Source organism: Pseudorasbora parva, chromosome 24, assembly GCF_024679245.1.
Source record: "Pseudorasbora parva isolate DD20220531a chromosome 24, ASM2467924v1, whole genome shotgun sequence".
Classification (NCBI taxonomy): Eukaryota; Metazoa; Chordata; class Actinopteri; order Cypriniformes; family Gobionidae; genus Pseudorasbora; species Pseudorasbora parva.
The window spans coordinates 37,302,445-37,363,392 of NC_090195.1; the positions used below are offsets into that span (position 1 = coordinate 37,302,445).

The window sequence follows — 60,948 nt, forward strand, 5'->3', positions numbered from 1 at the left end:
GTGTCTCATTAACCTCGTTAGCTCACCCTATATTAGCCTGCTTATCTCACCCTGCGTCCCAATTCACACACTATCCATCCTAAATAGTATTCGAAAATAGAATTAGTACGTCCCAAATCGTAGTATGTTGAAAAGAGTATTCCAAAGATTCGATTAGAACTACAAACGCGGATAAAAAGCATTACAAACTACAAACATGGCGGACGTGCGAGTTTAGCCCCGTTTCCACCAAAATTACCCGGAACAATTTGTACCAGGAACTTTTCTACAGGAACTTTTCTCCCCCCAGACCTGCAGCTGTCTGCGTTTCCACCGCGATAAAGTTCCGAGAAGATTAGGCAGATTAGTGCGGTGAAGTAGGACTGCACGCGACTGCTCCTCCAAGCCAGTGACGGACCAGGCTGTCACTTTTTATTCAATATTCGATATGCATTCGAAGATGACGTGAAATATCCGTAATCGAACTATAAATAAACTATCCGGTTTTTAAAGTGCCATGTAGCGCAATTTCTTTTACTGTCGGTGCGTTTACATGGAGCACTGTAGTTTAAAAGTCCAATCTGAAGGAAAATGCTCCATATAAACACCTCAATCGTAATAAAAATGCCCAAACTGAATGAAATTGTAATCGTTTTGAGATGGGTGGATAAACCTTTTCATGAATCGATCAAACTAAACATTTCACCATGACCTGACCGGATTACTTTTGAGTGTGCGTCCTTATGTGATGTCCACAGCGCGCGCCTTCACCAAGCATGACAAGAGAGGAAAACACATTTTTCTGAGGGATAAACTTTTTATTTCATAAGAAGTTATGAAGATAATGTTGGCATAATGACACTGTCCCTACGCCTATGTAAGCAAACAATCATTAACTACTTCAACTGCGCCTGACATTAGAATGTATTTATTCTGAGATGATTATTACACTTTACAACAAATGAATAGCTTTATCAAACCGTAAGTCCTGGTGGCCGTTGAGAGCTGCTATGGCATCCATAAACACACTCAGCTGCTGGAGAGGACGGCGCTGTAGATCATTGAATATATTCGAATGCATTGCTTGATATTTTAATTCCGTTTTGAATTAGATTTTTTTCAAAAATGACAGCCCGGACAGTAATCATTTTTGTGTGTACCGATTGAAAGATTTAGAGGATTGTTTACATGAGCCGTTATCTAAACCGATCTGGTGTTTACATGAGACGTTATCTAAACCGATCTGGTGTTTACATGAGACGTTATCTAAACCGATCTGGTGTTTACATGTGATGACTTTCAATCGCAATCATTTTGTCACATGCAGTTTGTCTGCCGCATCAGAAATGTCGCCGCTGTTTTCTCCAGCAGCTGGAGTGTGTTAACTGAAGCCATAGCAACTCTTAACGGCCACCAGGACTAATACAGTATTATATTATAAGCTATTTATTTGTTTAAATAATCATCTGAGAAAAAAAAAAATTCTTCTGTCAGGCGCAGTTAAAGTAAAAACTGCCTGGGGCAATATACGCTGTCTCATTACTCCAACATTATCTTCATAACTTACGAAATAAAAAGTTTAGCCCTCAGAAAAATGAGCTTTCCTCTCTTGTCAACATGAGCGCGGCGTGTAAGACTGATTATTACTGAACGTAGACTGAACCTCGCAAAAGACTTTTAAAAATGCCGAGTTGAAATAAAATGCTGCGTCAGCTCAACCAATCAGCATGTTCAGCGCCCAAGTCCCGCCCTCGAAAGTTCCTGAACTTTGAAAAAGTACTACCCCGCGAGCAGGGCCGTTTGGAGGGGGAAATATTTACCCGGAACTTCATTTAGACCCTGCGGTCGAAACACACCGAGTACCACCCAAAGCTCCTGGTTCCTGGGTAAAGTTCCTGTGGTGGAAACGGGGCTTTAGACGGTTAAGTAGAGAAGTTTAGATAAAGGGGTTTGAGTGATCAACTATCAATATTTAACCTGACAAAAATATATATTTATTCAGTGGTGTCCACATTATATCTCACCGGCAGCAGCACTGAGAACTTTTGTAATGACACGTTTGGCCATTAACTTATAAATGCTCATTATATTTAAACTGCAAACACACGAGGAGTCTCTGACCCACAAAGACCCACACATATCAGATCAACGAGCGGCCACACTTCTCTCCGATACGGCAGGAGATTAATCTGAATGTGGAGGATTTGAGCTGTGACGAATCTGACGATGATGGACAGGGCAGATAAACGGTGACGGGATGCTCGTTACTAAGCGACAGAGTCCGTTGAAGATGGCGCAGTAGTCCCGAAGCTTGCTTACTTTTCTGCTACACACTCAATAGTATGCCTTTTCTTCACAAAAAGAGAGCATACTTTTAGGACGTAGTATAAGTGGGCGAATTGGGACGCAGCATCAGTCAGTCATTGTGAAGTAGTGATGCAAAGTCTGATTCATTTCCGTGAACCGGGTCTCTTCGGACCATTCGGCTCAAGGAACCGGTTCAAAAGCCGATTCGTAGGTTCCTGACGTCATCATGCAATGGTGCCAAAGAACACATTCAAATAAAATAATCTGTCAATATTGAAACAATCCAATAAAGTTATTTGCGCGAGTGCATTTGCTGATGACTGCCTTTCTTTGACTTCAGTTAATGGTGTTTGTGTTCATTATCCTTCACGTCGACAGAGACCTGCACAACACGTCACAGGCACTGGTCAACAGAAGCGGATCATGTGCTCTAATGTCTAAAGAAGCAGAACGAGTAAACCAACTCCTCGTTTATTGTCCAAACTCCCTGACCCTAACCCTGACCCTAACCCTGACCCTGACCCTAACCCTGACCCTAACCCTGACCCTAACCCTGACCCTGACCCTAACCCTGACCCTAACCCTAACCCTGACCCTAACCCTGACCCTGACCCTGACCCTAACCCTGACCCTAACCCACATGCGCAAAACCATAGTATTTTTATCTTTATGTTTTAATAAAATGAAGGCCTATTTAATAAAACCAGTTCCCTTAAGTTAATGGTGTTTGTGGTAAGCGTTTCATTCGCGGAGCCTTTACGTCGGATAGGACTGACCAATATTGAGTAGGCCTAGCACATCTTGGATACGATTCCTAAAAAGTTTCACACTAACAGCACACACATGCGTAAACGTGGATATGTTACATATGTCTAAAGTAGAATAAACCTTATATCTTATAAATTGCACTTAACAACTTAAAATAGGCTAATTTGCATGCACAATAAACTACAGTAGCCTAAAATGTATTTAAATCTGGTCACAGAAAGGTTTTTGCAGGTTTTAATATAATGTTATTTAATAACAGTAGTCATAATAAGCACATTTCCAGTAGCCTACGTGTCTCAGACTTGCGTTGCCAACTCAATCCGTCTCAGTAATCCTCGGCAGACTTCCACAGCTGGTTGAACCGGCTCTTTCGGTTCTTTTTCAGTCGGACGTGCTACTTTGTGTCTTTTGCGTCTTACGTCATCAACCTGGAGCTACAGTTCGATTGATGAACCGGCTCAAGCGTTTACTTGCTGAGAACCGGCTCAAAAGAACGATTGGTTCAAGAACTGAACATCACTATTGTGTAGGGCTGTACTAGAATAATCGAATATTCGAATATTCGTTCGGTGAGGTGGCATTCGATTTTCAGTTTTGAGATTCGAATATTCGGTTTTTTTTTTTCAACACGTGACTTCCGTAGCGGACTCACTCTCACTCATGCTTGAAATAATAATAATAAATTTAAAAAAACACCGCAACATGCTTTCAATAAAAGCATCGCGCATTTTAAAGATTTAAATTAACAAAAAGTCAGAATAAGACAAAATAAATCCCTTATATAGAATAAAACTAATTGTAATAGATATTACATTTTGTGTCATTTTAAAAACAATTAATTTATTCTTATTCAACTGTTTATAAGCATGCTACCGTGTTCTTTATTTATTACAGTTCGTTGAAATCACTGTGTGTTACTAATTTAATTTCTGTTTTGGGATTCATTTGTTTTAAAGAAAGGTTCGTTATTAATACCTTATTAAAGTTCTTGCTCTCAACAGACTTTGTGTTTTGTATCACTTGTGCACTGTCCGTTTTCGGAGCATAAACCTGCCCGTGTAATGCGTACCGGAAACTGTTCTATTTAAAAGATTATTAAATGTTTATTAATATTTAAAGAATGTGTGCCACCTGATCATATTGCACCAAATGCAACACTGCACTCCACTGGGTCTGCCGCAACACGTTTACGATGCCGAAGAGTGAAACGTGAAGTCGTGAAAGATGATACAAATGCAAACCGACACTATTATTATATATTTAGCCCCACCCACCGAAGCTTCGAATATTCGATATTGATTGCCACCTAAGCTTCGAAGCTCAAAAAATGGCATTCGAAACAGCCCTACTATTGTGAAGTCTTGCTTTTATCTCTGCGTTTCTGAGTGTTGCCACTGGGTCCACGTCTCTCGGTTTGGTTGGAATCATTGCCTCTGTGCCTTGTTCTGTTTGCCTGATTGGACCTTTTGCCATTTCTCTGACTACCATTGTGGATTACCTTTTAAATAAAGATCCTCTCGCTGTGCCTCTCAGAGCAGCTTCTTCACAGAAGACTTTACAATGACTGCCTGAGATAATCATGCTAAAGCCGGGTGCACACTGTGCGATTTTGGCCACGATTTGGCTGTCTGAGACAAATTTAGGAAATCCTAAAAGATTCCTCAGATCCTAGGCTAAAATCTGACGTCTTTGGTCGTTAGTTTGACATGTTCACCGGCAGCCGATTAATGAGCGCTGCGATCAAATTTTACCTCAGACGAAATTCTGGCAGTGTCAGAAGATTTGGCACACAATCCTGCAGTGTGACTTCTCCTACGATGACAGACAAATATCTCCGTTTTTCAAGACAAACTATGACCAAAACGAGTGCTAGAGATTTCTTTGTAGCCAGCATTTCAGTCCCGTGTGTAATGCAGCTCACTGTCACTGAACGCGTCATTCATTGATGATATGAACTCCGGGTGAGTTTTCTTGCGCGCGTCCGTTTTTAGCGCGCCTTCACTATCGTGCAGTCTGACATTAATGTCAACTGAGATCTTACAGTGTGACATGGCGATCATGTTCGTACAGTCTGACAAGGGACATTCGCAAAGGATTTTGAAAAATCGCACAGTGTGCAGGACCCTTAATATAGGGTGAGCTAACGAGGTTAATGAGACACAGGTGATCAGGAGTGCTGTGTCCGGGCAGTGAGCATTGTGGGTAATGTAGTCTGAGATGGAGTGCCCTCTGCTGGACTACACGGGCACTTTCCCTGGGGATCATGACACACTGCTTTCAGAATCTTTACTGAACTATATATCATATTTTAATGACAGAGTTGGGAACCGGTGAGAAAATGTGTGGTACCCGGTAACTTTACCAGTAATAATAATAATATAACTTTAGTTGTTTTTAACGGTTCCTGAACGATGTAACTAGCAGCAGTCTGACTAAATCAGCCAACCAGGCGCGTGTGATTTACATATGAGCTGCGGTACGTCTGTAATTTACGGTCTGTGGTCTAACGTTATCGGTGGACGCTCGCGCAGGGAGAAATCGACAACAAATGAGCGCCTCTCACACAAAGAAACTCAGTTTACATAAGCGGTTAAAATGACAAAAACGTGGAGTTTTTATATTTATAACATGCTACAGTTAGGCAACATCACACGAGTGTTTTCCTGAACACCACCACAATTAAAAAAGGCACGAATTTCATTTGACCGTTCCATAAAAAATGAATCAACATCAAGTCACTTACATTTCAGATGCAATATTGACTGTTTTTGTTCTATTTCAGCAGCGGAAATAGATCACATCCAAACCATAACGCGTCTTACAGCAACTGTGTCTGTTACTGAATGATTCAGCGTTTTAAATGAATCGTTTAAATCAAAGATTCAATTACCTGCTCATAAACAACTGCCTTATTCTGGAATTAATCAGCCGTTTGAACGAATCATTTGGATGAATCGACTCATTGACTCACTCATTTAAGCCCCTTTCCCACTGCGATTCCGGCAAACACACGGATAATGGGACCCGGCATTTGTTCCCGGGCCGCTAGATTTGGTCCATTCACACTGCCAGCGAAATACCGTAATATGTGCGCTTTCACACACACCCGTAACGGTCCCGGGTCGAGTCGACACGTGACATCCGGATGTGACGTATAACGGCGAGCGATCTCCGCTTCAGCGCGGATAGTAAGGAGCTCCGTGGTCTCGACGTGTGTCCAGTTTGAGCACATTTCTGCTTGTTTAATTTTAGTTTCTTTTGTATACGAACACTAGGGGTGTGCATTGGCACTGCCTTCACGATTCGATTCGATTACGATTCACCAGGTAACGATTCGATTCTACGATGCATTGTGATGCATCAAAATTCTACTGCACACAAAGCTAATTTTTCATCAGTCATGAGGCAATACAAGCATTAACATGGATAGACCTCTACCTGTCGTGATAATATATAAAACTCCTGATTTTAGAGTAACAGCTACAGAAGAATAAAATAAAACCTATTTGGTTACCTTTTGGAGCTTGGAAGGATTCAGTTTGAGCAGATGTTTAATACCATCATCATCTGACCTCGTCAGAGCTCGTTTACCCGTACATTCAGCATCTGCTCATATTCGCGATCTCCAGCATATTCTCCAAACTCATTTTCAACGTCTTCAAAATCAATATTTTGATCTCTGACAGCTTCTTGACCACATCCATCATCAAGAGACAGTGACACTAACATATGATTGTGTTTAGTACTCGCTCTCTGAAGTAAATCACTAACCCATTTCAAGTTTTGCAGATTATAATTATTGTTTCGTTTTCTGTCAGAGGTAACTATGAGTGAAACGTCACTTCATCATTGGGTATCAGACATTGCCACCTTGCGGAATAAAGGTGAATTGCGCCGTATTTCGTCATTATAGATTAATGTATTATTGTGCAAAAAATATATACGTACAATCCTACACAACGGCTCGTTAGCGCGTTTTTAATAACCCGTCTATCGCGGTCATCTCCCTCCGCCTCAGCCATCTTCCTTGTTGTTGTTGTTATTTTCCCGGAACCGGAAGTATTTGAAACTTCACAACTTTATCGTCCGCCAGAAAATAAACAGTGACATAATCGATTATGAGACTTTGCCGCATCGATGCTAAATCGCTCATGCCCCGCATCGCGATGCATCGCTGAATCGATTATTGTTGACACCCCTAACGAACACTCTCTGCGTTTAAAACACCGACGAGCTCTTCTGGCACTGCAGGGTTGTGTTATTGAAGAAACAAGCTCTAGGAGTCGCACGATAACTACGCACACGTTGCGGCATTAGTTTCGGCATTAGTTTCGGCGCTCGTCCCGGGTCGAATCCCGCAATATTATTAGGTCCCCGACCCGGGTTCAGTTCGGTAATCAATCCCGGGACGTGGTGCTTTCACACAGAAGGCGACCCGGCAATGCTCCGGGAATACTGCGGGTCCGGCGTGCAGTGTGAAAGGGGCTATGGAGTCACCTGCTGGAAAAAGACGTAGTGGACTTCTGGTTTGACGAACCAGCTTAGGGAACGTGCTCCCGACACTTTCAGACAGAGTTACCCACTACAACCCGAAAATTTAAAAACAAACTTAGTTTACAGTGTGACTTAAGACAGTGGGTCTCGAGTGTGCCCAGAGGGACAATAAAAAGTCAAAGCAGTCGGAGTTACTCGACGTCGAAAGAGCTAGCTAAACCTCGTTGACTAGCACTGTCCTTATCCTTGTGGGAACATTTTTGGTCCCCATTAGGAAAACATCTTATAAATCATACTAAGGGATGTTTTCAAAAAATGTATAAAAGCTGAATATTTCCTGTGATGGGTAGGTTTAGGGGCAGTGTGTGTGTGTGTGTGTGTGTGTGTGTGTGTGTGTGTGTGTGTGTGTGTGTGAGCCTGTTTATGTGGTTTATGAGGACATATCAAATGTCCTCATAATTCAAATGGCCTTAAAAACATACTAAATGATGTTTTTTTGAAAAAGTAAAAATGCAGAATGTTTCCTGTGATGGGTAGGTTTAGGGGCAGTGTGTGTGTGTGTGTGTGTGTGTGTGTGATGGGTAGGTTTAGGGGCAGTGTGTGTGTGTGTGTGTGTGTGTGATGGGTAGGTTTAGGGGTAGGGGCAGTGTAAGGGGATAGAAAGTACGGTTTGTACAGTATAAAAACCATTACGCCTATGGAGAGTCCCTGTAAACCACATAGACCAACATGTGTGTGTGTGAGTGTGTGTGTGTGTGTGTGTGTGTGTGTGTGTGTGTGTGTGTGTGTGTGTGTGTGTGTGTGTGTGTGTGTGTGTGTGTGTGTGTGAGTTTAACATCTAAACCAATAGACCTTGCTCCCAATCTTTGTGACTGCTAATTTCTTTTAACATCCGGGGATCTGAAGTGCACTTTCTCTTTTGGCAATTTACAATAATTGCACTTCTTTCATTTTTTTCTTTTTTCCTACAAAGCAGCAGAGAATAGGCTACACATGCAAATACATTTTTAATTGTTTATTGCTGAGTACTGGTATAGCAGAGATTAGTGAAGGACACAATAACACACAGATGCTAACCGGTATTAATTTCTTCTGGATTTCATCACTGCCAACATGAAGACCTGAACACGTCACGATCCTTCCTTTCTAGTGCAAGCCTTCAGCCAATCAGAGCACGAGCTGTTCACACTCCAGTCTCGTCTCTCTCTCTCTCTCTCTCTCTCTCTCTCTCTCTCTCTCTCTCTCTCTCTCTCTCTCTCTCTCTCTCTCTCTCTCTCTCTCTCTCTCTCTCTCACACACACACACACACACACACACACAAAGCATGCTCATGTATCGCTGAATACACTTTATCATCAGTGTGTGGACTTACATGCAGCGCTCAGGACCCGTCCGACCTGAGATTAGTCGCTGATGTGTGTGTGTGTGTGTGTGTGTGTGTGTGAGAGTGAGAGAGAGAGAGAGAGAGAGAGAGAGAGAGAGAGAGAGAGAGAGAGAGAGAGAGAGAACGAGGAGGTGAGGAGCGGGTCTGTAATCCGTTCATCAGTGTGTGTGTGTGTGTGTGTGTATGTCTGTGAGTGTAATCCATTACGCGGAGCTGTGCGTGTGTGCGCGAGCATCTGCCCATCATCGATCCTCCATCAATCACTGACCTGCCATCACACACACATGCCCATGACGCATCAGTCTCCGTCTCCGCGCCCGGTCGCTCCCGAGGACCGACAACATGTCGGCCGTGTGTTATCCAGCGGCGGGCGCGCGCATCCACCGTGCACTGCAGACAGATGTAGAGACGGAGCGCAAGTTAATGGAAAGTTCCAGTAGAAATGGAGAGAATAAACAATCCACGGCATGTCGAATAGCGCCTGCTCCGGTGTCGGTGTAATCCTCCTCAGAGACGACACGCCTGCCGTGTGTGTGTGTGTGTGTGTGTGTCTGTGTTCACCCGTTCATCGCGCCTGATGTTCAGCGCCTTCTGCCATTAGTCTGCGGCTCCGTCTGACGTTACCATAGCGACCGCTGACGGTAGAGGGCGCTCACACACACACACACACACACACACACACACACACACATCTCACTAAACTTTCTGTATTTTATGTTGTCAAAAAACATAATTTAGTCTGATTTATCAGCTGTTTTCCTCATGTGTACCAAAAATGTCCTTATAATTTAGGGTTTACCAGGACATTATGACAGGTTAACACTGATGATCTCCTCATCACAGCTCCTGTTAGTGGGTGGGATATATTAGGCAGCAAGTGAACATTTAGTCCTCAGAGTTGATGTGTGTGAAACAGGAGAAATGGGCAAGCGTAAGGATTTGAGCGAGTTTGGCCAGATTGTGACGGCTAGACGACTGGGTCAGAGCATCTCCAAAACTGCAGCTCTTGTGGGCTGTTCCCGGTCTGCAGTGGTCAGTATCTATCAAAAGTGCTCCAAGGAAGGACCAGTGGAGAACCGGCCACAGGGTCATGGGCGGCCAAGGCTCATTGATGACCGTGGGGAGCGAAGGCTGGCCCGTGGGGTCCGATCAAACAGACGAGCTACTGGAGCTCAAACTGCTCCAGAAGTTAATGCTGGTTCTGATAGAAAGCTGTCAGAATACACAGAGCAGCTCAGTTTGAGGCGTATGGGGCGGCATAGCCGGCTCTGGCTGAGGAATCGGCCTCCAGATTCCCCAGATCTCAATCCAACAAGCTTCCCTTTCGTTCAGAATTTAAAGAGATTTTCCATTGTCTATGTGTAATGGTCTGTCAGGCGTATGGTTGATATTAAGCCAGCATCATGTCAAACACCATCTGACTGCCATCTTGTGTCGTTCTGTGTGTGATGATCAGTTGAGTGTGTTGTGGTGTAATAACGGGGAAACATATTGAACATTAACACAATAGACAGCATGCTTATTATATCCTCAGGGCTACAGACGACGGCTCCTCTGATCTTCTTCTCACCTCAGTGTTTCCGATGAGCGCGAACAGCTGATTACTTCTCCTGAGCCTCCCGTGTCCACTATCCAGAGCGTGAACTTCACAGAGCACGCTTAATCGCTCAGGAAACTTAACCCTGAACTGAAAATGGTGTCATCATATACTGGCCCTCATGTGGATCCAGATCTGTGTGACGTTCTTCTGTAAAACTGGCCCTTTAATTGTGCTTTATTGAATGATATTTATTGAAAATAGAGCTATAAATGCTCTTTGGTTGTGGATGGAGTATCTGAGGCTTGAAACACAGCGCTGTCAGCGAGAGGACCAGGCTCTGTGTCAGTGAGGAAACATCTGTGTAATGCCATTCTTAATATAACCCTGTCTAGGAAAAAACATTCCAAGATTTTTTTTTATAAAAAGGAAACACGTTTTTGCTGAACATGGCTTCATTGAGATCCGAGCACCAGTGTCCAGCCAAACCGCAGTCATGTGACCTGTGGTCAAAACCAGTCTGGGTTAAGAATAGACTAAAACTACCTCCAGGAGCCAGAACAGGCTAAAGTCACCGTCAGGAAAATGCAATATTAATTAAAACTGAAGCCCTTTTCAATTTAGGTATTGGATTTTTTATGAAAATATTTTTTGGGGGGGCAGAAGTCTGTCATTCATGTTATTTTTTTGTTGTCTTTATTACATTTAGTTACTAGTAATAATGATAAACTATGCATAATTCCATGCAACTAAAGCTAAACCAAAAACGATTCCTAACTCTAGAGTAAACACATGTTGCTCATTAATATTACTCAGTAAATCACTATAACAGGACAAAATCAAAAAAGTATCAAAAGTAAGCCAAAAACTTTGGAAGAATAAAGATTGACACATCTTACCCGACTCTTCAAATCAAATCTATCAACAAACATCTGACCACATATTTCATCAAAAACAGTGTGTTATATTTCATTACATTATAGTCAGGTTAATTTCTACAACAGCGCTTTTCACACCACAGACGCTTTCATAGCAGCGTTACAGCTGGACGATTGTCTGCAGGTCCACTGTTAAGAGCTCGCTTAAGCACTGGAGCTAAACTATTCAGTGCTTTGAGTAATTAGCAAGATTTTAAAATGTCTGCGATGTTTAATAGGGAGCTAGTGCAGTGTTGACAGAACTGGACTAATATGATCATACTTCCTGGTTCTAGTAAGAACTCGAGCTGCTGCGGTTTGGACCAGCTGGAGTTTGTTTATTAAGCGAGCAGGGCAACCACCCAGTAGAGCATTACAATAATCTAGCCTTGAGCTCATGAACGCATCGACTAACTGTTCAGCATTTGGCATTGAGAGCATGTGCCGTAATTTAGATATATTTTTAAGATGATAAAATGCGGTTTTACAGATGCTAGAAACGTGGCTTTCAAATGAAAGATTGGTATCAAAGAGCACACCCAGGTTCCTCACTGACGGCGAGGGCTTGACAGAGCAGTCATCAAGTGTTAGACAGTATTCTCGGTTACTACTTGTGGAGCTTTAAATTAAAAATTCAGTTTTATCTGTTGCAGGAAATTACTATTCATCCAGTGTTTTATATCAGCTCTGCATTCCGTTAATCTTGTGAATTGGTAGGTTTCGTCAGGGCGTGAGGAAATATAGAGCTGAGTATCGTCAGCATAACAATGAAAACTAACGCCATGTTTCCTAATGATATCTCCCAGTGGAGCAGATACAGGGTGAAGAGCAGCGGTCCTAACACTGAGCCTTGCGGTACTCCAGACTGAACTTGTGATCGGTGTGACATCTCTTCATTTACTGCTACAAACTGATAACGGTCAGATAAGTGCGATTTAAACCATGCCAAAGCAGTTCCACTAACGCCAACATAACTCGAGTCTATTCAGAAGAATATTGTGATCGATAGTATCGAATGCAGCGCTAAGATCGAGTAACACTAATAGAGAGACTCAACCACGATCAGATGATAAGAGTAAATCATTTGTAACTCTAATTAGAGCAGTCTCAGTGCTATGATACGGTCTAAATCCTGACTGGAAATCCTCACAGATAACATTTCTGTCTGAAAGGAGCATAATTGTGAAGACACTGCCTTTTCTAGTATTTTTGATAGAAACGGTAGATTCGAGATTGGCCTGTAATTGACTAATTCTTTAGGATCAAGTTGCGTTTTTTTAATAAGTGGTTTAATTATAGCCAACTTAAAAGTTTTTGGTCCATATCCTAATGTCAAAGATGAATTAATGATATTAAGCAGAGGATCTATGACCTCTGGAAGTATCTCTTTTAATAGCCTAGTCGGTATAGGGTCAAGCATACATGTTGTTGATTTTGATGATTTAACAAGTTTAGCCAGTTCTTCTCCTCCTATAGCAGTGAATGAGTGTGTGTGTGTGTTCTCCTATAGCAGTGAATGAGTGTGTGTGTGTGTGTGTGTGTTCTCCTATAGCAGTGAATGAGTGTAATTTTTCCTCAGTGAAACTACAATGCTCTGTCTGAAGTGATACTGTAATAGACGGCTGCATGGTTATAATTGTATTCCTAGTATTATCAATCTTACTAGTAAAGAAGTTCATAAAGTCATTACTGCTGTGCTGTTTACAAACGTCAGAAGTTCAAGCTTTATTTCTTGTTAATTTAGCCACTGTATCGAATAAATACTTAGGGTTGTGTTTGTTTTCTTCTAAAAGAGATGAGAAATAAGCAGATCTAGCAGTTTGTGTATGCAATAATGCTGTCTTACCATGAAATGCGAAACATCTCTATTTTTTTCTTCCAGCTACGCTCCATTTTTTATTTAATTAGACACACTTCTCACATTCTGCTAATAATAATCATCTATTCAAAGTGTACTTTATCATGATATCGATGAACACACGAGATAGAGACAAAATAAACATTTAATGAACAGCACAAACAGTGAGACGATTGATCTGTCAAAGTATGAGGATCAGTAACAGGCATTGAAGGGAATGTGAAGGCAAAGTTAGCGGAGCTGACGACACTTCATCACCAGAGGCTGTGGCTCGTCACGTTCAGCGTCCAGACACGAGAGCGTTCCAGCGCACCACAGCTCGGGCTCAGACTGCAAACACCACTGTATAAAAGTGTGTGAAACACACACACACGACAGCGGTGACAAGTGTGCAGCAGACACACACAAACAGCATAGCAGTGAGAAGTGAATAAGAATGCAGTAAAGTTGAGGAAATGTTGGTACACAGAAAGCCTTCTCTATCTATGAAACACAAACGGACACGGCTCTATAAAACGAATAGCACCCTACAGAAGGAAAGCTCACGTCTGATTGGCTCAGGATCCAGACAAATGTTGGTTATGTTAATGTGTTCAGTGCATATAATCGCATCAAGCCTTTGTCCGTCACTTGACTGAGAAATAAACGCGCTCTTACCCGCCATCCATCGCGGCTCGATCAGTTCCCGGGAACTGTAACCCTCCCAGCCGAGCTCAGGGAAAGCTGTGCTGCGCGTCATTATTTTCTGCAAATGGCGATTAATCTCATGTAAGACAATCCTCTGTAGATAAAGTCTTTATACAACAATAACTGCACTTTCTCTTTCAAAAGCAAAGCAAAGCGTGTCCGTTCGGATATCAATGGTTTTCGCATGTTCAACCGTTTTACAGTGACTGTAGATCACGCTTCATAAGGGCACATTACAGTAATGATTATTAATAAGCATAAAGGTCAGCGTTTGTCTTCTGTCCATGTGCCGTGTGTGAACAAACGCCTCGAAACGCTCGCAATCAAAACTTAGCATTTATGGACATTTAGGGAAATTCTGAACATAAAGAAACCGGATAATGAAAACCATCCCATGAAGAGGCCATCGCTCCTCTTCCGAGGCGTTTCTCTCTCTCCGTCAGTTTCTACACCTTCGTTAATCAGCCTTTTTTTCACTGGGGTCCTTGTGTTGGAGCTTTCCTGCGAGGTGGTCCGTGTTTCCTGCTGTGAGTCGCTGCTGCTCTTCCTCCTCTCCCTCCTCTTCCTCTTCATCCGTCTTCATCAACTCCATGTCCTCCGTCCCGTCGTCAGACTCGGCCGTGCAGATGCCGTAACACATGAGGCTGATCACACCCAGAGGAAGACCAAAGAGGAAACAACCGAGCAGCGGAGAACTGCGGAACACCGACTGCAGACGAGAGAGAGAGGGGTGGAGAGGGGGGTGGAGAGGGGGGTGGAGAGAGGGATGGAGAGAGGGATGGAGAGAGGGGGTGGAGAGAGGGATGGAGAGGGGGGTGGAGAGAGGGATGGAGGGGGGGTGGAGAGAGGGATGGAGAGATGGATGGAGAGATGGATGGAGAGAGGGATGGAGAGGGGGGTGGAGAGGGGGATGGAGAGGGGGATGGATGGAGAGGTGGATGGAGAGGGGGATGGAGGGAGGGATGGAGAGAGGGATGGAGAGGGGGATGGAGAGGGGGATGGAGAGGGGGATGGATGGAGGGAGGGATGGAGAGAGGGAGAGGGGGGTGGAGAGAGGGATGGAGAGGGAGAGGGGGGTGGAGAGAGGGATGGAGAGGGGGATGGAGGGAGGGATGGAGGGAGGGAGAGGGGGATGGAGAGGGAGAGGGGGTTGGAGAGGGGGGTGGAGAGAGGGATGGAGAGGGGGATGGATGGAGAGGGGGATGGAGAGAGGGATGGAGAGAGGGAGAGGGGGGTGGAGAGGGGGATGGAGAGGGAGAGATGACAGCACTCAAACACACTGGAACATCTGCAAGCCCTTACAATCTCATTTACTCCTTTAACCCTTAAATGCGTGACTGTTTCGCCAGACACTCGAACACATGCGGGTCTTTAGCGACCCGGATCTATATTTAACACGGATAGACCTCTACCTGTCACGATAATATATACAACTCCTGATGTTAGAGTAACAGTTAATAATACAATTATATTGTAATGAACAGTTGATTTAAACTTCCTGGAGTTAGTTAACTTCTTGAGCTCACCATTACGGTGGATCGGGCGTCGAACGCCACACGCTTGATCCTCTGGAGTATTCCGTCTCCTCCGTGAGCCTGATGGGATAAGACGTCAATCATCAGAAGGAAAGGTCTCGTGGATATTAGCGTTCACTAAAGCTACTCAACTCGTCTCATTCACTTGGGGAAGGAAATGATTTTAGTGGTGCTTTACAATAAGGATTCATCCGCTAAGATTATTTAACATATACAGATCAGGCATAACATGAAGACCACTGACCGGTGAGGTGAATAACACTGATGATCTCTTCATCACGGCTCCTGTTAGTGGGTGGGGTATATTAGGCAGCAAGTGAACATTTAGTCCTCAGAGTTGATGTGTGTGAAGCAGAAGAAATGGGCAAGCGTAAGGATTTGAGCGAGTTTGGCCAGATTGTGACGGCTAGACGACTGGGTCAGAGCATCTCCAAAACTGCAGCTCTTGTGGGCTGTTCCCGGTCTGCAGTGGTCAGTATCTATCAAAAGTGCTCCAAGGAAGGACCAGTGGAGAACCGGCCACAGGGTCATGGGCGGCCAAGGCTCATTGATGACCGTGGGGAGCGAAGGCTGGCCCGTGGGGTCCGATCAAACAGACGAGCTGCTGGAGCTCAATCTGCTCCAGAAGTTAATGCTGGTTCTGATAGAAAGCTGTCAGAATACACAGAGCAGCTCAGTTTGAGGCGTATGGGGCGGCATAGCCGGCTCTGGCTGAGACCATGTTCAGCCTTTGATGGAAACGGTATTCTGGTGGCTGTGGCTCTTCCAGCAGGATAATGCTCCTGACACAAAGCACAAATGCTTCAGGAATGGTTTGAGGAGCACAACAACCAGTTTGAGGCGTCGACTCGGCCTCCAGATTCCCCAGATCTCAATCCAATCGAGCTTCTGTGGGATGAGCCGAACAAACAAGTCTGATTCGTCGAGGCCCCACCTTACAACTTATTTATTTATTTTTTTATTTATTTAATAATTTATTTGATAGGGACAGATACCACCAACATAGATCATTTAAACTAAACAATCTGATGTCTGTATCACAGTGTATATAGCCAAAGGCTAATTTGCAACACTTGTCCCTAGAAGGGCCTTTATACAATCAAATACAATAAATACAAAAAAGTATCTAAAAACTGATTCATACAATAATAAAATTCAAACAATTATACTCTATAACTTCCAAACATACAAAATATAATCATGATATTATAAGTGAGTACAAGTCTGATTTATCTTTAACCATGTCTTAAGTCTGGAAGAAAACAATTTAAAATCAGGAATAGTTTTTATATCAGGTGGCAATAAATTCCAGAGTTTAGAGCTTCTAACAGAAAAAGCTGTCTGACCAAAACTAGTCCTGCAGTTTTACAATCATGGTGTGTATTACTTCTCGTAACTCTACTGCTGTTCAGTTTCTCCACATATTTACTTAACGGTTCAGGCGTTAAATGATTAAAACATTTATACAATAATTTAAGAAAACTAAAATTAATAAAACTATCAAAACTCATTAAATTATATTTTTTAAGAATAGCACAGTGATGATATCGAATCGGTTTTTTGTCCATGATTTTAATTGCACGATTATATAATGAACCTAAACTTTTAATTACAGTAGGAGCAGCCTGTGCCCATGCTGTTACGCAATATGATATATGAGAAAATACCATAGCGTGCATGTACAACAGTGCTGCCTGGTTTGGGATGTAATTTCTAATTAATTTAAAACACTTAAGGTTACTTTGTATTGTTCTTGAAATTTTCTTTATATGTTTTTTAAATGTAAGCTGAGAATCTAAAACCAATCCAAGATATTTAAAATCTGTAACAGAATCAATTTTTCCATTTTGTAAATTAATAATAAAATTTCCTTTTAAATCATGTTTCCTAATAGAAAAACACATAGAAACTGTTTTAGAAACATTTAAGACTAACTGATTTTGACTAAGCCACTGTTGAATAGGAGACATACATACAGACAATGCCTCTGCAGCCTGTTTAGGCGACTTAGCAGCGATGTAAAAAACTGCATCATCTGCATAAAGTTGACAGCTGGCCCCTGCACAGTGCACAGGTAAGTCATTTATGAAGAGACTGAAAAGCAGCGGTCCAAGTATAGAGCCTTGTGGAATACCGATTTTAATGTTTGAAAATGCTGATATATCTTGATCTATTCTAACACCCTGTGCTCTAGACTGAAGATAAGAAGTAAACCACATAACTGCCTCAGTAGAAAAATTAAAACCTAACATTTTAGATAAAAGTAAGCCATGATTGACCGTATCAAAGGCCTTTTTGAGGTCAATGAAGACAGCACCCACCACCATACCCTTATCTAGTGATTTTTTAATATTTTCAATTAGACAGCAGTTTGCCATTTCAGTTGAGTACCCTGGTCTGAAGCCAAACTGCTGTGGGTGGAGGAGCTGTCTGGATTCTAGATAGTCAATCAATTGAGCTGCTACAACTTTTTCGATAATTTTAGATATAACTGGTAAAATTGATATAGGACGATAATTGCACATAGAATCTTGACTTCCTGTTTTGAATACTGGGATGATTACTGCTTTTTTCCAAGCACTCGGGAATGTACAGGTTCTTATAGACAAATTAACAAGATGTGTCAATGGTTTGACAAGAACATCTCTATATTTTTTAAGAAAACTACTATTCATATTATAAATGTCATTAGATTTTGAATTAGAAAGTTTATTTATTATATCAATAACTTTTATTTCTTGAGTCTCTTTAATACAAAAACAATCTGTTGCAACAACTTTCACAGTAGAGATCTGGCTTTCTACATGTTGAAAACCTTGTGTCAATTCTTCAACTGATTGTAAAAAGTATGTATTAAACTCATTTGCCGTAGCAGCACTATTAGTTATGATATTACCATTAATGCTAAGTTCTGTAATTCTTTTATTTTTATTAGATTTGTTAGTCATATTATTTAAATGCTTCCATAATAAATTACTGTTACCTTTAGCATTATCAATTAGTTGTGTATAGTATGTAGCTTTTGCTTTACGCAGCTCAAGTACAACTTTATTTCTTAGACATTTGTAAATCAAAAAATCAATATTAAGTTTTGTGCGTAATGATAATTTTAAAGCCAAATCTCTCTTTTTCATAAGTTTATGTATTTCATTATTAATCCACGGTATAGTTATTTTTTTTTGTCTAGTTTTTATTCGCTTTGTAAATTTTTGTGTTATTCCTGTAATCGCTGTCGTCACGGCATTACAGCACTCCTCTACATCCTCCAGAGCCGTAATCTGTTCCCAGTTTATATTATAAAATTCACTTTCAAATTGTACAATTTTAGATTTTGGGATAATGTTTTTTAGTTTTTCACAGTCAGGTTTACCAAAATACTGCAAACGGTTTCTGGTCAGTTTCCTAACAGTTAGGATCATGTTATGGTCCGAAAGTCCTGTAATAAGATTATAAGTCCGTGTTATACGTTCAGACTTATTAGTAAATGTAAGATCAATAAGGGTCCTAGTCTGTCGAGTTATCCTTGTAGGTCCTACAATCATTTGTTGATAATTGAATTTTGTAAAGGATGCTTTTAATTTTTGTTTACAGCTTTTATCAGACCAATTAATATTAAAATCACCATACCATATTGTCTCTCTATACGAGTCTAATTGTTTCAATACATGGCTCAATTCATCATAAAAAATACTATTATGAGAGGGTGGATTGTAAAGAACAACAATATTAAAATACATAGTAGGTGATAAAACTACATTCAGGGCTAGACATTCTAAAGTAGTACTCAATACAATTTCATTACACTTAAATTTCTCTTTAATATATATTAATACTCCTCCTCCCTTACCAATGTTCCTATCCTTTCTAAAACACTGGTATCCGGCAATATCCAACATGGTGGTCGGTATAGTACAGTGAAGCCAAGATTCTGTCAGACAAAGATAATCTAAATTCGAGTCCAAAAGAAGTGCGGAAACCTGATCCCTTTTGGGGATGAGGCTGCGTATATTTAGATGTCCCCCAAGTATTCCCTTTGGCTTACTCTTAGCGTCCCAGAGAACACGGGCATGATTCACAGTCTGAAAAAATAAATGTTGCTTCTGTTTTTGTGCTGCACAACTGTCCGAGCCATCCCTGCGCATATGTGACGCCTTGTTAACGTTAATCACCGCTTCATCTCCCGATCGAGAGTGAGAGCCCTGGCCGCTACCCACAACTGTCGAGGAATCACGGTCACTAACCAGCACAGTCCTTGAATGGGGATCTGACACGCAAGATGACTCACCAGCGTGGCCGCGTCCCGTATTCCTCACACGTGGCGCCAATGCGCTCCGCTTCCCGGCGTAGCACAGTTCTGATAGATCCAGCGTTCCCTCCAGGTCGGCCACGTGATGCACCGGTATAGCAAGGGGCGAAGTCATCTGCGGCGTCATCTGCGCCGTATCTCCAGAGCCAGATATCACCTCCACAGAACTCGTATGGTGCTCAAACATGGCTGGACCAGGGTTCAGATGAATATCCCCAGCCAATAATATAAGCACCAACATAACTTTAGAGGCAGATGCTCTGCCTTGCCGTGTTGGTAATCTGTTTGCGTTCTTTCTATCGCTCTGACACAGGCCTTTTGATGCCCAGATGGAATGCAAAGTGAGGTGTCCTTGTCCAAACATATAAAGCTTTGTTTGTTCACGATCAAATATACTAACCAAATTATCCTTGTTGTATGGGAAGAAGTTATAGGTCCATGCACTCAATAACAATAATAAAAATTGTAAAATACAAAGGCCATGAGTGGAGCCCAACAAACCACTCCTGCCCTCGGCAGCCATCTTAGTTCAAAGCTTACAATATGACTCTAAGTTACAGGACTTAGAGGATCTGCTGCTAACATCTTGGTGCCAGATCCCACAGCACAACTTCAGGGGTCTAGAGGAGTCCATCAGAGACGGGTCAGGGCTGTTTGGGTGGCTATAATGTTATGCCTGATCAGTGTTGGTTAAACTAATATTTTAAAATATTAAAGCATGTTTTAATCTCAGTTCATGTTCATTTCCATATTTACTGTAATGAATGTGCTATAGCCAGTGTTGAGTAACGGAAGCCTATAGTAAGAGCTATAGCCAGTGTTGAGTAACGGAAGCCTATAGTAAGAGCTATAACCAGTGTTGAGTAACGGAAGCCTATGGTAAGAGCTATAACCAGTGTTGAGTAACGGAAGCCTATAGTAAGAGCTATAACCAGTGTTGAGCAACGGAAGCCTATAGTAAGTGCTATAACCAGTGTTGAGCAACGGAAGCCTATAGTAAGTGCTATAACCAGTGTTGAGCAACGGAAGCCTATAGTAAGTGCTATAACCAGTGTTGAGCAACGGAAGCCTATAGTAAGTGCTATAACCAGTGTTGAGTAACGGAAGCCCTTTAGTAAGTGCTATAACCAGTGTTGAGTAACGGAACCCTATAGTAAGTGCTATAACCAGTGTTGAGCAACGGAAGCCTATAGTAAGTGCTATAACCAGTGTTGTGCAACGGAAGCCTATAGTAAGTGCTATAACCAGTGTTGAGTAACGGAACCCTATAGTAAGTGCTATAACCAGTGTTGAGCAACGGAAGCCTATAGTAAGAGCTATAACCAGTGTTGAGTAACGGAAGCCTATAGTAAGAGCTATAACCAGTGTTGAGTAACGGAAGCCTATAGTAAGAGCTATAACCAGTGTTGAGTAACGGAAGCCTATAGTAAGAGCTATAACCAGTGTTGAGTAAGCCTATAGTAAGTGCTATAACCAGTGTTGAGTAACGGAAGCCTATAGTAAGAGCTATAACCAGTGTTGAGTAACGGAAGCCTATAGTAAGTGCTATAACCAGTGTTGAGCAACGGAAGCCTATAGTAAGAGCTATAACCAGTGTTGAGCAACGGAAGCCTATAGTAAGTGTTATAACCAGTGTTGAGTAACAGAAGCCTATAGTAAGTGCTATAACCAGTGTTGAGTAACGGAAGCCTATAGTAAGAGCTATAACCAGTGTTGAGTAACGGAAGCCTATAGTAAGTGTTATAACCAGTGTTGAGTAACGGAAGCCTATAGTAAGTGTTATAACCAGTGTTGAGTAACGGAAGCCTATAGTAAGAGCTATTTACCAGTGTTGAGCAACGGAAGCCTATAGTAAGAGCTATAACCAGTGTTGAGTAACGGAAGCCTATAGTAAGAACTAGAACCAGTGTTGAGTAACGGAAGCCTATAGTAAGAGCTATAACCAGTGTTGAGCAACGGAAGCCTATAGTAAGAGCTATAACCAGTGTTGAGTAACGGAAGCCTATAGTAAGTGTTATAACCAGTGTTGAGTAACGGAAGCCTATAGTAAGAGCTATAACCAGTGTTGAGCAACGGAAGCCTATAGTAAGTATTATAACCAGTGTTGAGTAACGGAAGCCTATAGTAAGAGCTATAACCAGTGTTGAGCAACGGAAGCCTATAGTAAGTGTTATAACCAGTGTTGAGTAACGGAAGCCTATAGTAAGAGCTATAACCAGTGTTGAGCAACGGAAGCCTATAGTAAGAGCTATAACCAGTGTTGAGTAACGGAAGCCTATAGTAAGAGCTATAACCAGTGTTGAGTAATGGAAGCCTATAGTAAGAGCTATAACCAGTGTTGAGTAACGGAAACCTATAGTAAGAGCTATAACCAGTGTTGAGTAACGGAAGCCTATAGTAAGTGCTATAACCAGTGTTGAGTAACGGAAGCCTATAGTAAGTGCTATAACCAGTGTTGAGTAACGGAAGCCTATAGTAAGAGCTATAACCAGTGTTGAGTAACGGAAACCTATAGTAAGTGCTATAACCAGTGTTGAGTAACGGAAGCCTATAGTAAGTGTTATAACCAGTGTTGAGTAACGGAAGCCTATAGTAAGAGCTATAACCAGTGTTGAGCAACGGAAGCCTATAGTAAGAGCTATAACCAGTGTTGAGTAACGGAAGCCTATAGTAAGAGCTATAACCAGTGTTGAGTAATGGAAGCCTATAGTAAGAGCTATAACCAGTGTTGAGTAACGGAAACCTATAGTAAGAGCTATAACCAGTGTTGAGTAACGGAAGCCTATAGTAAGTGCTATAACCAGTGTTGAGTAACGGAAGCCTATAGTAAGTGCTATAACCAGTGTTGAGTAACGGAAGCCTATAGTAAGAGCTATAACCAGTGTTGAGCAACGGAAGCCTATAGTAAGAGCTATAACCAGTGTTGAGCAACGGAAGCCTATAGTAAGTGCTATAACCAGTGTTGAGTAACAGAAGCCTATAGTAAGAGCTATAACCAGTGTTGAGTAACGGAAGCCTATAGTAAGTGCTATAACCAGTGTTGAGTAACGGAAACCTATAGTAAGAGCTATAACCAGTGTTGAGTAACGGAAGCCTATAGTAAGTGCTATAACCAGTGTTGAGTAACGGAAGCCTATAGTAAGTGCTATAACCAGTGTTGAGTAACGGAAGCCTATAGTAAGAGCTATAACCAGTGTTGAGCAACGGAAGCCTATAGTAAGAGCTATAACCAGTGTTGAGCAACGGAAGCCTATAGTAAGTGCTATAACCAGTGTTGAGTAACAGAAGCCTATAGTAAGAGCTATAACCAGTGTTGAGTAACGGAAGCCTATAGTAAGTGCTATAACCAGTGTTGAGTAACGGAAGCCTATGGTAAGTGCTATAACCAGTGTTGAGCAACGGAAGCCTATAGTAAGTGTTATAACCAGTGTTGAGTAACAGAAGCCTATAGTAAGAGCTATAACCAGTGTTTAGTAACGGAAGCCTATAGTAAGTGCTATAACCAGTGTTGAGTAACGGAAACCTATAGTAAGAGCTATAACCAGTGTTGAGTAACGGAAGCCTATAGTAAGAGCTATAACCAGTGTTGAGTAACGGAAGCCTATAGTAAGAGTTATAACCAGTGTTGAGTAACGGAAACCTATAGTAAGAGCTATAACCAGTGTTGAGTAACGGAAGCCTATAGTTAGAGCTATAACCAGTGTTGAGTAACGGAAGCCTATAGTAAGAGCTATAACCAGTGTTGAGTAAGCCTATAGTAAGTCAGTCAGGTGACAGGAAGTGATGCGAGTGATGTTCACCGGCGCGCTGCCGTCCAGGACGCTGTGGAAGAAGCGCAGCATCTGCTCCAGGTTCTCCAGAGGCTCCTCCGGCAGGAAGTACTGCTCATTAGAGGTGTTGAGGATGAGGAGGCTGGGCACTGACACCTCACTGCAGATGAAGAGCAGGGGGTTAGGGAACACACACTCACACTCTCACACTCACACACTCACACACTCACCCCATGATCAGACTGTTAATGTAGTCGTTCCCGTCCATGTGGCCGAACTGGAAATCCCTGGAACACAGAGAGCAAGAGACCCATGAGACCCACTGCAATCATCAACACTGATGGGAGACTGAGCATCAATCACTCACACACACGGGTTCTATGAAAGGTTCACAGTAGGTTCATAGACGGTTCATAGCGGGTTCATAGATGGTTCATAGCGGGTTCATCGACAGTTCATATTGGGTTCATAGGCGGTTCATAGTGGGATCATAGAGGGTTCATAGATGGTTCACTGTGGGTTTTTAGACAGTTTACAGCAGGTTCATAAACAGTTCACAGCGGGTTCATAAACAGTTCACAGCGGGTTCATAGACGGTTCACAGTGGGTTCATAGACGGTTCACAGTTGGTTTATAGACGGTTCACAGTGGGTTCTTAGATGGTTCACAGTGGGTTTTTAGAAGGTTCATGGTGGGTTCATAGATGATTCACAGTGGGTTTATAGACGATGGGTTCTTAGACGGTTCATAGACATTTCATAGTGGGTTCATAGACGGTTCACAGTGGGTTCTTAGACGGTTCATAGACGGTTTATAGTGGGATCATAGACGGTTAACAGTGGGTTTTTAGACAGTTCACAGCGGGTTCATAACCAGTTCACAGTGGGTTCATAGACGGTTCATAGTGGGTTCATAGACGGTTCACAGTGGGTTCATAGACGGTTCATTGTGGGTTTTTAGATGTTTCACAGTGGGTTCATAGATGTTTCAATCAGTCAAAACTGTCATTCAGTCATGAAATGGACTGCACTCCCTGTTGTTAAATAGCCACTGCTATACTGTGAACCTTTAAAACATTTACACAAAGAATCCTGCAGTCACTTTACATTCCCCTTAACTTAGATTGCACATTGCATATGATTAGTGATATAAACTATACTGTATTAATTAAATAAAATACTTTGTCTCATGTTTTAGGCTTATGGTTGTGTTCTTTGTTCTTTTAAATTATAAAAAACAAAAACACACAAAAAAGAAACATCGCAATATATTGCAATATATCGTACCGTAACCCCTGTATCGTGATACGTATTGTATCGCCAGAGTCTTGGCAATACACAGCCCTACTGTTCATAGTGGGCTCATAGACGGTTTATAGATGGTTCATAGATGGTTCATAGTGGGCTCATAGATGGTTCATAGTGAGCTCATAGATGGTTCATAGACGGTTCATAGACGGTTTATAGATGGTTCATAGATGGTTCATAGTGGGCTCATAGATGGTTCATAGTGAGCTCATAGATGGTTCATAGACGGTTCATAGTGGGCTCGTAGACGGTTCATAGTGGGCTCATAGTGGGCTCATAAACGGTTCATAGTGAGCTCATAGACAGTTCATAGTGAGCTCATAAACGGTTCATAGTGAGCTCATAGACGGTTCATAGTGAGCTCATAGACGGTTCATAGTGGGCTCATAGACGGTTCATAGATGGTTCATAAACGTTCATAGTGGGTTCATAGACGGTTCATAGTGGGCTCATAGAAGGTTCATAGTGACCTCATAGACGGTTCATAGTGAGCTCATAGACTGTTCATAGTGAGCTCATAGATGGTTCATAGACGGTTCATAGTGGGCTCATAGATGGTTCATAAACGTTCATAGTGGGTTCATAGACAGTTCATAGTGGGCTCAAACGGTTCATAGTGAGCTCATAGACGGTTCATAGTGAGCTCATAGACGGTTCATAGTGAGCTCATAGATGGTTCATAGACGGTTCATAGTGGGCTCATAGACGGTTCAAAGTGAGCTCATAGACGGTTCATAGTGGGCTCATAGACGGTTCATAGTGGGCTCATAGACGGTTCATAGATGGTTCATAAACGTTCATAGACGGTTCATAGTGGGCTCATAGACGGTTCATAGTGAGCTCATAGACGGTTCATAGTGAGCTCATAGACGGTTCATAGTGAGCTCATAGACGGTTCATAGACGGTTCATAGTGAGCTCATAGACGGTTCATAGTGAGCTCATAAATGGTTCATAGTGAGCTCATAGACGGTTCATAATGGGCTCATAGATGGTTCATAGTGAGCTCAAAGACGGTTCATAGTGAGCTCATAGACGGTTCATAGTGAGCTCATAGACGGTTCATAGTTGGCTCATAGACGGTTCATAGTGGGCTCATAGACGGTTCATAGTTGGCTCATAGACGGTTCATAGTTGGCTCATAGACGGTTCATAGTGGGCTCATAGACGGTTCATAGTGGGCTCATAGATGGTTCATAGTGAGCTCATAGACGGTTCATAGTGAGATCATAGAAGTTGGCTCATAGATGGTTCATAGTGGGCTCATAGACAATTCATAGTGAGCTCATAGATGGTTCATAGACGGTTCATAGTGGGCTCAAAGATGGTTCATAGTGGGCTCATAGACGGTTCATAGTGGGCTCATAGACGGTTCATAGTGAGCTCATAGACGTTTCATAACTGGCTCATAGATGGTTCATAGTGAGCTCATAGACGGTTCATAGTGAGCTCATAGACGGTTCATAGTGAGCTCATAGACGGTTCATAGTGAGCTCATAGACGGTTCATAGTTGGCTCATACACGGTTCATAGTGAGCTCATAGATGGTTCATAGACGGTTCATAGATGGTTCATAGACAGTTCATAGTGGGCTCATAGACGGTTCATAGTGAGCTCATAGACGGTTCATAGTGAGCTCATAGATTGTTCATAGACGGTTCATAGTGGGCTCATAGACGGTTCATAGGGGGCTCATAGACGGTTCATAGATGGTTCATAAACGTTCATAGTGGGTTCATAGACAGTTCATAGTGGGCTCATAAACGGTTCATAGTGAGCTCATAGACGGTTCATAGTGAGCTCATAGACGGTTCAAAGTGAGCTCATAGACGGTTCATAGTGGGCTCATAGATGGTTCATAGATGGTTCATAAATGTTCATAGACGGTTCATAGTGGGCTCATAGACGGTTCATAGTGAGCTCATAGACGGTTCATAGTGAGCTCATAGACGGTTCATAGACGGTTCATAGTGAGCTCATAGACGGTTCATAGTGAGCTCATAGATGGTTCATAGTGAGCTCATAGACGGTTCATAACGGGCTCATAGACGGTTCATAGTGAGCTCATAGACGGTTCATAGTGAGCTCATAGACGGTTCATAGTGAGCTCATAGACGGTTCATAGTTGGCTCATAGACGGTTCATAGTGGGCTCATAGACGGTTCATAGTTGGCTCATAGACGGTTCATAGTTGGCTCATAGACGGTTCATAATGGGCTCATAGATGGTTCATAGTGAGCTCATAGATGGTTCATAGTGAGATCATAGAAGTTGGCTCATAGATGGTTCATAGTGGGCTCATAGACGGTTCATAGTGAGCTCATAGATGGTTCATAGACGGTTCATAGTGGGCTCAAAGATGGTTCATAGTGGGCTCATAGACGGTTCATAGTGGGCTCATAGACGGTTCATAGTGGGCTCATAGACGGTTCATAGTGAGCTCATAGACGTTTCATAACGGGCTCATAGACGGTTCATAGTGAGCTCATAGACGGTTCATAGTGAGCTCATAGACGGTTCATAGTGAGCTCATAGACGGTTCATAGTGAGCTCATAGACGGTTCATAGTGAGCTCATAGACGGTTCATAGTTGGCTCATAGACGGTTCATAGTGAGCTCATAGATGGTTCATAGACGGTTCATAGATGGTTCATAGACAGTTCATAGTGGGCTCATAGACGGTTCATAGTGAGCTCATAGACGGTTCATAGTGAGCTCATAGATTGTTCATAGACGGTTCATAGTGGGCTCATAGACGGTTCATAGGGGCTCATAGACGGTTCATAGATGGTTCATAAACGTTCATAGTGGGTTCATAGACAGTTCATAGTGGGCTCATAAACGGTTCATAGTGAGCTCATAGACGGTTCAAAGTGAGCTCATAGACGGTTCATAGTGGGCTCATAGATGGTTCATAGTGGGCTCATAGACGGTTCATAGATGGTTCATAAATGTTCATAGACGGTTCATAGTGGGCTCATAGACGGTTCATAGTGAGCTCATAGACGGTTCATAGTGAGCTCATAAACGGTTCATAGTGAGCTCATAGACGGTTCATAGACGGTTCATAGTGAGCTCATAGACGGTTCATAGTGAGCTCATAGATGGTTCATAGTGAGCTCATAGACGGTTCATAACGGGCTCATAGACGGTTCATAGTGAGCTCATAGACGGTTCATAGTGAGCTCATAGACGGTTCATAGTTGGCTCATAGACGGTTCATAGTGGGCTCATAGACGGTTCATAGTTGGCTCATAGACGGCTCATAGTTGGCTCATAGACGGTTCATAATGGGCTCATAGATGGTTCATAGTGAGCTCATAGATGGTTCATAGTGAGATCATAGAAGTTGGCTCATAGATGGTTCATAGTGGGCTCAGACGGTTCATAGTGGGCTCATAGACGGTTCATAGTGAGCTCATAGATGGTTCATAGACGGTTCATAGTGAGCTCATAGACGGTTCATAGTGGGCTCATAGACGGTTCATAGTGAGCTCATAGACGGTTCATAGTGAGCTCATAGATTGTTCATAGACGGTTCATAGTGGGCTCATAGACGGTTCATAGTGGGCTCATAGACGGTTCATAGATGGTTCATAAACGTTCATAGTGGGTTCATAGACAGTTCATAGTGGGCTCATAGACGGTTCATAGTGAGCTCATAGACGGTTCATAGTGGGCTCATAGACGGTTCATAGTGGGCTCATAGACGGTTCATAGTGGGCTCATAGACGGTTCATAGTGGGCTCATAGACAGTTCATAGTGGGCTCAGACAGTTCATAGTGGGCTCATAGATGGTTCATAGACGGTTCATAGTGTGCTTATAGACGGTTCATAGTGGGCTCATAGACGGTTCATAGTGGGCTCATAGACGGTTCATAGTGAGCTCATAGATGGTTCATAGACGGTTCATAGTGGGCTCATAGACGGTTCATAGTGGGCTTATAGACGTTTCATAACGGGCTCATAGATGGTTCATAGTGAGCTCATAGACGGTTCATAGTGAGCTCATAGACGGTTCATGGTTGCTCATAGACGGGCTCATAGACGTCTGTGGCTGTGTGTTCAACTATGACGGTTCATAGTTGGCTCATAGACGGTCCATAGTGGGCTCATAGACGGTTCATAGTGGGCTCATAGACGGATCATAGTGGGCTCATAGACGGTTCATAGTGGGCTCATAGACGGTTCATAGACGGTTCATAGCGGGCTCATAGACGGATCATAGTGGGCTCATAGACGGTTCATAGTGGGCTCATAGACGGTTCATAGTGGGCTCATAGATGGTTCATAGACGGTTCATAGTGAGCTCATAGACGGTTGATAGTGAGCTCATAGACGGTTCATAGTGGGCTCATAGACGGTTCATAGTGGGCTCATAGACGGTTCATAGACGGTTCATAGACGGTTCATAGTGGGCTCATAGACGGTTCATAGACGGTTCATAGTGGGCTCATAGACGGTTCATAGTGAGCTCATAGACAGTTTATAGAGAGTCAAAGTGAGTCTCACCTGTTGAACTGATCTCGGTGCTCCGCTGCCACTCTCTGGATCAGAGCTTTCAACCTGAAGGACAAAAATCAACTACAGTCAGTTCTTCACGAGCACCACCCCCTCCTCACCCCCCCATCCCCCTCCTCCCCCAGCTCACCCCCCCATCCCCCTCCTCCCCCAGCTCACCCCCCATCAGCTCCCCCCTCCCGTCTGTACCTGAGGCTCTGCTCCGTGGGATCCTTCTCGTCAGTCACCGCGATCGCCACTAGTTTACCTGTCGCATACACACACAGATCAACACACACACAGATCAACACACACACACCCTCCTTGAGCAAGACGGAGACCAGCTGTCACTAATGAACACACCTCGAGGTGATAAAGGTGATCCGTAAAGACTATAAGCAGAGGTTACTCTCTCTCCCTGCGGATCTGACCCTCACACACAAACACACACACACACACACTCGAGGGAACACACACACACACACACACACACACTCGAGGGAACACACGCACACACAAACACACATCCAAACTCGAGGGAACACACACTTGAGGGCGCAAACACACACGCACACGCGCACACACACACACACTCCCTTACCGGTTTCTCCCAGCTCGTAAAGTGTGAAGCCGTCGATCGGCAGGTAACTCTGGAAGCGCTCGCGGTTCACCCAGGAGGACAAGCTGCCATCTTCATATTCTGGAACACAACGAATACAAACGGATTGGATCAACGCTGCCCACTTCACACACACTCACTCACTCACTCTCACTCACACACACACTCACTCACTGTCACTCACACACACACTCACACTCACTCACTCACTCACTCACATCCTTATCTTACCATCATACGTGAAATAGTTTCCATCTTTGAAGACGACAACTGAGGGCAGTTCAGGCAGAGTTACAGCCTGCAGGACACAACACACTCACAGTGAGCCTTCGTGTGTGTGTGCGCGTGTGTGTGTGTATGTGTGTGTGTGTGTCCCGAGCAGCTTCTGCAAGGGAAAACTCACCTCAGTTAAAACATCTTCAGACGCAGAGAAGAAATACGTGTAGACTATGAGCTCAGACGCCACCTCGATGTACTTCTCCTGAAACCACAGCATCAGAAGAGTTACAGGTGTGTGTGTGTGTGTGTGTGTGTGTGTGTGTCTCTGAGATGAAGATCAACTCACTTTAAGAGGAGATTCCCCTCCGACATACAGAAACAACACACTGTGCCTCTTCAACACGTGCTCAAACATCTGTCTGCTCGGGAGCGATCGCACCGCAGGTCTGAAACACACACACACACACACACACACACACATTTCATTCATGCTACTCAATTCCTCCTACTGTATTGGGAAGAGAACAAGCAGCTGTTGATCTGCCGGCATGTTTAGTGCATAATAACGCAGTTCATAGTGAAGAGCGAGCCTGGTGTGCCCTTCGTGATGTTGTCGCAGACGGCGTGTATATTTGATCAGGTCAGATATTGATTTTTAATCACTCAAACCCTTTCGGGCATCTCTACTTAACCGTCAGTCCCACAAACATTCAGGCTCTGCCCAAAGAAGTCCTGGCAGGAACAGGACGGGTCTCTAAGGGCTGATGACGACTAAGATGACGAACATGCATTCAGTGCATCCAGAGAATATTCACAGCGTTTCGGTTTTCCACAGCCATCTCTGCAGCTCTGCACCAATCAGGTGAAGCCACTCCTCAGCCCATCTGGAGTTTCCCAAAGGCTCCTGAAGAACTCAGACCATGAGGAACACAATTATCTGGTCTGATGAAACTCAGATTGAACTCTGGGGGAAACCAGGCACCGCTCATCCCCTGGCCGATCCCATCCCTACAGTGAAGCATGGTGGCGGCAGCATAATGCTGTGGGGGTGTTTTTCAGTGGCAGGAACTGGGAGGCTAGTCAGGATGGAGAGAAAGATGAATCCTTGATGAACACCTGCTCCAGAGCGCTCTGGACCTCAGACAGGGATGAAGGTTCATCTTCCATCAGGATAATAACCCTAAACACACAGCCAAGATAACACAGGAGCGGCTACGGGACGGCTCTGGGAATGTGCTTGAGTAGCCCATCCTGAGCTCAGACCTGACTGAACATCTCTGGAGATCTGAAAATGGCCGACGCTCCTCATCCAACCTGATGGAGCAGGAGAGGTCCTGCACAGAAGAGCGGGAGAAACTGGCCAATAATAGACGAGCTTGATCACCAAACTCAAGAGGACCTGAGGCTGTGATCGGAGCCAGAGGAGCTTTACCAGAACACTGAGCAAAGGCTGGGAATACTGATGCATTTATATTTAATACATGTGCAAAGATTTTAAACAAACCTCTTTCACGCAGTCATTATGGGGTATTGTTTGAAGAATTTGAAGAAAATAATAAGTGTGTAAAAAGTGAAGCGCTGTGAACCCTTCCGGATGATCTGAATGCAGTGTTGACTCCTGCTCTCCACCCACATTCACACACACACACATCACTGCTGTGCTTATGAACTCAAGACCAGTTATGGAGGTCAGGACACTCCTGCGGCTAAAACATTTTGTTGGAAATAATGCATATATAGTTTATACACTGAATTACGTCCGATAGCTTTTAAAGCTTTTAGAAGGGAAGAAAGAAAAGGATAATCAAAAATGTTCAAAGAGCATCTGTATTAATTTCTCACCCAGCCACTCTGTTGGCGAAATCGATTATATCGTCTTTGGTTCTCGGCCCTTTGTAATTATATGCCAGCTCGCCCTTTAGCCTGAGAGAGAGAGAGAGAGAGAGAGAGAGAGAGAGAGAGAGAGAGAGAGAGAGAGAGAGAGAGAGAGAGAGAGAGAGAGAGAGAGACTTAACTGATTCCAGAAACAAATCTTTATTTAAATAAACAAAGCAAGCATTTGTAAGGGATAATCCACGGCTAGGCGGCCGAGCCACCGATGTGAAGCTCAGCCTGTAATTCGCATCGCAGTGGGTATAAGTCTACACTCCTCTGCTAAAACAGCCGCTTACTGAGACGTGTAAAATTAAAGTAAAATAAGCATCAGTTGCTCAGTTGAACTTCCCGTCCAGTACCCGGCTCATTTCAGCAACGCTCTTCTTACAACATGAGCAATCAAACCCTACAAATGACCCAGAAATCAGCTGCTCTTCAGCGAGTCCGAAAGAGCCTTGGTGTGTGTGTGTGTGTGTATACTGTACATATTAGATGTATTAACCCTCCGCTGTCATGCAAATGATGCAATGTGTCCTAAGATATCGCTCCAGCAACTGTGTTGTGCATTCAAACGGCCATAAAGGAATGTTTTCTATGGTTACAGAAGTACACAAGACTATTGCAGTGGCCTCCAGAGAGCATGAAGACACTGATAACATCCCAGTCCTGCTTTCAGACCGCCAACAACACACAACACAGATCTGGAAGGGTTTAGCTGCTAGATTAGGGCTAGGATGGACAGATAAATGCTGGAAACCCCAACAAAAGCAACAATATAACACATGAAATGAACAAATAAAATGATACAACTGTACTTTGCCAAGGTTTCCTTGGGGGAGAGACTTCATTAGGCGAATCATTAGCCTCACGGGGAGTTTCATCAACACCTGCCTCCCCTGATCCCAGAATCCCACGGGATCGAGCTTCACTCCCGACTGCCCAATCATGAATTTTAGTTATGATGGAAATAATAATAGATTGAAAAAGAAGGGGCCAATGACTTCTAATGTGCCATGTTTAGGTCCATTGCTTATTACTTTTGAACAAAGCATTATGTTTGAATGAAGTTAGGTGTCAATACGTCAAATCTTTTCACAGAAACAGCCTCAGCTGCAGTTTGGCAAAATCAAAATGGTGGACAGGAACTTTTGGCAAAAATGCCATTTATGATCTCGGCCTGATCCACTGAATCTATAACCACCAGTTTCTTTACGATAGGCAAGCTGCACCCAGTCTAACGGTCATATCTCATGAACACTAGGTGGCGCTGTTCTGAAACTGGGCAGGTTGCCTCAGGTCAGGGTTGTCATCACACACACCACGTTTGGCCAGAATAGCGTCCATGGTGACATGGCGAATTCGGCTAATTAGTTTGAATCAACTTGGATTGCATGTTTTTTGTCGGCACAGTGTGAACATGATCTGATTCAGTTTTCGTGAAAATCAGAGCAAAGGGTAAGAGGGAACCGTTTTATGATGGAAAATGGCATCAGAGTCTAGAAAAAATAGTTTCTAGCCCTTCCGGTTCAAAGGTTATTAGCATAAACATGAGTGGGACAGTTGGTGGCGCTGCAGCGATTGAGTTAGAGACTCCAACACTTTCTTTCTTGGGATGGTCTTCTATCTTCTATAGAATTTCACAACTTTTTACCACACGGTTCTATGGGCTGAAGAAGACGATGAAGAACAAACAGGAGCTTCAGCGCCCTAATAACGTCACAAAACGACCCGCAAACTAATACACGAAAGGGTTAAACATAACCTTGACCTGCTTATGCTAGTGTATTTGTCCGTGTGATGTCACAAATCCCAGAATATCAAACCGAGCCGTTTTGGATCTCAATAACCGCTTTGTTCCTGAGGAGGACTTTAGGCTCTTGCAGGAGGTTTTAACGGATCATGGCGAAGTGATTTCTCATGTCATGACCTCTTTTGATCAATCCGTTACCACACACACACACACACACAGATATTATAATGTTGATAAAGTTAGGGTTAGGACTCACAGTTTAATGGTGGGGTATCCTCGCACGCCGAACTCTGAGGCCATACCTGCACTCACATGACAGATCACATGACAGATTAGCAGTCACATGACATCATCACAGCAGTCACATGACACGTCACCTGACATCACGACACATTAATAATAATAATTTGTTCGATTTCTATAGCGCTTTTCAGACATCAGCAGTCACATGACATCATACCACACGGATCATCCCGGCATTAAAGGGTCAGATCTAGCGCTGATCATCCCGGCATTAAAGGGTCAGATCTGGCACTGATCATCCAGGCATTAAAGGGTCAGATCTGGTACTGATCATCCAGGCATTAAAGGGTCAGATCTGGCGCTGATCATCCCGGCATTAAAGGGTCAGATCTGGTACTGATCATCCAGGCATTAAAGGGTCAGATCTGGCACTGATCATCCAGGCATTAAAGGGTCAGATCTGGCGCTGATCATCCAGGCATTAAAGGGTCAGATCTGGCGCTGATCATCCCGGCATTAAAGGGTCAGATCTGGTACTGATCATCCAGGTATTAAAGGGTCAGATCTGGCACTGATCATCCCGGCATTAAAGGGTCAGATCTGGCACTGATCATCCCGGCATTAAAGGGTCAGATCTGGCACTGATCATCCAGGCATTAAAGGGTCAGATCTGGCGCTGATCATCCCGGCATTAAAGGGTCAGATCTGGCGCTGATCATCCCGGCATTAAAGGGTCAGATCTGGCGCTGATCATCCAGGTATTAAAGGGTCAGATCTGGCGCTGATCATCCCGGCATTAAAGGGTCAGATCTGGCACTGATCATCCAGGCATTAAAGGGTCAGATCTGGCGCTGATCATCCCGGCATGAAAGGGTCAGATCTGGCGCTGATCATCCCGGCATTAAAGGGTCAGATCTGGTGCTGATCATCCAGGCATTAAAGGGTCAGATCTGGCGCTGATCATCCCGGCATTAAAGGGTCAGATCTGGCGCTGATCATCCAGGCATTAAAGGGTCAGATCTGGCGCTGATCATCCCGGCATTAAAGGGTCAGATCTGGTGCTGATCATCCCGGCATGAAAGGGTCAGATCTGGCGCTGATCATCCCGGCATTAAAGGGTCAGATCTGGCACTGATCATCCAGGCATTAAAGGGTCAGATCTGGCGCTGATCATCCAGGCATTAAAGGGTCAGATCTGGTACTGATCATCCAGGTATTAAAGGGTCAGATCTGGCGCTGATCATCCAGGCATTAAAGGGTCAGATCTGGTGCTGATCATCCAGGCATTAAAGGGTCAGATCTGGCGCTGATCATCCAGGCATTAAAGGGTCAGATCTGGCACTGATCATCCAGGCATTAAAGGGTCAGATCTGGTGCTGATCATCCAGGCATTAAAGGGTCAGATCTGGCACTGATCATCCAGGCATTAAAGGGTCAGATCTGGCGCTGATCATCCCGGCATTAAAGGGTCAGATCTGGTGCTGATCATCCAGGCATTAAAGGGTCAGATCTGGCACTGATTATCCAGGCATTAAAGGGTCAGATCTGGCACTGATCATCCAGGCATTAAAGGGTCAGATCTGGTGCTGATCATACAGGCATTAAAGGGTCAGATCTGGCACTGATCATCCAGGCATTAAAGGGTCAGATCTGGTGCTGATCATCCAGGCATTAAAGGGTCAGATCTGGCACTGATCATCCAGGCATTAAAGGGTCAGATCTGGTACTGATCATCCAGGCATTAAAGGGTCAGATCTGGCGCTGATCATCCAGGCATTAAAGGGTCAGATCTGGCACTGATCATCCAGGCATTAAAGGGTCAGATCTGGCACTGATCATCCCGGCATTAAAGGGTCAGATCTGGCACTGATCATCCCGGCATTAAAGGGTCAGATCTGGTGCTGATCATCCAGGCATTAAAGGGTCAGATCTGGCGCTGATCATCCCCGCATTAAAGGCTCAGATCTGGTGCTGATCATCCCGGCATTAAAGGGTCAGATCTGGCGCTGATCATCCCGGCATTAAAGGGTCAGATCTGGTGCTGATCATCCCGGCATTAAAGGGTCAGATCTGGCGCTGATCATCCAGGCATTAAAGGGTCAGATCTGGCACTGATCATCCCGGCATTAAAGGGTCAGATCTGGCGCTGATCATCCCGGCATTAAAGGGTCAGATGTGGCGCTGATCATCCCGGCATTAAAGGGTCAGATCTGGCACTGATCATCCCAGCATTAAAGGGTCAGATCTGGCACTGATCATCCCGGCATTAAAGGGTCAGATCTGGCGCTGATCATCCAGGCATTAAAGGGTCAGATCTGGTGCTGATCATCCCGGCATTAAAGGGTCAGATCTGGCACTGATCATCCAGGCATATAGGAATATGTTCATCTGTGTCTCAAGATGAGCGAAGGTCTGACGGGTTTGGACACATGAGGGATTAATGATTAATGAGTGCTGTAAAACAACCTTTACTCGCATCACAGAGTTTAGATAAAGGCGATCTGTCACTCAATTCTGATCAAAACTATCTATTTCTAATTATTTTTTATTCTGTGGCGGAAACAAACTTCCATAGTTTCGAGTTACTTTATTTTTTCAAAGTTCTATGATTAATCCATGATATTCCGTGTGTGTTTCAGACCAGAGTGTGTGTGAGAGACTCGAGCGGCTTCACCTGAATATGCAGTGGCGTCCATTTTGCCGACCCGTACCGGCGACCCCGAGCGCATCAGTTCGGCTCCGACCTCCTGCCAGATCGGCTCCAGTTTCTTACAGTATCCACACCACGGCGCATAAAACTACAGCACAACACAATCAGCCGGACATAACACACACACACACACACACACACACACACACACACACACACGTTTGTTTTTGTGAATTGTGGGCACATTCCATAGGCGTAATGGTTTTATACTGTACAAACCATATTTTCTTACACTGCCCCTCACCCTACCCATCACTAGGCATGTGCCGATATCAATTTTTCATGTTGCGATTAATTGCTGAAGCTGTTATCACGTTATACGGTAATATCACGATATTGAAATCTGCAAAGAAAGTTGCAAAAAAAGTGTTGCCATTGCATAACAGCTTTAATAACTATTTTTGTAATAACGAAAATAACTGAATGTTTAAATATAATAATGCACCAAAAACATATACAGCTCTGGAGAAAATGAAGAGACCATTATTGAGAAATCAATGAGAAATCAATGTTAAGCGGTCTCTTAAATTTTTTCAGAGCTGTAAAAGTACAATTTTTAAACAGTTTAAGGTGCAAAAGAATTAGGCTCTAAAGAACAACTGGTAACCAATAACAGTAAGGTCTCGTTATTTAATGCATTAACTAAGATTGAGCACTAGCTACATTTGTTACAGAGATTATAATGTTTTTGTTAATGTTAGTTAAGAAACACAACTGATCATTGTTAGTTTTATCTTAGGTCCATTAAGAAATCAACATTACTTAGAATAATTAACTCTTTATAAGTATTGCTCATTGTCAGATTGGTAATAATGAATTAACATGTTAAGCAGATGCTGGTTCCCCATCCCTTCTCCTCCTCCTGGACCTAACTGCAGCTTCCGATACCGTTGACCATAACGTCCTCCTTCACCATTTGCATTCCTCCATCGGTCGCTCTGACTCGGTCCACAACAGGTTTTCTTCTTATCTCAATGGGAGAACTGAATATGTTGCGTTGGGAGAAGCTACATCCCTGTCACACAATGTCACCTGCGGTGTTCATCCTCTACATGCTCCCCCTTAGCCGACATGGGATTTCTTTTCACTGCTATGCTGATGACACAACTTTACATTAGGACAAGTTCATCTCCCTCTGCTGACCTCACACCATCCACTTTGATCACTTGCATGGATGAGATAAAGGCGTGGATGAAGCAAAACTTTCTGCAGCTAAACAGCTCTAAGACTGAAGCTATCCTAGTCTGCACTCCACTTCAGGTCCAGAAGTCCGTTATCACCAGCATTGCTTTCTCTGATCAGGTCATTCCTCTTTCCACTTCAGTCACCAATCTGGGGGTCAGAATGGAATCACAGCTTACTTTTGAAGCGCACATCAAACACCTGTGTAAGACCTCCTTCTTCCACCTCAGAAACATTGCCAAACTTCGTCCCATTCTATCACTGGCTGATGTGGAGAAGCTTGTCCACGCCTTTATCTCCTCCAGGCTGGACTACTGCAATGCGCTCCTTATTGGCATCCCTAGCAAACATCTCCAGAGGCTGCAGTGTATTCAGAACAGCGCTGCTAGGATCCTCATGAGGGTGCACAAATACGACCACATCACCCCCATTCTAAGATCACTCCACTGGCTTCCTGTGTCGTTCAGGATCGAGTAGAAGATCTCTCTGCTTACCCAGCACGGTGACCCTCCTATCTTAAGGAACTCCTCACCACACAAACAGACACTCGTAACCTCCGCTCTGTTTCTCTGGATCGTCTTTAAACTCCCCCATCAGTCTCCGTACTGTGGGAGATCGGGCCTTCTGCTCTGCCGTCCCAGTCCTAACCCTACGCCCGGTCTGTGGAAGGCTCTCCCTGACCCCCTGCGGACCCCACAGACTGTAGAGGACATTAAGCCTGGTCTGTGGAAGGCTCTCCCTGACCCCCTGCGGACCCCACAGACTGTAGAGGCCCTTAAGCCTGGTCTGTGGAAGGCTCTCCCTGACCCCCTGCGGACCCCACAGACTGTAGAGGACCTTAAGCCCGGTCTGTGGAAGGCTCTCCCTGACCCCCTGCGGACCCCACAGACTGTAGAGGACCTTAAGCCTGGTCTGTGGAAGGCTCTCCCTGACCCCCTGCGGACCCCACAGACTGTAGAGGACCTTAAGCCTGGTCTGTGGAAGGCTCTCCCTGACCCCCTGCGGACCCCACAGACTGTAGAGGACCTTAAGCCCGGTCTGTGGAAGGCTCTCCCTGACCCCCTGCGGACCCCACAGACTGTAGAGGACCTTAAGCCTGGTCTGTGGAAGGCTCTCCCTGACCCCCTGCGGACCCCACAGACTGTAGAGGACCTTAAGCCTGGTCTGTGGAAGGCTCTCCCTGACCCCCTGCGGACCCCACAGACTGTAGAGGACCTTAAGCCCGGTCTGTGGAAGGCTCTCCCTGACCCCCTGCGAACCCCACAGACTGTAGAGGACCTTAAGCCCGGTCTGTGGAAGGCTCTCCCTGACCCCCTGCGGACCCCACAGACTGTAGAGGCCCTTAAGCCCGGTCTGTGGAAGGCTCTCCCTGACCCCCTGCGGACCCCACAGACTGTAGAGGACCTTAAGCCTGGTCTGTGGAAGGCTCTCCCTGACCCCCTGCGGACCCCACAGACTGTAGAGGACCTTAAGCCCGGTCTGTGGAAGGCTCTCCCTGACCCCCTGCGGACCCCACAGACTGTAGAGGACCTTAAGCCTGGTCTGTGGAAGGCTCTCCCTGACCCCCTGCGGACCCCACAGACTGTAGAGGACCTTAAGCCCGGTCTGTGGAAGGCTCTCCCTGACCCCCTGCGAACCCCACAGACTGTAGAGGACCTTAAGCCCGGTCTGTGGAAGGCTCTCCCTGACCCCCTGCGGACCCCACAGACTGTAGAGGCCCTTAAGCCTGGTCTGTGGAAGGCTCTCCCTGACCCCCTGCGGACCCCACAGACTGTAGAGGACCTTAAGCCTGGTCTTAAAACACACCTTTTTAGCAGAGCTTTTAACTGATTTGTTACTTCTTAACTTTTCAGTTTTATTTATTTACTTATTTATTTATTTTTGTTGATTGTTTTTAATTCTGTAGCACTTGGAGATTTTGTTAAATATAAAGTGCATTATAAATAAAATGTACTATTATTATTATTATTATTATTATTAACTAAGGTCTAAGACCCTTTAACTAAGTCGTATGTCTCAAAGTTTTACTGAACAATAACAAATAATCAAAAAAATTCGAATCATTAGGGCATGTTGTAGTCCAGACTAAAACATAAAAATGTTTAAGTTTGAAAATAAATGTCCTATTATGTCTTTAAGTATTAAGAATTTGGTGCGGAGCCTGTGATGAAATAACATTGAGATTACAAAAAATGAATGGCTGTTTAAAAAAACTTCACTAGCGCGGTGCTTTTGTTTGCGGGGTTTCACACACTCACACACTCGCACGCTCACTCGCTCACACTCACACACTCGCTCGCTCACTCGCTCGCTCACTCACTCGCACACTCACTCGCACACTCACTCGCACACTCACTCGCACACTCACTCGCACACTCACTCGCACACTCACTCGCACACTCACTCGCACACTCACTCGCACGCACACTCACTCGCACGCACACTCACTCGCACACTCACTCACTCGCACACTCGCACGCTCACTCGCACGCTCACTCGCTCACTCGCACACACTCACTCACTCGCACGCTCACTCGCACACTCGCACACACGCACACACTCGCTCACTAAATCGCACACACGCACACACTCACACACTCGCTCGCTCGCTCACTAGCTCGCTCGCTCACTCACTCACTCCCTCACTCACTCCCACACACTCGCACGCTCACTCGCACGCTCGCACGCTCGCTCGCTCACACTCGCTCACACTCGCTCGCTCACTCGCACACTCGCTCACACTCGCTCGCTCACTCGCACACTCGCACACACTCGCTCACTCGCACACACGCTCCCTCACACTCGCTCGCTCACTCGCACACACTCGCTCACTCGCACACACTCGCTCACTCGCACACACGCTCCCTCACTCACTCCCTCGCTCGCTCGCTCCCTCGCTCGCTCGCTCCCTCGCTCGCTCGCTCCCTCACTCACTCACGCACACACTCACTCACTCACACACTCATGCACACACTCATGCACACACTCATGCACACACTCATGCACACACTCATGCACACACTCATGCACACACTCATGCACACACTCATGCACACACTCGCGCACACTCATGCACACACTCATGCACACACTCGCACACACTCGCTCGCTCACTCGCACACTCGCTCACACTCACTCGCACACACTCGCTCACTCGCTCGCTCACTCACACGCTCACTTGCTCACTCACTCGCACACACTCACTCACTCGCACACACTCGCTCACTCGCACACACTCGCTCACTCGCACACACTCGCTCACTCGCACACACTCGCACACACTCGCTCACTCGCACACACTCGCACGCTCACTCACTCGCACACACTCACTCACTCGCACGCTCACTCGCACACACTCGCTCACTCGCACGCTCACTCGCACGCTCACTCGCACACACTCGCTCCCTCGCACACACGCTCCCTCGCACACACGCTCCCTCGCACACACGCTCACTCACTCACTCACTCGCACACTCACGCACACACTCACGCACACACTCACGCACACACTCACGCACACACTCACGCACACACTCACGCACACACTCACTCACTCACTCACTCACTCACTCACTCACTCACTCACTCGCTCACTCACTCGCTCACTCGCACACACTCGCTCACTCGCACGCTCACTCACTCGCACACACTCGCTCACTCGCACGCTCACTCACTCACTCACTCACTCGCTCGCACACTCACTCACTCGCACACACTCGCTCACTCGCACTCACTCACACTCACTCACACACATGCACACTCGCACACTCGCGCACACACGCACCCACACACACACACTCGCTCGCACACTCGCTCACTCGCACACTCACTCACACTCGCTTGCACTCTCGCTCACTCGCTCACACTCGATCACTCAAAATTACTCACTCAAACTCAATCACTCACACTCGCTCACACGCTCACATGCTCGCTTACTCACACTCGCTTGCTCACTCACTCACTCGCTCACTCACTCACTCGCTCGCTCACTCACTCGCTCACTCACACGCTCGCTTGCTCGCTCGCTCGCACGCTCACTCGCTCACTCACTCACTCACTCACTCACTCACTCGCTCGCTCACTCACTCACTCCCTCGCACACACTCACTCACTCGCACACACTTGCTCACTCGCTCGCTCGCACACTCACTCACACACATGCACACTCGCACACTCGCACACACGCACCCACACACACACACACTCGCTCGCACACATGCACACACTCGCTCACTCGCACACTCACTCACACTCGCTTGCACTCTCGCTCACTCAAAATTACTCACTCAAACTCGCTCACACGCTCACATGCTCGCTTACTCACACTCGCTTGCTCACTCACACGCTCACTCACTCGCTCACTCACTTGCTCACTAGCTCGCTCGCTCACTCACTCGCACGCTCACTCACACACTTGCACGCTCACTCACACACTTGCACGCTCACTCACTCACACTTGCACGCTTACTCACTCACTCACTCATTCGCTCGCTCACTCGCTCGCTCACTCGCTCGCGCTCTCGCTCGCGCTCTCGCTCACGCTCTCGCTCACTCGCTCGCTCACGCTCTCGCTCAGACCATGCAGTGTGTGAACGGACACTCACATCCACCAGCCAGACGTCATCCATTCGGTTCTCCTTAAACCTGCAGGAAATATAGAAGATCAGCATTTACTGAAGGAAAGGCAAGAGCAAGTTATTAAGAGCAAAGTCCACGTGAATCAAAACTGACTTCCTGCGCTTGAACAAAAAATACAAAACTCCAGTAAATAATATTCCTCCAGTGTAGATCATCTGTTCTCTGTGTGAATATATAGTAAAGTGTGATTTATTCCTGTGATCTGAGCTGAGTTAATCATCATTACTCCAGTCTTCAGAGTCACATGACCCTTCACTAATCACTCTCATATGAGGATCTGATGATCAACACACACTGATGATTATTTTCAGCTCATATTTCTGTGGGATCGTCACTCTAGGGATGGGAAGGTGAGGAGATTTTCCCACCGGTTCATCGACGGCATCACCGAATGGGCTTTTAAATCAGTAATTCGGTCTAACCGAGAGTAACACACACACACACACACACACACACACACACAGCCAATTGGGCATTAATAAAGCAGCGGACAAAGCCGGTGCTTTCACTGAAGTCCTGTGAAAGTTAACCTTCCATAGCAATGAACTGAAAACATACCAGTGCGCACACACACACACACACACACACACACACACACACACACACACATATTCTTAATGAAAACAACACACAGTGACTCCTTCAACAGGCCTTTTCCATCTCGCTTTGAGCCCAAATCTCCCGCTTATCATCTCAGGCCCTCGCTCTCGTTCCGATCACGCTTTATGAAGCTCAGTCTTTATTCGTATTGTCTGTACTCTTGCTGAACTAATGATTTTATTCAAGTCAAAGCGGGCAGGAGATCCCTGAAGCCCACGCCATAACTCAAAAGAACAGCGTTTATCTAATATATCATCTTGTGTAAGATTATACTACCCTTCAAAAGCTTTGGGCTGGTGAGATTAACTTATAAAGTGACAGTAAAGACATGAATAATGTTCAGATGATTCCCTCTCTAATAAATGCGGTTGTTTTGATCTTTATGTCCATCACAGAATCCAGAGAAATTAAATGATTTAACACTGATAATAATAATCATAAATGTGTCCTGATCCTCAGGTGTGATAATCTCACGGGTATATCTGCGGAGATAGCCAACTATACAGCGCAGGGCTCACAGTCAGACATTCATCTTTGATTTAATAATAGAAGATGATTTATTTGAGCATGTTTATGATCATCTGAAGAGTTTGGGAGAATATGTTTATGTTGGGAAGAGCATGAGAGAAATGAATGAGATTATCCTTTACAGAAACAGCGGGAATAACACTAATAACAGAGAGCTAATCAGGAGCTTTACGGCTGAATTCTGCATTAGAACACAATCTGCATCTGTCATTAGCGATCATACAGCAGATATTGATGCAGCAGATCATCACACACACCTCCACTTCTCAACACTTTCATGCACATTACAGTAAACTCAGACATGAACATATGAACAGGAAAAACAGGAGATATGATCTGATCTTACATGTCATCGAGATCCTGCACCAGAGCCCCGACAAGCGGACCGAGGAGAAGACAGGAGAACACTGCGAACACACACACACACACACACACACACACACACACACACACACACACACACACACACACACACACACACACACACACACACACACACACACTTTATGATCATTATATCTGAGATTTAATCATCGGTGTAATGGGGAAGCATCTGTACCTCTGAGCAGCGCCATGACTCCGCGGGAGAAGAAGAGCATCAACAGGAAATGCGGACCGTAGTGGAGCCCGCGCGCATGCGCACTGGCGCGTCTGCGTCACAGCCCGTCACGCACGCTCTCTGCGACTCACACACACACACACACACATTATCCCTGCGTCTCAATCATCTCACTAGTCCACTAGTCAGGGCACTGATCAGGACATAAGTCAATGGGCTGATCCCTGATCAGTGCCCTTCTAGTGAACTAGGGAGCTGATTGAGACGCGCCCTATAGAGAGTGTGTTGGGATTTACACACACAGACAAATGTGCAGATGAACAGGCGTTAGAGAAACAAGCTAACAAAAGGCATTACTGTAGGTGGCAGTAGAACTGAACAGGTAAACACAGGTAAATAATAAAGCTGGTGTATTGAGATCATGTCTCCCCCGACCACCAGGGGCCGCCCTTGCTCATCATATTAAAGGGTTAGTTCAGCCAAATGAAACTCCTCTCTCTAATGGCGCTCCACACCCGTAAGACCTCCGCTCATCTTCACACACAGGTTAAGATATATACATTTTGTGTCTTTAATGCAGAGACCCCTCATGTGTTTGCAGGTGAAATATAATGAGCATTTATAAGTTAATGTCCAAACATATCAGTACAAAAGTTCTCAGTGCTGCTGCAGGTGAGATATAATGTGGACACCACCAGTGGTGTGTCTACGTGATACGCAGGTATACGCCGTATAGGAAAGGACAAGGATTGCCGTACCCTCTTAAAAAAGCGTGAGGATACGTAACAATATCGTTTTGTGACAGAACTTTCATTCATAAATTCACCACGATTGTGTTGCGAACACAGACTGTGGTTGCGATTGCGAATCATAACGTTTGGGGCTTCCGTGGCCTGTGACATTGATCTGACGTCACCTACCCAGGAAAATCAGTTGCTTCGCGGTCTTTTTTGGCACAAGTTTGAAATTAACTAACTAATGTAAAAGAAGAAATGAAGCGAAAGTAGACTGAGTGTTTTCGGAAGCCTGCCCCTAAAGCTGCAGCAGCTTCGGGTGACTCTTCAGCTGTAGCAGATGACAGATGGTATAGGACATTACAGAAAATCCACCGCGACTTTCCTGCACTTTGATCAGTTATTCGCTGCGTCCTGATGTTTACACGAGCACCTCTCTGCAGTCTGAGCGCGATGCACTGAAGCTCACCCGCTCATCTCTGAGGTAAATCATTCACACCATCACCGCTTACAGTACAGGTTTTATACATTGCAATCGGCCAAAACGAATACGCAGTTTACTTTTCTAAACAAAAGCGCTCCAAGTCCGTGTTCCTCACACTGTTCGTGTGGATCGCGGCGCAGTTCTACACACACACACACACACACACACACACACACACACACACACACACAATACCGGCAGTTCAATGGGGGACGCGCATCTCTTAAAGGGGCCGCGCTATATTCCTCCTCCAGGTGTGGTTCTGCTGCTCCCAGCTCCGCATGACAGCTTTCACATTACCAACTGTTCATAAGAACTGTGCCCTGCTCTGAACTAAACTGCCAGAGTAAAAACTCCGAAACTCAGAAGACAACAATCTTCAAGATACAGTAAAGGTCCCATGTATAACGGATTGGCACCTCAAAATAATATGTGTGTGTGTGTGATGGGTAGGTTTAGGGGTAGGGGCATTGTGTGTGTGTGTGTTTGTGTGTGTGTGTGATGGGTAGGTTTAGGGGTAGGGGCATTGTGTGTGTGTGTGTTTGTGTGTGTGTGTGCGTGTGTGTGTGATGGGTAGGTTTAGGGGTAGGGGCATTGTGTGTGTGTGTGTGTGTGTGTGTGTGTGTGTGTGCATGTGTGCGTGTGTGTGTGTGTGTGTGTGCGTGTGTGTGTGTGTGTGCGTGCGTGTGTGCGTGTGTGTGTGTGCATGTGTGCGTGTGTGCGTGTGTGTGTGTGTGTGTGTGTGTGCGTGTGTGTGTGCGTGTGTGTGTGTGTGCGTGTGTGTGTGCGTGTGTGTGTGTGTGTGCGTGTGTGTGTGCGTGTGTGTGTGTGTGTGTGTGTGTGTGTGTGTGTGTGTGTGTGTGTGCGTGTGTGTGTGTGGTAAACAGAATACAATTTTATATCTCCTTGTTATTTCAGATGATGAGCGAAATGAGAACTTCTGACCAGCCTTGTCGACAGAAAGTCAGGGAGTTTAAAAGCGAGCGTCCCTGGTCAGAGCGGAGGCTGGAGGACCGTACGTTAGCAGATAACCGCTGATAAAACCTGTGCTCCAGGCACCATCTTCATATAACATTTAACACTAAATGTAGCTCTTAAAGGTATAGATCACCCAAAAATGTAAATTGTGTTATAATTTCCTCACCCTTAATTTGTTCCAAAACGGTGTGAGTTTCTTTCTTCTGTTTAATGCAAAAGATGATATTTTGAGAATTGTTGGTGATCAGACAGTCGGCAGCATGCATTGACTTATAGTCTATATTTGTTCCTGTGGAAGTCACTGGGTGCTGCCAACTGTCTGATCACCAATATTGATCCTTAAATGTTATATGAATATGTCACCTGGAGCACAGGTTTTTGCTTAAAATGAGCAAAATAATCTGCCAAAGGGGGGAGAGAAATAATCTTAATTCAAACAGAAAACAAGATTATTTTTCTTACCCCAATGGCAGATTATTTTGCTCATTTTAAGCAAAAACTCTTAATTTAGTTTTTTTCTTCTTCCAAAAACAAGACAATATTTTTTACTTGTCTAGTAAATGTTTCTTAATGTAAGAATTTTTATATATTTTGACTCGAAACAAGACGAAAAATACTAAGTAAGAAAAGCATTTTTTGCAGTGCACGATATTATTTGTCTGTTGCGATTACGTGATTTTTACTCCTAAAATCTTGTCGTGTCCTGATCAAGAAACATGTCAGACTACACGCTGCTACTCTACCAATCATCGCTTTCACCACACCTGTTGTTCCTGGTCTTACAATGCTGACGGCCGATAGCGGGATCCCTCCAGCAACCCAGGAGTAACGTCACTGGAATGTAAGCTTATTAATGAAGAATAACGTTTCGTTTCGGAGGCAAGCTTTAACTAATATGAACGCATGCGTGACACGGAACTGCAGTAAACACACACTGCAAAATATGCTCTTCTTACTTAGTAATTTTACATGAGCCTTTTAAGATCTTTAAAGCCTTGAGTCTTTAATAATGCTCTCAATCAAATGTAGATGCATACTTTAGGCATTAGTGAGCGTATGAGGCTGGTATAGGGAAGAAAACAAATTCACAGTATACTCACTACAAAAATCTCGACTACACCACTGGAGACCACTGAATAAATATCTTTAGTCAGGTTAAATACGGCTAGCTGATCACTCAAACCTTTATCTAAAGCTGCGTGAGGTGGCCTGTATGCTGGTTCTTACCACTAGGTGGAGCCCTGTACACTTGTTATCCTTAGTGTTACCCCGAAAGGACCGAAACAGTTACACAGTGAACAACTCGTGGTGTGTCGTGTCTTCATTATATGCCCAAACAGCTTGCCCAAACAGCTTACTAGGAGTTACTAAAAGATATCACATGGTGTCAGAAGTTCACAGTGGGTCAGTTAAATCCTCCAAACGACTCGTTTCGAAGGAAATACTGCAGAGATCCAGACACCTGGAGACAGAAGTTTGATCTTATTGCAAGTGGAACATCCGAGAAATCAGGCACGATAAAATGTCAAACTTTTCTTCACGTTGCTGGGGATGAAGCTATAAAGGGATTTAATGCCATGGATTTTGAAGAGGAGGAAGCAAATGATTATGAAGAACTGAAAGAAAAAGGTAAGCGTTGCATTCATGCATTTGGCAGACACTTTTATCCAAAGCCACTTAAATTGCACACACATTTAAAAAGTTTTTGTCAATTCCAAGGAAGAGTTCTGCATATGGACAAATATGTAAAGTGTGTCACAGAACAAATCACTTCGGAAAGATGTGCAAAACAAGAGGATCACGCAGAGCTGTCGGATGGGGCCCTTGAAGAGACGCAGACTAGGAAGAAAGCAGAGACAGGTCAACAAAGAAACTGATGCCACAGTTTTGGGAAAAGACAAGTGGACAGAAACACTAAGAGTAAACAAAAGAACACTCTCTGTTAAACCGGAGACTGGAGCCGAGTGCAGCGTGGTTCATATAAAGACCTCCGAGCAGCAGCAGGGAAATCTGTGGCAATATGCCTGAGTCCGTGCTGGTGGCGTACTCTGGCCACAAGATGGAGCCAAAGGGCAAAGGAAAGCTCTTCTGCCAATTCAAAGAGAATGAAGCGGCGATTCGGTAGAGGGAATGCACGTGACGTCACCGTCAGCTGGAGCGGCTGTGATGACGCCGCTGAGTGGCAGAAAGACTGAGGCAGCGCTGGTTTACAGCGAATGCAGAGAAAACTCACAAAACCAGGCCCGGCGCCAGACGGGGGGTCGGGGAGGCTTGGCCACGCACCGCAGTCATCGCTGCTCTGAGCTTGAGACGGACTTGATAATAGCGTGTCATTTTCTCACTCAAACCACTGCAGCTTCTGCTTTTAGAGTGAAACGCTGCCCATAACTGCTTGTCTGTGATCTGTAAGAATTCGTAATATTTGCATACTATCAGCGAAAAGGAGCTAGCAAAAGATCCAGTGTGTATCTGTATCTGCACTCGTCAAATGATTACATTTCCAACGTGTTTTCGCCTCGGTGAGTAATGTAGCCAATCACAGACCTGTTTGTGGACTTCTACAACGGAACTGGCCAATCACAGGTGTTTAATGTGGAATCACTCACCGCTCGAGTGCTTGTCCAGGCGCTGAGTTCAGTTAAACACGCGTGTCAATCCTCTGTAAGTGCAGATATTGTGCAAATAAGAGATTCCTTGTATACCAACGTCACTGCGGAACTTTGTGAGATTGCGTTTATTGAATGAGTGACAGCTTTTAGTGAATATAAAGTATATTACCAGCACTACACGCTTCAAAACACGGACCCATCCACATATACATGCGGGATTCACTCGAATAATGTGATGAATGACAGTTTTAGACATTCTTGTCGAAATGAGGCTCCTAAAAATGTCAGGAAAACACGATTCCTGGCTGCATATCATTATCCACGGATCACTGAATCTTTGGTAGGTTGTAAGGATCGTTTGCTCCACTCGTGATTTCCTCCATAACTCCAGTCACGCAGCAGCTCTTCTGCCCCGGCGGAGGCGTGTTACGGCGGGAACAGGGCTGGACTGCTAATCTGGCATACCGGTGGGCCGACGCACTTTGGGGCCGGTAATGTTTCTGTTTTTTGGTATCACTGACAATATGCAGCGACAGCGGCCCATTGGTTTGTCTTCTGAATTGACAAGCCGAAGCGAGAGAGACCTCCCCTCCATATTAGGCGCTTTTTACTATTTATTTATTTATTAGTAGCCTAGGCTATTGAGCGCATCGCACTGCAAAAGGCGAATATCTGCACGCCGCAGCCGCTGACAAACGTACACTGTGCTTAAATCCTGCTCTATACGGCACTTTGACTCCGAAATGTATACAATCGTATGATATGGAAACATTTCAGGTTCTGTGTTGAATCAGCTGAACACAGCCGCGAGCGTGTGTTCCTGACGAGGTGAAGTGGAAAACAGCAATACACACACACACACACACACACACACACACACACACACGCTTCACTTCAGCACAACCACAACTTACCTTGCAGCTAACAGCGGAGAGATATGGTGTTTGGGAAGAAACATTTATTTAAAATGTTGCTATATTACTTAAATTAATATTGCAGAATATAAATCACTTTTATAGAGGCTGTTTTCGTATTTTCTACAGGTGAACTTTTTTTTCTTCTTACAAATATAATAGTTTATTATATGTTTGATATAGTTTTAGAAACCATATAGCCATATAATGAGGAGCAGGGTTTGTTCAGTCTGTGTTTTACCCTGACTGCCATGATCTTTAAATGATCTGGCCTAGAGTTAAACTATAGTCTATAACACAGATTAAAGTCTGGATCCCATGAATTAAGGACAAAACTTTTTTTTTCCTCTTTAAAAGTTGTATTAACTTTTTTTAATAGATTTATTGAAATTGAATAGCCTCATGAAAGACAGATATCAGTGTCTTACTGAAAGGATGTGTTAACTCTTGTTCTTATTATTGTTCCACCCCAAAAATGTGATCATTTACTCACCCTAATGTCATTCCAAACCTAAATGAATAAATACATTTGTGTGAATTTGCTGTGTAGCATAAAATAAAAATAATTTGAGCCTAGGCTTGGTTGCAAACATTCTTCAAAACATCTTATTTTGTATTTCACAGAAGTCATGCCGGTTTGCATCCTAGCTCAAAAGGAGCTAGGATGCAAACCTGCTGGACCTGCTAGGATGCAAACCTGCTGGACCTGCTAGGATGCAAACCTGCTGGACCTGCTAGGATGCAAACCTGCTGGACCTGCTAGGGTGCAAACCTGCTGGGCTGGGTTTGCCAGAGCCGAATGTTAGCCCCAGTCCAGCCCTGGGTGGGAAAGTGACGTCTGCATTCCCTCTATTCCAGATTATAGAGAAAGACTGACCTGCGACCCTGGGAAGGACAACTAACACAGCTACTAATGAATACAATCAATAATAAAGGAATGGGACACATACAGTACATGTGAAGGACTTGAGTGGCTGTCAGATTATCTGACGGAAAGATAAATGTGTTTCTCTGAAACTCTTAAGGTGATGAACCTCAAGCACCAAACTAATAAAGGAAAGGTTATTATCTAGCTCCAGCTGTTTTACTCTACTGTAAATGAGAAAGCCATACAACAGGGCAGAGGTCTTGATTTCATGGGGACTTTACTATAAGGAAATACAGTGAGGAAAATAAGTATTTGAACACCCTGATATCTCCCACCTGGAAATCATGGAGGGTCTGAAATTGTCATCATAGGTGCAATGGCCACTGAGAGACATAATCCCAAACAAATCCAGAAATCACAATGGAGGATTGTTTTACTATTTATTTGTATGACACAGCTGCAAATAAGCACACACACACACACACACACACACACACACACACACACACACACACACACACACACACACACACACACACACACACACACACACACACACACACACACACACACACACACACACACACACACACACACACACACACACGCTCTCTCTCTCTGGTTGTTTGTGTTGAAAGGAATGGCTGCTGTTCTCTGCTTTTCAACAAATGATTAGCACATTGATTGTTGTTTCTTCTTCTCTGTGAAGCGATCGCAGCAACCCCAGTCTCTGTGTTTAGCGTGAAGGCTCGTGTGATCGCCGCAGACTCAGTCGTGCTTCAACTCAACTCATTTTATTTCTAGAGCACTTTCATAGCCATTCAGATGGACCAAAGTGCTGTCCATGCTAGATAAAAATAGTAAAAACACATATAGAGCAATATAATACCAATCATATCAACATACAATAACAGCATAACATGACAGCCGGAAAGGGTTACAATCCATCACTCACATTTCTCGGACCCAATCAAATGCCATAAGTCTTCAAGTCTGTTTTAAAAATGTCCATGCTTGACGAAGGTTTAATATGTAAGCGCAACCCATTCCAGAGAGAAAAGCACGATCTCCACTACGCCTCAAGTGAAGACATTTGGGACATTTAGCTCATGCTCTGAGAGGAGTAATCTTACACTTACATTTACGCATTTGGCAGACGCTTTTATCCAAAGCGACTTACATTGCATTCAAGGTACACATTTTTTACATTATTATCAGTTCCTGCTTTCCCTGGGAATCGAACCCATGACCTTGGCGTTGCTAGCGCCATGCTCTACTGGTTGAGCTACAGGAAAGCTCAACCAGTAATCTTATAATGGAGACTTGTGGGAAATATGCATCTTTTGGATCTAAGGTCACAAACCAGTCCTCGGACCTGATCTGCCACACAATCGGTTTGAGAGTGAGCATCCTAAGATCTAAAATAGGGCGCAGCTCCCCATCCTTCTTCGGCACGAGGAAGTACCGGCTGTAAACCGCGACTCTCTGTCCGGCAGAGGGACTCTTCTATCGCCTCTTTCCGTCGGAGAGTCTGTACTGCGTGAGTGATGGCCAGAGCCTGCTCGGGGACCACCACCGTGGACAGAACCCCGTTGAAATGAGGTGGACATCTGAACTGTATGGCGTGCCCCTTTTTTATAAACTGCAGGACCCAACGAGAAATATTTGGCAGATTCTCAGACTCTGCCGCAAAATCTACTAAGGGTACCAGCGAGCACAGCGTCCTGAAACGGCGAACCGGCAGGGCACAACTGACTCGACGGCGCCACTCCCCTCCTTAGACGGCACGAGCCATCCTCGGATGACCCGTGAGAGCCCTCCACGGCCCGTTTTCGACGCAGCCTTCTTTGAGATAATGACTGTCCTCAGATCAGTCCAACCTCTAGAAGGCTGTGCCTGAGAGCTCTGCGTCATACTCTCTCACAGCAGCAGATAAGGCCTGGGGTTTACGGGGAAGGAACTGCTTCAGCGCCGCTGACTGCCTTTTGCCATATCTCTCTGTCAGTAAGTGTGTATTTTTGTGAGAGAAAATAACAAAGTCTGAACTAAGACACAACACAGACAGTTTGGACAATGAAACATAGAGCGCTTGTTGAAGGCTACAGAAGCTGGGGCGTTTGCCGGCAGGCTGTATAGTTTCCGGGTCGATGCCGTCACCCGCCTATGACGTTCCCTCTCTCTGTTGGACTGAGGACATACGTGCTTCATGACGCAAGGCGTTCCCAGAGCGGTGATGCCGCTCGAGTTCCCATGAACGGGAGCATTACTGAATCAGAGGCAGCACAGACTATCAAATCACTAAGACCATCTGGATGTAAAGATATTTTTGGTATGGATACAGTGATCCAGGAGCTCAGTGCAACAGCCACACGCCCCATTACCAAGATTATTAATCTGGCCATTTCGCAATACATGTTTCCAAGCATTTGAAAACCAGCTGTTGCTCCCGTTTCCAAAGCGGAGATCCTCATTCCACAGCCCTATGCAGTTTGGCTTTAGAGCCAATTATTCCACCGAGACTGCCACTTGCTTCCTCACTGAAAACATCCGAGCTTTGCTGGATCGAGGTGGCGTTGTTGGTGTTGTGTTCCTGGATCTCAAGAAGGCTTTCGACACTGTGATTTATAAAATCTTGTTGACAAAATTAGGCATTTTAATTTTTCCTCAGAAGCTCTTCAATGGATTGAGTCTTACCTCACTGACCGCTCCCAGCATGTCAGAGTCCAGTCGTTTAAATCAGCGGCCCTCAGTCCGTCCACTGGGCTTCCCCAAGGGTCAAATGTAGGACCTTTGTTGATCTCACTTTATATAAATGATCTCCCGTCTGTCTGTCCTGATGTTTCTGCTCAGATGTTTGCTGATGACACTGTAGTCTATGCTCATGGCAGTAACATCTCTCAGGTGTCTGAGAAGCTCACCAACTCCACGGTTAAAATCACAGCTTGGTTAAAAAACTCTCGTCTGCATCGAAAACAGTAGCCATGTTTTTCAGCAAGTCAAAAAATAACTTCAGCGTTGAGCCCGATGTCTGTCTCAGGGGAAAGGCTGCAGAGTGTGTCAGAATATAAATATCTGGGGTTTAATTGATTCAAAGCTTTCATTTAAATCTCATGTAAAAATGATCTGTAAAATAATCTAATATAATCTCAGTAACTTCAGACACATTCGCCATCAAATGTCCACACCGGAGCAGAACTGAACACGCTCTCTATGATCTCCTCACAGATGAATTATTGTTCACCCATTTGGTCACGAGCTCGTGTCTCATCTCTGAAACCGCTTCACTCACTTTACAAACAAACTGCAAACATAATGGATAAGAAAACATGCATTTCTCATCATTGACCAATATTACAAAAACACACATTATGTTTTATATTACTAAATTTGCAGATCTATGTTTTTTCTATAACATTCTTCATGGTCCATCATCTTCATGGACCAGTTTGTGAACATACGAACGGCTGATTATAGCAGAACCAGCGCTGCAGCGAGGGGAGATTGTATTCCTTTTAGGAAAAGTGTATTTGGCAAAACTGCTTTATTTGTGCGAGCTGCTGCTGAGCCGAACCTCACCCCAAATACATTAGACATGTGACCACATACAGTACATGTAGGATTCAGATAAAGCAATGGATAATCAGAGCTGGCAGCGTTAGCCCAATACTAGACATGTTTCCGCTGCTTCCTGCTTGCTTTGTGTGTGTGTGTGTGTGTGTGTGTGTGTGTGTGTGTGTGTGTGGGTGTGTGTGTGTGTGTGTGGTCATGTATTTGTCTGATGTTGGTCCGTGTTTTTATTGTACATCTTAACTTAGTGCTTGTTTAAATTGTATTGTAGTTGTTCTATTGTTAGACCATAGTTGGCTGGATCAATGTTACGTGCCTTCGAGAGAAAACATGTTCATACTAACAGGCTTCAGTCCAGGACGGGCAGTCACACATTTACTGCAATACAGTACACAACAACATGACAACATAAGTTAATAAACTATCCCCGTTCTCTCCGCTTCATGTAAAAAGGGGCACAATAGGTCCCCTGTAAGTAAACTTTGGTTTATTACATTGAGATGTTTTTTTGTTGTTTTGTTTACATTTCAGCTAATTGTTGCCATTTAAAGTATGTTTATTAAGCTTTTAGCAGTTCCTCTTAGTAATTTAGCCATGTACAGGCAAGACCACTGATGCTCTGAAGCGGTTCTTCTTTTACTTCAGAGGCATCATCTTTAAGTCATGGCTTTATATCTGTGCCTCACATTGCCTCTCTCTCGCTCTACTGCGGAGGGTTTGGGCTGTCTACAGTTCCACTAAAGTGGACTCGGTTCCAGACCCGTTTTGGGGATCCGATCCGGAGTCAGTTTGTGTCTGTTCAAAGCTAAGGGCGAAGACAAAGCATTCCACCTCACATTTGATTCTGGACAATTCAGACCAGAGCATGTCTCTGCAGAACTCATGTAATGAAGGGTTTGCCGTGGCATTGATGTCGAGCTGATGTTGTTCTGCTGTCATTAGTTGGTAGAGGTGGATAGGGGTTCAGTTTCCCACAAAAACCAAGGCTCACCTTCCCTCTAAATGCCAAGGGTAATGAACCGTTGTTGCTTTCACATCTGTTGGGATTTAAAATATATGCTCTAATTAAGAAGAAATGCCACCAACACCAACAGCACAATCATAGCTAATTAACCACTGAAGGCAATTCTGCCTTATTAATTTTTCACTTGAGTGTCTCAGTAACAGCATATGAGCTGTACTGGAGTTCAGGATGTGTGTGTGTGTGTGTGTGTGTGTGTACCTTATCCTTCACTCCGGCTCGCCGATGAGCTGATGAGGGAATCAGGAGTTAAGCTTTGGACATACTCTGCAAGAACAAATACATTTGTTCTTTTTCTCAAGGTGGCAAGAACAAAGTTCGTCCTTGCCTGTAGTCCATATTTCCCGAGAAAAGCAGGTGCCGATCATCTGCGTTTCTCCGCATTAACCACGGCCACTTTAAATGTCTGACCAATCACACAATAGTTCTCGGACACCCGCAAGAAAACAGTTCTGCTCAGGCGATGTGTCGAGAACGGGCTGCAAGAACTCCCAAACCAGGGCTAAGGATAACATGACGCCATTTTGTTCTGGCAGCCCTGTAAGCGAAGTATTGCGGAGTATGTTGAAGCCTTTAGATGAGGGGTGAGAAGCGCTAATGCTCACTCGTTTCACACGGACTAACGTCTGGAAACTGCATTCAGGCCACGGGGGTGTCACGTGTAAAGAAACGCAGATAGACTGCATGCTTTTTGTTTTCTAGCCTTCATAGGGACGATAACAGTATAATTTACCAAAGCGTGCACTTTAAAACTCCTTTTCAAAAGCTTGCGTTTTCAGGCCCTGAAACACTGTTGTCATGTAAATGAAGCAAAAGGGAATTTGAACATCATTAAAAAGACGAGGTAAGGGTCCGTCATTTACCTGGGAACGTGCGTCTGGTTCAGAAATGAAACTGGTCAGAATTAAACTGCATCTTACATAAAGTAAATAAAGCCACTTATTACAAATGCATGAATTAGTCTTTCAGCATCAGGCGGCGTGAGGAAAGGCCTAATTCTTGTAATGTTTCTAAGATGATTGTAATACTCTTAATATGCGAGTCAAGCGTCAGATGAGCTTGAGCAGATGGAAATATGACAAAATCATCAACAATGCTGGCGTGCCAATAAGTAGAACCTCTGTTTTAGAACAGTTAAAAAAAGTGATGCATCCATGTTTTTATTTCCTGCACTGTAGAGGTGACAGGTGATAAAGGAAAGGTGTACAGGACAGCGGTGAGACCAGCGGTGGCGTATGGTTTGGAGACAGAGGAAAAGCGGAGGAAGAGCTGGAGGTAGCAGAGCTGAAGATGCTGAGGTTCTCTTTGGGAATGACGAGGAAGGACAGGATCAGGAATGAGTACATCTGAGGGACAGCACATGGGAGATGATTTGCTGTGGCGACCCCTGAAGGGAACAGCCGAAAGAAGAAGAAGAAGACAGTAGAACTGATGTAAATTTGGGTAATACCGGCATAAAAGTGTTACCCCAATCCATATTTCTTAATAATTTGCCCCAAATGAAGCATATGCAGTTCATGTTTAATAATGGGGGACCCAGGACAGATCCCCGAGGAACACCATGGCACACCGGTCCAATTTGAGAACCGTTCTTTCCCAAGACAACAAACTGAGAACGATCAGTGAGGTAAGATTTAAACCAGTTAAGCACAATACCAGTTATGCCAAGCCATCTCTCCATCTCTAAACACAATACCTAGCCTTGGAACAGCAAACAATCTCCAGCAACTCATCTGCAAAGCTAGGTTAAGCTTATGCAAAGCAGATGCACCTCAGAGGCTCGAAGCGAACCCTTCCCACCTTCTGAAAGACGAGTGACAGCTATTTAAACTGGAGCTGTCATTAACAAACACGAGCCTCGTGAAACCTGCTTTAAGGACAGCTCTGGCCGGTCCTCGGCCCTCGTGTCTGTGATGTTCAGAGGATGGGAGGAGCAGCGAAGAGTCTGGAGCTCTGGAGGAACACCTCACGGCTCCTCACACTAAAGCATCTCTTACCAACGGGACGCAAATAATGCTCAAAGAGAGGAGTGTGTGCACACATCGTGTCTATGTCATGCCTGCCTGACAGTATGTCTGAGTGTGTAAATGGCACTGGGCGTTTGTTCCATTCATTTAAAATGATTAGAAATGGAAAAAGTGAAGAAATATAAATTATTGAGTTTTGAAAATGTTGTGCTTTTTACAAATGTGTGTATGGTTTATAAATTTGTAAATGGTTTGGCTTCTTCGGTTCTCAGGGATTTAGTTAGTTTCCATCCTAATAATTCTGAGAGATCTCCTAGATCATCGATGAGAAACCGTGCTGTTCCTGCTTTCGGACTATCATCTTCTGCTGTGAAAGCTACGACTCACTGAAGGCTTTGCCAGAAGGTATAAACGCTGTAAATGTGTTGCTATTTTTAAAATGCAGTTGAAATCTTTAAAAAAAATGTTATCAGCTCTGAAAACATTGACATGGTTGCTGTTTAATTGTTTGTATTGACAGTATGTGTATGTTTTTATTGTGTATGTTTTTATTGTGTATATATGTATTGTGTATGTTTATTTTATTGTGTATATATGTATTGTGTGTGTTATTTTATTGTGTATATATGTATTGTGTGTGTTATTTTATTGTGTATATATGTATTGTGTGTGTTATTTTATTGTGTATATATGTATTGTGTGTGTTATTTTATTGTGTATATATGTATTGTGTGTGTTATTTTATTGTGTATATATGTATTGTGTGTGTTATTTTATTGTGTATATATGTAATGTGTATGTTTTTATTGTGTATATATGTATTGTGTATGTTTTTATTGTGTATATATGTATTGTGTGTGTTATTTTATTGTGTATATATGTATTGTGTATGTTTTTATTGTGTATATATGTATTGTGTGTGTTATTTTATTGTGTATATATGTATTGTGTATGTTTTTATTGTGTATATATGTATTGTGTGTGTTATTTTATTGTGTATATATGTATTGTGTGTGTTATTTTATTGTGTATATATGTATTGTGTATGTTTTTATTGTGTATATATATATATATGTATTGTGTATGTTATTTTATTGTGTATATATGTATTGTGTATGTTATTTTATTGTGTATATATGTATTGTGTATGTTTTTATTGTGTATATATATATATATGTATTGTGTATGTTATTTTATTGTGTATATATGTATTGTGTGTGTTATTTTATTGTGTATATATGTGTTGTGTATGTTATTTTATTGTGTATATATGTATTGTGTGTGTTATTTTATTGTGTATATATGTATTGTGTGTGTTATTTTATTGTGTATATATGTATTGTGTGTGTTATTTTATTGTGTATATATGTATTGTGTGTGTTATTTTATTGTGTATATATGTATTGTGTGTGTTATTTTATTGTGTATATATGTATTGTGTGTGTTATTTTATTGTGTATATATGTAATGTGTATGTTTTTATTGTGTATATATGTATTGTGTATGTTTTTATTGTGTATATATGTATTGTGTGTGTTATTTTATTGTGTATATATGTATTGTGTATGTTTTTATTGTGTATATATGTATTGTGTGTGTTATTTTATTGTGTATATATGTATTGTGTATGTTTTTATTGTGTATATATGTATTGTGTGTGTTATTTTATTGTGTATATATGTATTGTGTATGTTTTTATTGTGTATATATATATATATGTATTGTGTATGTTATTTTATTGTGTATATATGTATTGTGTATGTTTTTATTGTGTATATATATATATATGTATTGTGTATGTTATTTTATTGTGTATATATGTATTGTGTATGTTATTTTATTGTGTATATATGTATTGTGTATGTTTTTATTGTGTATATATATATATATGTATTGTGTATGTTATTTTATTGTGTATATATGTATTGTGTGTGTTATTTTATTGTGTATATATGTGTTGTGTATGTTATTTTATTGTGTATATATGTATTGTGTGTGTTATTTTATTGTGTATATATGTATTGTGTGTGTTATTTTATTGTGTATATATGTATTGTGTGTGTTATTTTATTGTGTATATATGTATTGTGTGTGTTATTTTATTGTGTATATATGTATTGTGTATGTTATTTTATTGTGTATATATGTATTGTGTGTGTTATTTTATTGTGTATATATGTATTGTGTGTGTTATTTTATTGTGTATATGTGTATTGTGTGTGTTATTTTATTGTGTATATATGTATTGTGTGTGTTATTTTATTGTGTATATATGTATTGTGTATGTTTTTATTGTGTATATATATATATATGTATTGTGTATGTTATTTTATTGTGTATATATGTATTGTGTGTGTTATTTTATTGTGTATATATGTGTTGTGTGTGTTTTTATTGTGTATATATATATTGTGTGTGTTATTTTATTGTGTATATATGTATTGTGTGTGTTTTTATTGTGTATATATGTATTGTGTATGTTTTTATTGTGTATATATGTGTTGTGTGTGTTATTTTATTGTGTATGTTTTTATTGTGTATATATGTATTGTGTGTGTTATTTTATTGTGTATATATGTATTGTGTGTGTTATTTTATTGTGTATATATGTATTGTGTGTGTTATTTTATTGTGTATATATGTATTGTGTGTGTTTTTATTGTGTATATATGTATTGTGTGTGTTTTTATTGTGTATATATGTATATTGTGTGTGTTATTTTATTGTGTATATATATATTGTGTGTGTTTTTATTGTGTATATATGTATTGTGTATGTTTTTATTGTGTATATATGTGTTGTGTGTGTTATTTTATTGTGTATGTTTTTATTGTGTATATATGTATTGTGTGTGTTATTTTATTGTGTATATATGTATTGTGTGTGTTATTTTATTGTGTATATATGTATTGTGTGTGTTATTTTATTGTGTATATATGTATTGTGTGTGTTTTTATTGTGTATATATGTATTGTGTGTGTTTTTATTGTGTATATATGTATATTGTGTGTGTTATTTTATTGTGTATGTTGACCTGCCAAAGGACTGAAGATTAGCTTTGAGCTAAAGCCAGCACAACACATGAAATGGAAACATTTATGTTAAAAATTGTACATGTTCCTTTTTATGAATAAAGTACAGTAAGTAAAAAAAGGTAAAGTAAAGTGAATAAAGATATCATAGTGCGGCCTTTGTGAAACAGGTTTGCATTTATTAAATCATACGGATATTTCCCTCAGAGACTGTCAGTGATGAAGCTGGTGGGGAAGATCTTTACGTCACTAAAGCTGAGTTCACACTGACCGATGGATCACAGGACTTCACAATAGAAAACAAATGACATTTCACAACCAAACACACACGAGATGTGATGAGGAAACAACACGAGATACCCTCCAGCTATATATATATATATTAGGCTATTGCTCACTCAAGCGCAGACATAAAGCCTGCCACAAAGAACCGGCGAAAGTAATGATAACGAATGCGTCAAAAATAGCGATAGAATACATTTCCGGTAAGACTTTACAATAA

The 60,948-nt window shown here is 43.4% G+C and overlaps 2 protein-coding genes, 1 long non-coding RNA gene and 1 other non-coding gene across 4 annotated transcripts in view; 1 reads left to right on the top strand and 3 right to left on the bottom strand.

Moving 5' to 3' along the window:
- Nucleotides 1–9,557, bottom strand: part of LOC137063935 (dermatan-sulfate epimerase-like protein) — an 18,070-nt gene extending 8,513 nt beyond the window's left edge. The window contains exon 1 of the mRNA XM_067435244.1: nt 9,201–9,557. The gene's annotated coding sequence lies outside the window, so the exon portion shown is untranslated. The remainder of the gene's footprint in view (nt 1–9,200) is intronic.
- A 3,814-nt stretch (nt 9,558–13,371) lies between these two features.
- On the bottom strand, nt 13,372–44,366 carry tmx3b (thioredoxin related transmembrane protein 3b). Its single transcript, XM_067434603.1, has 16 exons — nt 44,273–44,366; nt 44,060–44,120; nt 42,552–42,591; nt 36,730–36,853; nt 34,069–34,114; nt 32,030–32,110; nt 30,534–30,633; nt 30,372–30,449; nt 30,200–30,266; nt 29,951–30,049; nt 29,560–29,617; nt 29,362–29,415; nt 23,773–23,829; nt 23,573–23,702; nt 15,458–15,526; nt 13,372–14,640 (listed from the first exon to the last, which is right to left on the bottom strand). The coding sequence occupies exons 1-16, from the start codon at nt 44,310–44,312 to the stop codon at nt 14,389–14,391; spliced, it is 1,356 nt and encodes a 451-aa protein (XP_067290704.1). The 5' UTR covers nt 44,313–44,366; the 3' UTR covers nt 13,372–14,388.
- A 413-nt stretch (nt 44,367–44,779) lies between these two features.
- On the top strand, nt 44,780–48,260 carry LOC137063467 (uncharacterized). The gene is made up of 2 exons (XR_010901388.1): nt 44,780–44,818; nt 47,919–48,260. It is a non-coding gene; the product is annotated as an uncharacterized lncRNA (long non-coding RNA).
- A 3,821-nt stretch (nt 48,261–52,081) lies between these two features.
- Nucleotides 52,082–52,156, bottom strand: trnaa-agc (transfer RNA alanine (anticodon AGC)). Its single transcript has one exon. It is a non-coding gene; the product is annotated as a tRNA-Ala (tRNA).
- Nucleotides 52,157–60,948: the final 8,792 nt, after the last annotated feature.

Coding starts and splice junctions, on each gene's coding strand:
- tmx3b (XM_067434603.1), bottom strand. CDS start 44,312: ATGCTCTTCTTCTCCCGCGGAGTCATGGCGCTGCTCAGAG. Junction 32,111..34,068: donor GGATACCCCACCATTAAACT/GTGAGTCCTAAC, acceptor TCTCTCTCTCAG/GCTAAAGGGCGAGCTGGCAT. Junction 29,618..29,950: donor TTACGAGCTGGGAGAAACCG/GTAAGGGAGTGT, acceptor TGTATGCGACAG/GTAAACTAGTGGCGATCGCG.